At 35.7% G+C, this 72,089-nt stretch overlaps 1 pseudogene; it reads left to right on the forward strand.

Moving 5' to 3' along the window:
• The first annotated feature begins 15,945 nt into the window (after positions 1 to 15,945).
• On the forward strand, positions 15,946 to 25,932 carry LOC145528645 (protein SET-like; annotated as a pseudogene).
• The last annotated feature ends 46,157 nt before the right edge of the window (positions 25,933 to 72,089 follow it).

A 72,089-nucleotide genomic window follows, 5' to 3' on the forward strand; every position in this document is an offset into this window, starting at 1 on the left:
TTTGCTAGGGATCATTCATGCACCTTTTTTTTTTTTTTTTTGCATAGTTTGAAAAGTATTATTGATTGTATCCATTTTTTTTTCACTTGCCTATAGAGACATGCACACACAGCCCTTGTTGTCAACAGAAAAAGAGGAATTCAAGAAGCAGTGGGTGTGCATTTATGTAGCACACAGCATAATGTGAGTGCTTGATAAATGTTAGATGATGGTTACAAAAATTGTCGATTTAATTACATATTTCCTGAAATAATATCATCTTAACCCACCTTCTTTTTAAATACTGTTTTCAACTTCTTGGAAGAGGAAAATTATTCTGTGGAAGTATTCTTTAAGTCTGAAGGGAAATGTCAACCGGATATTTAAGGTTTTGTTGATGATCTGTGTTTATTATGGTTGTAATACTCTTTAATAATGTTGAGGAAAAAGTAAAATAAAAGTTTGTTTTTTATAGCCAGCATGAACTTCTAGAAATATTTGAAGATCTGAAGATTCATATTATGAGAAAAAGGAATCAAGTAGAACAAACTAGTGAAATACTCTGGTGGAAATAATACTGAATATTGGTGATTTATGATTTTGTATTACATTAAAAATTGTGTTTTTTCTCTGTGATATTCAGCTCTTGGAGTAGAACATTTCAGTAGAAATAATATTGGATGTTTATATTTTATGCCTTTGTGTTTTTGTTTAAAAAATGTGGGGTTTCTCTGTGATATTCAGCTCTTGGTGCAGTGACAATGAAAGCCTCTTTAAGTGAACAAAGCAAAGAAGTGGAGGAAAACAATAGAATGGGAAAGACTAGAGATCTCTTCAAGAAAATTAGAGATACCAAGGAAACATTTCATGCAAAGATGGGCACAATAAAGAAAAGGCACAGAAATAAAAGCAAAGATATTAAGAAGCCATGGCAAGAATACACAGAGCTGTACAAAAAAAAGGTTTTAATGACCTGGATAATAACCACAATGGTGTGAACACTCACCTAGAGCCAGACATCCTGGAGTGTGAAGTGAAGGGGACCGTAGGAAGCATGACTATGAACAAAGTTAGTGGAGGTGATGAAATTCCAGTTGAGCTATTTCAAGTTATAAAAGATGGTTCTATTAAAGTGATGCACTTAATATGCCTGCAAATTTGGAAAACTCAACAGTGGCCACAGGACTAGAAAAGGCCAGTTTTCATTCTAGTTCCAAGAAGGGCAATGCCAAAGAATATTTAAACTATGGCACAATTGCCTGCATTTAACATGCTAGCAAGGTAATGCTCAAAATCCTTCAAGCTAGGCCTCAACAATACATGAACTGAGAACTTCCAGATGTACAAACTGTATTTAGAAAAGACAGAGGAACCAGAGATCAAATTGTCAACATCTGTTGGATCATAGAAAAAACAAGGGGATTCCAGAAAATCATCTACTTCTGCTTTCTTGACTATGCTAAAGACTTTGACTGTGTATCACAACAAACTCAAAAGCTCTTAAAGAAATGGGAATACCAGACCACCATTTCTGCCTCCTGAGAAACATGAACACATATCAAGAAGCAACAGTTAGAACTTGAAATGGAACAACAAGATTGGTTCAAAATTAGGAAAGGAGTATGTCAAGGCTGTATATTGTCACCTTGCTTATTTAACTTATATGCAGAATGCACCATGCAAAATGCCAGGCTGGGTGAAGCTCAAGCTGGAATCAAGATTTCTGGGAGATATATCAATAACCTCAGATATGCAGATGACATCATCCTAATGGCAGAAAGTGAAGAGGAACTAAAGATTCTCTTGATGAAGGTGAAAGAGGAGAGTGAAAAAGCTGGCTTAAAATTCAACATTCAAAAAACTAACACCATGACATCCAGTCCCATCACTTCATGGCAAATAGATGGGGAAAAAAATGGAAAGAGTGGCAGATTGTATTTTCTTGGTCCCAAATCACTACAGACAGTGACTGCAGCCATGAAATTAAAAGATACTTGTTCCTTGGAAGAAGAGCTAGGACAAGCCTAGACAGTGTATTAAAAAGCAGAGGCATCACTTTGCTGACAAAGGTCTGGGCAGTCAAAGCTGTGGTTTTTCCAGGAGTCTTGTCTGAATGTGAGAGTTGGACCATAAAGTTGAATGAGTGCCAAAGAATTGATGATTTCAAATGGTGGTGCTAGAGAATCTTTGAGAGTCCCTTGAACAGCAAGGAGATCACACCAGTCAATCCTAAAGGAAATCAACCTTAAATATTCGTTGGAAGGACTGATGCTGAAGCTGAAGCCCCAATACTTTGGCCACCTGATGCAAAGTGCTGACTCATCGGGAAAGACCCTGATGCTGGGAAAGATTGAGGGCAAGAGGAGAAGGGGGCAACAGAGGATGAGATGGTTGCATGGCATCACTGATTCAGTGAACATGAGTTTGAGCAAACTCTGGGAGACAGTGGAGAACAAGGAAGCATGGTGTACTGCAGTCCATAGGATTGCTAAAGTCAGAAACAACCGAGTGAGTGAACAGCAATATTATATATATATATATACAGAATATATATATATATATATATATATATATATAAAACTTTGAAAATGTAATCATCATTTTCAAATAATAAAATTGAATTTTAAGTACTGAATTGACCAAATCATTTCTAAACATCTTGTATTTAAGTCCTGGACAATATTTTAATTTTCTAGTAAGAGTCCAGAATGTAATTCTCTTAATTTGTCTTTTAGCAAACACGATTTCATTCTAGTCTTTTTTTTCTTTCTTCCTTCTAGTCTTAAACATCAGAAGGAAGAATTGCATGACTGAAAAATTGTGGTTTAGCAAAGTACGCTGATTATTAGATATTAATCAGCAGATTATTATTTTTTATTCTTTGAACCAATTGTATCATTCCTGTGTTACCTTCATTTGGTGCAAGCTTGCTTTGAAGTCATGTAAGTGACTTCCATGATGATGATTTATGATGCGTTTTTGACTAGTTTTGTGCATAGAACCGATAGAAAAGGTAACAGTTTGTTATATACAGTGGAATACTTTAACTTATCCTCATTTAATTAACTTTTCTGTGTTATTTTTATGATGAGAAATAAAGACTGTGAATGAGTGAGTATAAGAAAGTATGAATTCAATTGAACAATATTTGGAGGAATTTGGTTTGTACTTTAAAGAAGAAGCAATATCGGTTAATTCAAAGAAGGACATAGCTATCTAAGAAAATGTAAGGGAAAATGTAAGAGAACAGCAAAGTTGATGATACAAGGAAAAAAATATCGTCATGAGTTTTATTTGGAGTTGAGCTGAGGCTAACGTTGGTATGATTATATACCAAGAAGTGACGTGCAAGGATGATTTAACAAGGTGAAATAGAGGAAGGATTGATTATATGAGAGATAGTGAGTTGATAGACTTTTAAAATTGTATATGCAGAGATAGTAAAATGCCACATTTGTACATTTCTTCACATTTCCACATAATTTAAAAACTGAATGCAGCCAAGAGATTAGTCAGGGAAACATTAAGGATTATTTTCCTCATTTTAAATCAGGAAAACAGTGAGTTTCATAGAGACTGAGACTTCCAGAACCTACTGCCCGAACTGTCAGAACTGAAATTAAAACCCTAGACTTTCAGGACTAATGCAATATTCTTTCCATCACATCAAACTGCCTCCTTGAAATAGTAAATCTCTTGCCCTTGTCTTCAAATTGTAGCATCAGTGGGAGTTTGGACTCCTAGTCATTTTATAATTTCTAGTGTGTGGAATAAGGTAGGAGCTGATATGAAGAAAATCAAGGAAACTAATGGCCAGTTTTCTCAGCATGGCATACTGTAAACAATTTCTTAAAGTAGATAAATGTACATAGTTTATACTCTTACTGAAAACTTTAAGAAAGAAGGAAAATAGCAAGCTTTTACAGCCTTAGCAATTTTTATTCCTTTCTGCTTCTCTGCCTCATATGTCATCTTAGCTTGGAAATCAATAAAAAGGATTCTCTTTTAAATCCATTTATGTTCAGATTCAACTCTGAATTCAACAAGTGCTTCAAAAAGACAAACTAACCTAGTTTTCTAGACCCCATGAATTTTCTCTGCTGGATATAGATGCCATTTTAGATTCGTGTATGTCCCAAAGCTTATTTCTGAACATAGTTTCTCTTTTAATACAATCTCCATCTTTCTTCTCTTATCCTTCCTGACATTTCATTTCAATCAGGGTTGAGACCTCGTCTTCAATCTTTTTGAATCAACTTTTGATGGATCTAGGTGGTTTGTTAACAGCAGCAGCACCTATTAAGAACAGCAATGTCTGTCAGTCTTTGATTTTTCCCTACAGGTCATTGTTTATCTTATTCCTGTCTATTTCACAGACTTCAGTAAATTTTAAAAATATATTTAAAAGCCAATTTACCATTTTGAAAAGTGATAGTTTTCCTTTGTTGTTGTTGTTTTTGTTATATTCAAGGACACAGAGTTATATTTTGATGAAAGTTTTCCTTCTTTATTATTTTCTAACATCATCCGCAAAATGAAGAAGAATGTTCTCAGTGTGTAACCGATACACTGGAACTGTGTTGAAATTTTTAGAAGATACATTATTCTTTTTAAGTCCAATAATGAAATTTTTGATGAACAAGTACTTTTTTAATATCTGTTTTTAAGAGAATAATTATGTTGAACAGAGTTCAATATTCTGTGCTGTCTCTGACACTGTGGAGTAGATGAATTAATAAATTATAGAATTTTCTCCAGAAATGTATTAACTGAAGCTGTCATTTAATGACAGAATGTTATTTTTTGTGTTTTTAGAAGAAATAAAATAACTAATCTCAAGAATTTAAGAATAAATTCTAGGGCCATTTTTCTATGGAAAATTAGTGTACAAGAAAAAGATATAACCTCATAGTAAGTGTGAGACTAGTTAAACATGAAGAATACCTCCTAGATTAAAAGACCATAAGCTATGAACATGGCCTGGGGCTCACAAGTATTTGCTTGGAAATTATAATTTAGAAGAGGATACTAAAGAGATACTAATTTAAAATAGGATAATAAAAAGGGGAAAGTTTAAAGAGTTTTTGTTGATGGTGGTGGAAGAGTATATTTTCTGGGGTGGTAAAAAGACAAAACTGACTGGATTAGAGCAGATGGTATATCCTGAGTCATAATTTGAAAGAATACTCAGAGGTTTGTGAAGGATGAACAAGTACGACTTGCTCATTAGCCAACATAGAACCTGAATTTTTGCTATTTTTAATATAATCACTAAGCACTGAGATCCAGAAATATACTGTAGTATCCAGAATAGGGAACTGAAAATTGTGAAATGGAACAAAATAAAATAATCAGAATTAGAACTTTATATTTTAGAATTTTTTTCCATCTACCTTTATAATCATATAATTTGCTAAGAAATCTTCACAGCTTTGAATCAACAGAATAGACAATTTAAAAATATTAATGATAAACAAGGAAATAATGACATTTCAAATAACATAAAGAAAACTTTATTTCTTCACTTATAAGATTATTTCAAAGAGCTTAAGTGAAGTCCACATTATCATAACCACATTATTGCATATGGGCTTCCTTGGTAGCTCAGCTGGTAAAGAATCCACCTGCAATGTAGGAGACCCTGGTTCGATTCCTGAGTCAGGAAGTGGCTGGAGAGAAGGGATAGGCTACCCGCTCCGGTATTCTTGGGTTTCCCTGGTGGCTCTGGGAAAGAATCTGCCTGCAATGAGGGAGACCTGGGTTCTATCCCTGGTTGAGAAATCACCTGGACGAAGGAATGGGAACCCACTCCAGTATTTTTGCCTGGAGAATCTCCATGGACAGAGGAGCCTGGCAAGCTAAAGTCCACTGGGGTCTCAAAGAATGGGACATGACTGAGCAACTAAGCACAGCACAGTGCAGCATTATTGTATATATGAGTTAAAAATGACTTTCTAACACTGAATTATGCTGATCTACATACGTGAAATAATAAATATGTAAGAAATAGTATTTAAGGTAACAAAGAGGTTTGTAATGCACAAGGCATACAGATATAAACATACTATAAGATGGTGTTGTACCTGTGTAAATATACATCAACAGAATGTAAGAATTGAAAACAGGCCCAGGATGCATATATATATATATATGCATCCTGGGCCTGTTTTCATATACACATATTCTTGGAACTATGCATAAGTAGTTTTCTGAATATAAAAATAGAATTTATAGGTTAGCAGTTAAAAATGAATTATTGCACAATGATAATGATTCTGAATTAAATTTGTTTTCTATAGAATATAATTGAGTAATACCATTATTTCACAATCTCAAATATTCCACAATATCAAAATTAAATTTTGATGCATTAAAAAGAAATACTAAGGCATGGGACGTCATTTAATAACTAAAAATTTTTCTTTTCTAAGTGTTACAGCAAAGGGAAAAAAAAACAGAAAAGAAGACATGAGGCAATTTAACTTTATAAATCATCCAATTACATATGCCAGAAGGCATGTTTTTTGAACATCAAAAAATTAGGAATACTAGTAATGTCTTAAAAAAATTAATGAACACAGAGTGATTCTTTTCTGAATATTAGTAAGCAAAGGAAACACAATGGTAGTAAATGCCAGTGTTTATTAACATGAGAAAGAATAAAGTCAATTCCATCTTTTGCTGATATTCTTCAATGAACCTCACTCTTTCAGATTTTGGTAATGATGATGTAAATTGATTCACAATCCTTCTGGAGATAGGAAGGAAGGAAGGGAGGGAGGAAGGAAAGAAGGAAAGAAGGAAAGAAAAAGAAGCAAAGAAAAGAAAGAGGAAAAAAAAAGAAAAGAAGAAAAATCAGTCCTAACATAAGTTTGGTAAGTAGAGAAGAGATATTCAATTTATTTTCTTGCAGGAAAAGACAAAGTTTTAATATGTTCATTTATGTTGCCATGTTGCCAGTCTTAGAAGGAACTCATTTTGTAGGATCCCAAATTTCTTAACCACTTAAATCAATTTTGACAAAACTTCCCATATCTTCTGTCCATATGGAACACTGTAGAAAACTTGTTTAAGAATTGTTTGTTTGAATGGAAAGTCTGCTATTTACTATGAAAGGATCTGTTTGCTATTATGAAATTATGCAAATACAGAAATGTCATTAAAAAGAGATTAATGCTCAAATCCTATACTATTAATAATATATCAGCTGGAAAAAAGAAATAATCCTCCCTTAAGGCAGATGATTGATGGCAAATAGCAAAAATATTTCCATTTACCTAACTAACCATATAATACTATGTTTAAAAACTTTCTGGTTTATAATTCAATTCTAAAGACAGTGAAAATAAAATTTTTAGAAGATTTAAACTGAATTTGAAATATCATATGACTTCCTATATTTTTTTGTAACAAATTTGTAAAAATTAAAGTTAAAAAACAACCTATAGCTATTCATAATAGGAATGAATAGAAAGAACAATGAAAGGAGAACTGACCTTCATTTTTAAGTATGTGCATACAAATAAGCACTATGGGAAGCGGAAGCAGAAAATGAATTAATGGAGGAAACAGGGTTCAAATATTCCTCTATACATCAATGAAAAATTTTATATATTAAAATTATGGTTTATCAAGTCAGAAGGGAAAATAAATGACTAACTATTTTACTGACACAATATGCTAGCGCTTTGAACTTTATGCTAAAATAAATAGTACTTCCCATACTAAGTGACTAAGCAAATTCCAAATAATTTAAAATTATAAACTTGAAACAACTAAAAATACGAAAAAAAAAGTCAAAAAATATCTGTATACTCTTGGAGTGAAGAGCACATTCTTTACAAATTAGATCTAGAAAGAAATATACTAATACTTTCTTGATTATTTTATATGGTATATATCTATGATTTGAAACTTTTAACATGAACAAAGTTAAAATATATCAGACATCAGTTTTGCAGTAAACACATATTTTATGACATGCATAGAAATATGAATATATAGAATTCATAAAAATTCTACAAACCAGTATAATAATAATAATAGTTGTAATAATAATGATGAATTATAATAGATTTCCAAAGGGCTATTTGCTAATATCTTTTAAAAATTTTCTTTGAATTTATTTTGAATTGGAGGATAATTGCTTTATAATGTTGTGTTGGTTTCTGCCATACACCAACATGAATTAGACATATGTATACAGATATTCCCTCCCACTGGAGCCTCCTTCCTCCTCCAGCTTCTCCTTTCTACCCCTCTAGGTCATCACAGAGCACCAAGCTGAGCTCCCTGTGCTATATAGCAGGTTCCCAGTAACTATATATTATACACGTGTATATATGTCAATGCTGCTCTCTCAGTTTGTCCCACTCTCTCCTTCCCCCACTGCAAAACTTTGTTCTGTGTGTTTTCATCTATATTGCTGCCCTGAAAATAGGTTCATCAGTACCATTTTTCTAGATTCTACGTATATGCATTAATATATGACATTTGTATTTCTCTTTCTGGCTTTCTTCACTATGTATGACAAGCTCTAGCTTTATCTACCTTACTTCAACTGACTCAAATGTATTCCTTTTTATGGCTGAATAATATTCCATTGTATATGTGTACCACATCTTATTTATCCATTCATCTGTAGATGGACATCTCGGTGATAGAACATGCACTTAGCATGCATGAGGTCCTGGATTCAGTCTCCAGGACCTCCAGCTGGAACTTAACTTCTTGGGCTTCCCTGGTGGTTCATATAGTAAAGAATCTGCTTGCAATGCAGGAGATCCAGGTTTGATCCTTGGGTTGGAAAGATGCCCTGGAAAAGGAAATGGCAACCCACTCCAGTATCCTTTCCTGGAAAATCCCATGGACAAAGGAGCCTGACATTCTACAGTTCATAGGGTTGCAAATAGTTGGAAATGACTGAGCAACTATCACTTTCACTTCTTTTACCACATCGTTATCCATTCATCTGTAGATGGACATCTAGATTGTTTCCATGTCCTGGCTATTGTAAACAGTGCTGCAGTGAACATTGGGATTGATTTATCATTTTGAATTATTATTTTCTCAGGTCTTATGGCCAGTAGTGGAATTGCTGGGTCATAAGGTAGTTTTATTCCTAGATTTTAAACAATCTCCATACTGTTCTCCATACTAGTTGTATCAATTTGCTTTCTCACTAATAGAGTAAGGAGGTTCCCTTTTCTCCACATCTTTCCCAGCATTTATTGTTTGTAGATTTTTTTGATGATGGCCATTCTGACTGATGTGAGGTGATACTTCCTTGTAGATTTTATTTGCATTTCTCTAATAATGAATGATGTTGAGCATCTTTTCATGTTATTTGTTACCCATACATATGTCTTCTTCTGAGAAATGTCTGGTTAGATGTTCTATCCAATTTTTGATTGGATTGTATGTTTTTCTGATATTGGGCTGCATGAGCTGCTTGTATATTTTGGAGGTTAATCCTTTGTTAGTTGCTTCATTTTCTCCCATTCTAAGGTTGTCTTTTCATCTTGTTTATAGTTTCCTTTTCTGTGCAAAATTTTTAAGTTCACTTTGGTCTCATTTGTTTATTTCTGTTTTTATTTCTATTATGTAAGTAATAATAACCAAAGTCACTCCCATTTCCATACCTTGACTCCTAGATTAGGTATTCTGGTTATGGGAGAAACAATTCCACATACTTGTCACTAATTCAGAACATATTACAATTTGAACACTCAACAGATGTTTTTGGAAAATCTGAACCATAATTGAGTTTCTAATAGCCATTTTAGTTTTCTATTAGATCAACTGTAAGATAACAGATTTTATAACAAGATGGCTCAGATGGTAAAGAAACTGCTTGAAATGTGGGAGACCTGGGTTCGATCTTTGGGTTGAGAAGATCCCTTGGAGGAGGGCATGACAACCCACTCTAGTATTCTTGCCTGGAGAATCCCCATTGCCATATTCCATGGGGTTGCAAAGAGTCAGACATGGCTGAGTGACTAAGCACAGCAGAAATAAAATCTAAATTATTATTATTAATTCAGTTATTAGTTTAGATAATTGTTATTGCTGTTCAGTCTCTAAGTCATGTCTGACTCTTTGTGACTCCATGAATTGAAGCACACCAGGCTCCCCTGTCCTTCACTATCTCCCTGAGTTTACAATTTGTACAGAAACATAAAATATCTCAAATAGCCTAAAGCAATCTTGAGAAAGAAAAACAGTGCCAGAGAAGTCAACCATCCTAACTTCAGACTATACTACAGAGCTACAATAATCAAGACAGTATGGTACCAGCATAAAAACACAAATGCAGATCAATGGAACAATATTGAAAGCCCAGATATAAACACATGCACTTATGGGCACCTTATCTTTGACAAAGGACAAGAAAATATAGTGGAGAAAAGACAGCCTCTTTAATAAGTGGTGCTGGGAAAACTGGATGGCTACATGTTAAAGAGTGAAATCAGAATACTTCTTAACACCATACACAAAAATAAACTCAAAATGAATTAAATGCCTAAATGTAAAGCCAGAAACTATAAAACTCTTAGAGGAAAACATAGGCAGAATTTTAATATTTTTTAATATTTAAATTGACACACCAATTAATTTTTACTTTCACTTCTACTATTCTTTGATACAAAATAGACAGCATATAGTCAAATTATGCATACATATATGTTATGGTTAGGGCTTCCCAAGTGGCTCAGTGGTAAGGAATCTACCTCCAGTATACGAGACACAGGCCTGATCCCTGGGTTGGGAAGATCTCCTAGAGTAGGAAATGGCAACCCACTCCAAAATTCTTGTCTGGGAAATCTCATGGACAGAGTCTGACATGCTATAGTCCATGAGGTAGCAAAGAGTCAAACATGACTGAGTGAGTGAGTATGCATGCATATGTTATGGTTATATATGCAGTTGTAAATATATATTTATCTTCTTGAATACTTGTCAAGAAACCAAATGTGCATTACTATGGAAATAGTTAAATGAATAATGAAGCATAGTAATGGTAGGAGTAGTTATATATATTGAAAACCAGCACACGGTATTCTGTTAAGTGTAAAAGCAAGTCACAAAATAAATTTATAGTATGAGTCCTTGTTAAATCCTTCTTAACTGATGATGTGGATAAAAAGTACAAGAAGATTCTTTCACTGCTATTCTATATACATAGAAGAGTATATTATATATGGAATTGAGATTGTGTTAGAAATACATATATATGGGCATATATATGTGTGTGTGTATATATATATATATATATATATATATATATATATATATATATATATACATATATACCAGAGCAGAAGGGAGTTTTCAACTACTATTCTTTACACTTACATGTTATTTAAGTTTACATAGTGAGTTTTCACTATTTTGGTACTTTTTAAATTAAAAAATGAGAGGCTTTTTAATAATTTAAAATTGAAAAAGTATTTGTTACATATACCTAACAGTGTTGACATTAGCATGTTTTAGACAACTTTAGTCTTATAGGATAGTATAGAGACATTTTTAAATCAAATTCTCAATTTCAGCATTAGCCTTCATTTGCATGGAATTCGTATTTGTTTTATTTTCCAATATCTCTAGATCTGATTTTTAGTTGTTGATAGATGTTTCCAGAAAGAATTGTAAGATCGAATAAAATAAATTATTTAAATGCTGCCAAAGAGGAACAAAGGAAATATCATTTTACTACATCATTCCAATCTATCAAGTAATTTCAGGAAGTATCAGGTGAATCAAGTAGAGCTTTCTTGTTCTAGTTACACATTGTCCCAGAACATTCCTCAGATTTCTTATCAGATTGTGGCAAATCAAAAATGAACATAGTGCTTCTTCAATGAAGGACTTTATGTTCTTTATCCTACTCTTAACAATAATGTGTTTTTGTTTTTCAGTCAGATGGAATGATTACTGTGAAGAGAAAGGAATGATAGCTTCCAAATTAAAAAAAAAAAATCGTTATTGTCCCAATCACATTTTTTTCCTAGAGTAAAATGGTGTCTTTACTTATTTTTGGCAGATAGTCAACATTATCCACCAACTTTGGTGACTGTCAGTGCATCAGGTGGGCAGATGGATTGGATGCTGCGGATCATTTAATAGACACGAGTTCAGGAAGAATAGGCAGCTGCTCTGAGATATAGCCGCACCAGGTGAGGACTTCAGTGGAGAGAACAATGACTTCATGGATCTTCCTTTCTTGGCAAAAACTGTTATTTGGCATGGAAGGGAAATTTCAATATGCTGACTGATGACTGTACCATGGAAACACATACATATTACAGATGAAAGTTTTATCAATGGATTTCCAAATCATTGATACAAATTTTTCAGTGGACACATTTGTTCAAAAAAGTTTGATCTCTTAGGTTTGCACTGGAAACTCTAAGTTACCATCATTGGGATCAGTGTGACAACATGAGGGTGATGGTTTTTTTTAAAAAAATCATAACCGTTTAGTCACTCTTAATTTCCTATTTATGGTGCAGAGATTTAACATATGAAAATGCAGATAAAATTTATCATTTCTTTTGTGTGATCAATTCCTAATTATTTCTGTTTTTAAGATTATTTTTATTATACACTGTAAACAGCTTTAGGAAAAGCATATTAAAATAGAAAAAAAAAGTGTGTGTATATGTTCCTGGTCAGTCTTGTCCAACTCCATGTGACCCCATGGACTGCCACCCATGTCGCCCCTCTGTCCATGGACTTTTTCAGCCAAGAATACTGGAATGGGCTGCCATTTCCTTCTTCAGGGGATCTTCACGGTCCAGGGATTGAACCTGGACATCTCTTCCTTCTTCTGCACTGGCAGGCAGATTCTTTACCACTAGTACCAAATGCCCCTATTTTGTGGAGCATTTAGAAATGGTAGAGGTACATGAAAACAAACATACTAAAAGCTTTTGTCATAGTTAGTGCTTTCCAAAGTCAGTGTTTTAGGTCACAGGTTCAAAATATAAAAAGGTCATCCAACAATTAAAGTAAGGAATTTGTCAATAAGCATTATGAAGACATTGAATTTTTGAAGACAATTAAAATTTAACAATGCACTGTATATTAAACTGATGTGAAAAATCAAATTACTCTAAATTAAAATATTATATTTTATATAAAAATTGAACTGAAAATCTTTCATCTCTACCACTCCAGTAAGATCATTCTTAGGATCACCAAACCTCAGCTTTACAATTGACTAGTCTATTTTCAATTGACTAGTCTGTTTTACAATTGACTAGTCCTTTATTTAACTTCTTACCCAAATAAATTAGCAGAACTCATTTCTCCCTTCTGAAAAGGTAACAAAAGCAGGTAGTGTGTGAAGATGTCAAATTTTGAAGAAATGAGATTCAAGGAAACCAGCTTCTTTTTTTTTTTTTTTCCTCTCTCTCATGGCTTTGGCCTGAGGAAGTCATGGGGCTACGTGGCAGAACAATGATGTGAACAGACAAAATTTTAAAATGATTTGAAATTTCTGGCTAGAAGTACAAGTAAGTGTGGGACGTGCAGAGCAGAGAACACAGGAAAAATCTTAGAGAAGAGACAGGATGAAGGAAATGTTCTGGTTTCATATATGTTCCCAAACAAGCCTCAGACTAGACTCTGAGCTGTGCATGTAAGGAATAAAGAGTCACAGAGCAAAAGCCTTTAAAATTGAATTAACACCTAACTCCTATCTAAGTCTTCCATACATTAATTTTTGTAATTTGTATTTTATATTAGAGCATAATTGATTGACAAAATTGTGCTATATTTTAGATGTACAGCAATGTGATTCAGTTATACATATACATGCATCTATTCTTTTTCAAATTCTTTCCTATTTAGGTTATTATAGAATATGGAGCAGCATTTTCTACACTGTGCAGTAGGTCCTTGTTGGTTATCTTTCTTTTGTTTTTTTGGAGTATATTTAGTTGACCGTGTTGTGTTAGTTTCTGCTACCAAGTGACTCAGTTATATGTATACATACATATTGTCTTTTTTTTAGATTTCCTTCCTAAATAGGTCACCACAGAGCACTGACTAGATTTCTTTATGCCTTATAGTAGGCTTTATTAGTTATCTGTAATCAAACTTTTCAAGTGTGTGCTAAGTCACTTCAGTCGTGTCCTACTCTTTGCGACCCCATGGACTATAGACTGCCAGGCTCCTCCATGGGATTTCCCTGGCAAGAATACTGCAGTGGGCTGCTGTGCCCTCCTCCAGGGGGTCTTCCAAACCCAGGGATCAAACCTCCGTCTTTATGTCTCCATTAGCAAGTAGGGTCTTTACCACTAGCGCTACCTGGGAAGTCCATACTAATGTATATACATCAATCCTAATCCCCCAATTCATATCAAGTCCATTTCCACCCCTTGGTAACCATAAATTTGTTCTCTACATGTGATGCTATGTCTGCTTTCTAAGTAAGTTTATCTGTATCATTTTTCTAGATTCCACATATAAGCAATATTATTTGTTATTCTTTTCTGGCTTACTTCGCTCGGTATGACAATTTCTAGGTCCATCCACGTCTCTGCAAATGGCATTATTTCATTCTCTTTAATGGCTGGGTAATATCCCACTATATATGTACCACATCTTCTTTATCTATTTTTGAATCAATGGACATTTAGGTTGCTTCCACATCTCGGCTATTGTAAGCAGTGTTGCAATGAACATCAGAGTAAATGCATCTTTTTAAACCATTTTCTCTGAATGTATCCTCAGTAATGGGATTATATGGTGGCTCTATTTTTAGTTTCTTAAGGAATCTCCACACTGTTATCCATAGTGGCTCTATCAATCTACATTCCTACCAATGGTGTGGGAGGGCTCCCTTTTCTCCATACCATCTCTAGTATTTATTGTTTTTCGATTTTTGATGATGGCTATTCTGACTAGTGTGAGTTAATATCTTATTGTAGTTTTGATTTACATTTCTGTAATAGAGACATTGAGCATCTTTTCATGCTCATTTTGGCCATCTGCATATTTTCTTTGGAGAAATGTCTATTCAGGTCTTCTGACTGTATTTTGATTGGACTTTTTTTCCGATATTGAGCTATATGAGCTGCTTGTAAATTTTGGAGATTAATTCCTTGTCAGTCAGATCATATGTTAATATTTTCTCTTGTTCTATGGATTATCTTTTGTGTTTTTTTTTTTTATGATTTCCTTTGATGGGGAGAAGCTTCCAAAGCCTTTGTGAGCTGAAGTTAAGTAAATTGATTGCTAAAACAGGTGAAGAATCAAAATAAAAGAAAACTCAACATTTTTATAAAATTACGGAAAGATCTATATCCTCCACAACCTAATATTTTAAATCTAAGGATATAATTCAAAAATTCTTGACACATGTATAAATAAATAGGAAATTGTGACCAGTTCTAAAAGCAAAATACAATCAACAAATGCAAATCCTCAAGTGATCCAGAATTTGGAATTATCACAAAATATTTAAAGCAAATATTATACCTATGCTGCATAAATTAAAGGTAGATACAAACTAAATGCCTAAATATATATTCTCACTAAAGGTATAGAATCTATAAGAAAAACAGCATGGAAGCTCCCCAAGAAACTAAAAGCAGGACTCTCATATGGCCTAGCAATCCCACTTCTGAATATATACCCAAAATAAATAAAATCAGGATTCCAAGATATCTGCATTCCATGTTCATTGCAGTGTTATTCACAACAGTCAAGATATAGCAACAACTCAGATGTCCATCAACAGATAAATGGATAAGGAAAATATAGTGTACACAAACAAGGGAATATTATTTAGCTTTAAAAAGGGAATTGTGTCATACACAACAACATGGATGACCTGGAGAACATTATACTAAGTGAAATAAGCCAATCACAGAAAGACAAATATGACATGATTTCTCTTATGTAAGGCATCTAAAATAGTAAAACTGATAGAAACAGCAAAATGATAGTTGTCAGGCTATGCGGGAAGAGGAAGTCAGGAGTGCCTACTCAGGTATACAAGATGATGAGTTTTAGAGATCTACTGTGCAACATAGTGCCCTTAATAGTTAATAATAGTGTATTGTGCAATTTTTTGTTAAGAGGTAGATTTCATGTTAAGTGCTCTTACTAATTTTTTTTAAATAAATAATTGGGAGAATTATGAAAATTAAAATAATTAAAATGGAATCTCACTAGATTATGAATGAAGATCACACACAAAAAATGGTGACCTTACAGATAGATCAAAAATATATATATATCCAGTTGAATAAAGAAAACAAAATGATTTTAAAAACTATGAGTAGAGCCTCAGGTACATATAAGACAATTTTTGCAATGTTTAAAGTTTGTCATTAGAATTCTAGGAAGAGAAGAGAAAGAGACATGGACGAAAGATGTATGTGTAGAGATAATGATAGAAACTTCAAAATGTGGTAAAATACATCAATTTAAGATTTCAATTCAAGAAATAAAGTTCAATAAGATAAATTCAGAGAAAATCATGCCTAGGTACATCACAATAACATTTCTGAAAACCAAAATGAATAAAAATATTTGAAAGCACCTAGAAAAAAATAGACAGCATATCAGTGACTTGGAAATAAATGAATGAGATAATTAAATTGCTGAAGCTTCTGTGCCCATATATATCTATTATCTATTTCCATATTTATTTTATCTTCATTTACACATATAGCTATATCAACTATATTTATATTCATGTCTGTTTTCATCTTTCTATTTACAAATGTCTTGTCATCTATGTCTGCATCACTCCTTTAAGAATTAAAGGGATAAATTCATTGTTAATAAAATTAAATTAAATAATTTGTTGTTGGATGATCTTCTCTAAAAGAATACTGAAGGTATTCTTCAAGCTGGAGGGAAATGATAGCAGAAAGTACCTAGGTTCTTCAGGAACAAAAGAAGAGTAACAAAATTGTTAAATAGATGGGTTTATATAAAAGAGCAGTTTTCCTCTTAAGTTCTACAGAATAAATAAGTTGCCTATTTAAGAGGAAAATGATCTGTAGGTCTCAAAAAATCTACCAAAAATCTGCTCAAATGAATAAGTGAGTTTAATAACATTGTAGAATTCATGGTCAAGTGCAAACGCTTGGGATTTGAGTCAAATGATATTTTCTAAAGACATCTTCTCTCTCTCTCTCTCTCTCTCTTTTTTTTAATAGTTCCTGATGTACTACTGAGCCTTAGGAGAGATTTAATATTTAACCATGAAATACTACATTACCATGCAAATTGAGTTGCTCATAATGAACCGAGTGTTATCTCAACCTTCAATACATGGCACAGGAAGTGCACAGAAATTATCATCATGTGGAAATGATATACAAGTTCAGTGCTAAACACAGGTATAAATTGTAGGAGCAAATGATTTAACCCCCCATCCATGATTTATAGTTTCCCTACATTGCCCACTCTCTCAACCCTCAGCTACAATCTCAAAGAGATGTCCCTGTAACCAGTTGATGAAAGACAGAGGGATGGGGAGAAAGAAACTAAAGAAAAATGAAACCTAAACATAAAATAGTTGTGCACAATACACTGGTACTTCCTGAAAGTGGCCCCACAAAACCACAGCACCTCTCAGGAGAGCACCTGAAAAACAGTGGTTAGGAACTTCAAAGAAATGACATTTAAAAACAATGATAACAAGATCTGAGGAAAAATTATGAAGCTACAGCTCTCAGAATTAGAACAAGGTGTCAAAATACTTGTTTTCAATGAGAATGCTCACCAAATGACAACCAGTATAGAGAAAGTTGGACTTTCCAGATGGCCCAGTGGGCCTACAATGCAGGAGATCCAGGAGATGCAGGTTCAACCCCCGGGTTGGAAGATCCCCTGGAGGAGGGCACGGCAAGCCACTCCATTGTTCTTTCCTGGGGAACCCTATGGACAGAGGATCCTGGCAGACTATAGTCCGAGGGTCACAAGGAGTCACACAAGATTGAAGCAACTGAGCACAGCACAGCACATAGAGAAAGTTATCAACAATTTGTTGGACAAAATTACCTATTCTTTGGATGTCAGCTAGATTATCTGACCAGATACTACAGAGGGATGGACTACCTAGCTTGAGGTTTACTCACTAAGGCTGAACTACTACCAAATTGCTGAGTGAAGAAATTACACTCTCTCCTGGAGGATACGGCAGCCACAAGAGAAGATGTATACAATGGACTGAATCTTACATGGCAGGAGTAATGATTTCTCTCTCCCAGGAGACATTTAATTGGATATAAATTTCTCTTCAAATCTTCAGTGCTTCTTTCAGTAACTCCACCATCAGTAGACTTATACAGTGATGTCTTTAACAATAGAGGACATACACAACATATCCTCTGTTCAGGAAATTCACTAAAAGTGAGTGAAATTTAACAATGTGCTTGTGTCCATCAAATTTATTCTTGTTGTTATGAAATTTGTTATCGTACAGCTGACCTAATACAAAACTAAAATGGCTATTAAAAACTCAATTATGGTTCAGGCTTTCCAGCAACATCTGTTGAGTGTACAAGCTGGGATATGTTCCAAATTAGTGACCAGCATGTGGTATTGTTTCTCCCATAATCAGAATACCTAAGTCTAGGAGTTAAGGTATGGAAATGGGAGTGATCTTACTCATTATTATTTACATAATTCCATGTAAAATGCTTGATTCCCATCACTGCAAATTTATGCTTTTCTGATTCCTAAAGAAGGAATATTCCCTATCTTGTAGATAAGTTCATTTCTACCCAGTTTTATGCACACATAAAATAGATAACTAATAAGGACCTACTGTATAGCACAGGGTACTCTCAATGCTCTGTAATGGCCTATATGGGAAAAGAATCTAAAAATTAGTGGATATATGGGCTTCTCAGGTGGTGCTAGTGGTAAAAAACTTGCCTGCCAATGCAGGAGAGACAGAGAAGCCTGGCGGGCTATAGTCCGTAGGGTCACAAAGAGTCAGACACAACTGAAGTGACTTAACATGCACACATGTATCTACATGTGTAACAGATTCATTTTGCTGTAGTGTGGAAGCTAACACAACATTGTAAATCAACTATATTCCAATCCTTTTAATAATTTTGATCCAGTGTTATAGGACTTACCTGACATTATGACATTGTTGATTACATTAATTAGCATTTCTTAGTGATGGGCTCCCTAAGTAACATGGTCACATTATTTCCAAATGATTATTTAGCACCACCCACATATACACTCTTTTTTAGATTCTTTTCCCATATAGGCCACTGCAGAGTATTGAGTGGAGTTCCCTGTGCTATACAGTAGGTCTTTATTAGTTACCTATTTTATGTGTGTATAAAACAGGGTACAAATGAACTTATCTACAAAACAAGAAATATAACTTCTTTAGGAATCAGAAAGTATAAATTTGCAGTGATGGGAATCAAGCATTTTACAGTGAATTATGTAAGTAATAATGACCAAGGTCACTCCCATTTCCATACCTTGACTCCTAGATTAGGTATTTTGGTTATGGGAGAAACAATTCCACATACTTGTCACTAATTTAGAACATATTACAATTTGAACACTCAACAGATGTTGTTGGAAAGCCTGAACCATAATTGAGTTTCTAATAGCCATTTTAGTTTTCTATTAGATCAGCTGTAAGATAACAGATTTTATAACAAGATGGCTCAGATGGTAAAGAAACCACCTGCAATGTGGGAGAGCTGGGTTTGATCCCTGGGTTGAGAAGATCCCTTGGAGGAGGGCATGACAACCCACTCTAGTATTCTTGCCTGGAGAATCCCCATTGCCATATTCCATGGGGTTGCAAAGAGTCAGACATGGCTGAGTGACTAAGCACAGCAGAAATAAAATCTAAATTATTATTATTAATTCAGTTATTAGTTTAGATCATTGTTATTGCTGTTCAGTCTCTAAGTCATGTCTGACTCTTTGTAACCCCATGAATTGAAGCACACCAGGCTCCCCTGTCCTTCACTATCTCCCTGAGTTTACTCAATTCATATCCATTGAGTTGGTGATGCTATCTAACCATCTCATTCTCTGCCACCCCATTCTCCTTCTGCCTTTAATCTTTCACAGCATCAGGGTCTTTTCCAATGTGTCGACTCTTCACATCAGATGGCCAAAGTATTGGAGCTTTCACAACAGCATTAGTCCTTCTGATGAATATTCAGGGTTGATCTCCCTTAAGAGTGACTGGTTTGATTTCCTTGCTGTCCAAGACTCTTAAAAGTCTTCTCCAGGACCAGAGTTTGAAAGCATTAATTCTTCAGCATTCAGCCTTCTTTATGATCCAACTCTCACATCTGTACAAACAATTGTCCCACACATTCTTCGGCTTGCTTTTCTATGGGATTGGGATGAAGACTGACCTTTTCCAGTCCTGAAGCCACTGCTGAGTTTTCCAAATTTGCTGCCATATTGAGTGCAGCACTTTCACAGCATCATCTTTCAGGATTTGAAATAGCTAAACTGGAATTCCATCACCTCCACTAGCTTTGCTCGTAATGATGCTTTCTAAAGCCCACTTGACTTCACATTCCACGATGTCTGGCTCTAGGTGAGTGATTACACCATCGTGATTATCTGGGTCGTGAAGATCTTTTTTGTACAGTTCTTCTGTGTATTCTTGCCACCTCTTCTTAATATCTTCTGCTTCTGTTAGGTCCATACCATTTCTGTCCTTTATCAAGCCCATCTTTGCATGAAATGTTCCCTTGGTGTCTCTAATTTTCTTGAAGAGATCTCTAGTCTTTCCCATTCTGTTGTTTTCTTCTATTTCTTTGCATTGATTGCTGAGGAAGGCTTTCTTATCTTTCCTTGTTTTTCTTTGGAACTCTGCGTTCAAATGGGAATATCTTTCCTTTTCTTCTTTGCTTTTTGCTTCTTGTCTTTTCACAGCTATTTGTAAGGCCACCTCAGACAGCCATTTTACTTTTTTGCATTTTTTTCCATGGGGATGGTCTTGATCCCTGTCTCCTGTACAATGTCACGAACCTCCATCCATAGTTCATCAGGGATTCTGTCAGATCTAGTCCCTTAAATCTATTTGTCACTTCCACTGTATAATCATAAGGGATTTGATTTAAGTCATACCTGAAAGGTCTAGTGGTTTTCCCTACTTTCTTCAATTTAAGTCTGAATTTGGCAATAAGGAGTCCATGATCTGAGCCACAGTCAGCTCCTGGTCTTGTTTTTCCTGACTGTATAGAGCTTCTCCATCTTTGGCTGCAAATAATACAATCAATCTGGTTTCGGTGTTGGCCATCTGGTGATGTCCATGTGTAGACTCTTCTCTTGTGTTGTTGGAAGAGGGTGTTTGCTATGACCAGTGCGTTTTCTTGGCAAAACTCTATTAGCCTTTGCCCTGCTTCATTCTGTACTCCAAGGCCAAATTTCACTGTTACTTCCGGTGTTTCTTGACTTCCTACTTTTTCATCCAGTCCCCTATAATGAAAAGGACATCTTTTTCTGGGTGTTAGTTCTAAAATGTCTTGTAGGTCTTCATAGAACTGTTCAACTTCAGCTTCTTTAGTGTTACTGGTTGGGGCATAGTGTTGGATTGCGGTGATATTGAATGGTTTGCCTTGGAAACGAACAGAGATTATTCTATCGTTTTTGAGATTGCATCCAAGTACTGCATTTTGGACTCTTTTGTTGACCACGATGGCTACTTCATTTCTTCTAAGGGATTCTTGCCCACAGTAGTAGATATAATGGTCATCTGAGTTAAATTCACCCATTCCAGTCCATTTAAGTTCACTGATTCCTAGAATGTCAACATTCACTCTTGCCACCTTCTGTTTGACCACTTCCAGTTTGCCTTGATTCATGGACATAGCATTCCAGGTCCTATACAATATTGCTCTTTACAGCAGTGGACTTTGCTTCTATCACCAGTCACATCCACAGCTGGGTATTGTTTTTGCTTTGGCTCCATCCCTTCATTCTTTCTGGAGTTATGTCTCCACTGATCTCCAGTAGCATAGTGGGCACCTGCCGACCTGGGGAGTTCCTCTTTCAGTATCCTATCATTTTGCCTTTTCATACTGTTCATGGGGTTCTCAAGGCAAGAATACTGAAGTGGTTTGCCATTCCCTTCTCCAGGGGACCACATTCTGTCAGACCTCTCCACCATGACCCGTCCGTCTTGTGTGGCCCCACATGGCATGGCTTAGTTTCACTGAGTTAGACAATGCTGTGGTCCATGTGATCAGATTGGCTAGTTTTCTGTGATTATGGTTTCAGTATTTCTGCCCTCTGATGCCCTTTAGCAACACCTAAAGTCTTACTTGGGTTTCTCTTACCTTGGACGAGGGTATCTCCTCACGGTTGCCTCTCCTGACCTTGAACATGAAGTAGCTCCTCTTGGCCCTCCTGCGCCCGTGCAACTGCTCCTCCTTGGATGTTGGGTAGCTCCTCTCGGCCACTGCCCCTGACCTTGAAGGTGGGATAGCTCCTCTTGGCCCCTCCTGTGCTGTCGCATACTGGTGCTCTCGTTGGCCGCCTCTGACCTTGGGCGTGGGGTAGTTCCTCTCGGCCGCGCTTCCGCGCTGTCCGTCACAGCCACCACGCTTCTACGCGGTCCATCGCAGCTGCTGTGCTTCTGTGCAGTCCGTCGGTAGTTTATGGGTTTTTTGTTTGTTTTGTTTCTTTGTTTTTCTATTATTTTCCCTCACCAATATTGATTCAAAATTCTGTTCTAAAAGATTCCTGAGCATGCCAGTTACTATGGAGCTGACTGATTCTAAGATGATGAACACTTGCAGATCCTACCAGCTCAGTCAGTACATTTGAATGTATGCTAAGTGACTGCTGTAATTTTTTTTTTTTTTAAGTTAAAAAAACATCTGATCCAAAAGATCAAAAAGATCATTCTGATTCTGGTAATTAGAGTATCTTATCTATTTTCTCGAGACTTTTCTTTCCAAAATGCTGTTTCAAAATATACGAATGTTTGTGGTTGAGTCAAAGCAAATTATCTGTTTAGATAAGGTGGAATGAGATATTTGTTTTTGTATGTGTCTTCTTTGAATGGGGAACTCATGATTGATGTTGATAAATCAAAGCACCTAACTAAGAACCTTTCCTCAATTTTGTTAATAGTAATTTTGAAGCTAAAAAGAAAAATAAATCGGTGACTAAGGCAAATAATAAAACTTTTTGTCTCTCACTTTGTATGTTGTAAAATCAGGGTGAAAATGGCACCTGGTGTGTGAATTGAATGACAAAAATATTTAAAGATAGATTACACAATGCTAGTAAACATGTAATGCTTTTTAGCTTACTGGGAAAAGCAGGATTACAGGGACTCTATGTCTCATGTGTTTTGTGGGAAAGTTAACATTTGGATGCTTTAATGATGTTACTAAGATATCTAGGAAAAAAAAAATCTTGAGTTTGTATTGACTTTACTTATTTCAGAGAGTTAAAAATGTCTCCAAATTCAGTTCTTTATCATTGAATTATGGAAACAAACACTCATTATGGGTCTCCTAATCCATTCTTCGCTCATTCTATCCCAGCCAGGGCCAAAGTTCCTGGAATGCTACATTTGTCAATGATCTTCTCCTAACATAATTGGTTTCTATCTCAGTTTGAATTAAACATTTGTGTTGCTGACAGAAATTCAAAGAACCAAATCGTTTCTTCTCTGAGAAAGAGCAGAAGATGTGAAATAAACCTCAAAATAAGCAACATGCAGCTTTCTTGATAATGTACAGCTACTTGTCTGTAGAATAATAATAGTTAAGAAAAATATTTTAAAGATCCACTTATTTCTTAGAATTTTCTAAGACAAAATGACATGTACTTTATTTAGAAATAAATATTCACACTGAATTAACTAAAATTGCATTTCAGCAAATACTAATACCAACACTAATTCCATACAAATATATGGAAATCAAAAATACATTTTGATAACCATAGTATAGACTACAATTAGGATTGCATTAGCTGCTGAGCTCTATGTTATGCATGTTTGCTCATATCAAAAGCTCACCCAGCCTTGTCCAGTTTTAAAAATACATGGCTAATAATTTTTCGACTACCTTTTTAGGACTACGATGAGGTCAAATAAGGCTATACATGTAAAGAAGGAAATATGTTAGAACTCAGACAATATTGGTATTAAAATACATCAAGAATTTTTGACTTTCAAGATATATTAAATATGCCAAAATAGTACATTTCAAATATCAGTCATTGTTAACTTTCTCTTATCCTCTGTTCCTCATATCCAATCAGTTATCTATTCTGTTAGTTATTCTGTCATAAATTTGTCTTTTTGTTGTTTTTGTTATCCCCACATTAATTCAGATTTTCCTAAAAAGCCTGTAGTTATTTTATAGTTACTTTTCTTCACTCTAATCTATCACTCCATTTTAATCTGTTTCATTGGTTCTTATCAGATTTGTTTTCCTAAAGTAATAAATTCATTATCAGAATTCTCTGACAAAGGCCTTTGAGTAGTTTCACTGTTTTAGTTCTTTATTTCTCTTAATGTGTTCAGGCTTTATCACCTGTGTTTCCTTTGTGGATCAATCAGACATGCCTTTGGTGGACTTTGGAGCTGGACAGACCTAAATTGACAGCTTGAGTTTGTCCTCTAACTGTGAGATGTGTTTGAGTTCTTCAGGCTTTCTAAATATTATATGCCTGTCTATGAACTGGGCTTCCCTGATAGCTCAGTTGGTAAAGAATCCACCTGCAATGCAGGAGACCCCAGTTTGACTTCTGGGTCGTGAAGATCCACTGGAAAAGGGATAGGCTACCACTCTCCAGTATTCTTGGGCTACCCTTGTGGCACAGCTGATAAAGAATCCGCCTGCCGTGTGTGAGACCTGGGTTTGATCACTGGGTTGGGAACATCCTCTGGATAAGAGGAAGGCTACCCACTTCAGTATTCTTGCCTGGAGAATTCCATGGACAGAGAAGCCTGGTGGGCTATAATCCATGGAGTCACAAAGAGTTGGACACAGTGAGTGACTAACAGTCTCACTTTCACTAATTACCATGGAGAGAAAAATGTGTACCTGCCTCAAAGAACTGTTATGAGAATTGAAATGAAGAAATAATGAGGTCTCAGAGCTCCTTGTGTATGGGTTTTCCCTCGGTTTGATTTTTGGCTTTTCCCACAGCACGTCTCCCAAACACCAGTCTTCATTTCCACATTAAGTAAAGAAACCAAATAAATTGAGACTGACTCCTTCCTCTCGATCAGAGTAAATGTCTGCTTCTCCAAACTTGCTGAAGGAAGAAAAGAAAAGCAAGAAACAACTGAACATATTGATGAAGCAAATAACAGATTTAATGAACCAGCCAGTGAAGAGAGTCTGAGAGAACAGAAATATAACAAACTCCACCAACCATTTTTTTTTTCAGAGGCGGTCAGAATTGCTCACCAAAACCCAAAATTTTGGGGTGACACTATTTGCCAACCATCTACAAGTTCTGCACTGCTTGTGGAGGAGGAAGAAGAGTGCTGCACTACTTGATAGGAATTGAATTGACAGAATTTAAAGATGTAAATCAGGTTACAGGATAGATTTTTATTTTAATGAAAACTCTTACTTCAAAAGTAAAATTCTCTCCAAAGAATTTCATCTGAATTAGAGTGGTGATTCATCTTTAAAGTCTGTTGAAATCAAATGGAAATCAGAAAGGAACTGACTAAACACACAAGAAGAAATACAGAAGAAAGCCAGCAGGAAGAGATAGCATGAGGATGCAGGTGCAGATGAGTTAGGAGAGGCCATCAAAGACGACATTTGGCCAAATCCATTACAGTACTACTTAATTCCTGACAGAGATGATGAAGGGAAAGGAGAAGAAAAAGATGAGGAGGAGGAAGGATTGGAAGATATTCATGAATAACGGGATGAAGATGAAGATGAAGATGATGGGAAAGAGGAAGGAGATGAAGATGAAGGAGAGGATGACTAATGGAAGACTAACAGATTTTGGCTTTCTTTTCTTTTTTTTTTTTTTAATTTTCCTAGTCCCTGAGAGAAAGTTGCAGTATTTTTTTTCCCCTTTTTATGCAAAGTCATCTTGATTTTGAGGTCTCTTTTCTTCTTTATACCGTGTTTCTCTACTTATTACTTTGAGCAGAATTTAGTGGGAAAAGAATTTCCACCCTTTTCTGTTCCAATCAGTTTTTATCCTTCCTGTCTCTACAAAAACTCTATGGAATCAACACTACCATGTTCTATGGGAAAAAGCAAAATCTTCTGCTCCCTTAGCTCTCCTGAAAGCTGGAGGGTACTAAGCTCCTGTGTAATAGGGCATGAAATGTTTAGCTTTTGTTCTTCCTTTCTCTATATGTTGGGCTCAGACATTATACTGTGTCTCTGTGTGAATAGACAGTTAGCATTTACCAACTTGTATCTGTCAACTTTCTCTTGTTTAGAAAAAAAAAAAAACTTTTAAAAATGGGGTTACAGAAGGTCAGCAAAGGGTGGATTTGAGATGTCTGATTAGGCTAACTGGGCATTTTGACAACATGTCTTTTCTTTTGCCATGTTGTTTAGTTGTGATGTTTATGGACATCCTTGCAGTTTAAGGTGACTCTTTTAACATAAAATTCTCTCCTGATTATGACTTGAACCCTGCCACTCAATGGGAAAATCAGTAGAACCTGTAGGATATTGGGCTTCCCTGGTGGCTCAGAGGGTAAACCATCTGCCCACAATGCAGGGGACCCAGGTTTGATCCCTGGGTCGGGAAGATCTCCTGGAAAAGGAAATGGAAACCCACTCCAGTATTCCTGCCTAGGAAATCCCAAGAGAAGAGGAGCCTGGCAGAAATCCCATGGATGGAGAAGCCTGGTAGGCTACAGTCCATGGGGTCACGAAGAGTTGGACACTACTGAACGACTTCACTTTCTTTTCTTTCTTTGTAGGATACTATTTGCAATCGACATTCTCAATTGTAACTTTCTGTTTATTGTTTACTTTTTCTTCTTGTTTCACTGGAAAGGAAAGGTGATGCTCAAAAGTATACAAGTTGCTTCACTACAATAAAACTAAATGTTTACACAAAAAGGATTTATTGCTTTTCTCTCAGAACAGACATACTTAATGTAACTTTCCAAGTTTGACTTGCATAACATTATTGTCAAACTTTGTCACCCTAACTTCACATTTCTGATACACTTTGCAGGATGATCTTATGGCTATGTTATTTGAGTAACAGCATTTGAAAAGGTGTCTCCGCAGCAAGGAATGACTTCCCTGGTGGCTCAGTGATAGAGTCTGTCTGCAATGCGGGAGACCTGGATTCGATCCCTGGGTCAGGGAGATCCCCTAGATAAGGAAATGGCAAGCCACTCCAGTATTCTTGCCTGGGAAATCCCAAGAGAAGAGGAGCCTGGCGGTGCAACAGTCCATGGAGTTACAAAGGTGTTGGACATAACTGAATGATTAAACAACAGTAGCAAGGAACTCATCCTGGGTATTATTTGTCATCAATTTCCGTAATTGTTTACATCATTCAGGATACCAGATTGCTGAAAACTCAGTTCTTAATATATCATACCCTTGACTTGAATCTAAAATTGGTATTTCAAAATATGGGCTTTTATTTACCTGATATGATAATAGTGCCCGCCACCATCATCAGACAGACCTGGTGCTCTGCTGTTGGGTTAATACACAACAGGGCAATGTTGGCATGCCTTCACTGGCACTGTATAATGTGGCCAAGAAGACAAGTTTTCAGAATAAGAAGTCCATATTGGTGGTTAAGAAACTCAGGTTATTAGTACTTCTGTCTCAAAATACCAGTTCTTTAGCATGTGACACTCAAATGAGACATCTCTATGTGAATGTGGATGTGAAGATGGACTCTGTTTTATGTGCTACATGCCATTGAGCATAAATAACATTTTGAGAAGCTACTTAATGTATAAGCTTTTTAATGCTGTTAAAATATAGTAGCTAAAATAAAATGCCACTTAATTTTTTCAGAGATGAATGAATGGACAGCCTGGTCAAATTCAAAGCTTTTTATATTCTATCAATAGGCAAAGTATAATGGAAACCTGTCTAGATGGATAGTATGCAATTTCTGCACAGTTCTGTGTAGTAAATACATCTCTGCATACAGGTCAGGAATCTTGCTCCAATACATAAAGTTTTTTTAAAAAACTAAAAATGCAATGTACATGTGCTAGTTTCAATGCCTCAGTTCAGTTCAGTTGCTCAGTCATGTCTGACTCTTTGCGACCCCATGAATTGCAGCACGCCAGCCCTCCCTTTCCATCACCAACTTCCGGAGTCTACCCAAACCCATGTCCATTGAGTCGGTGATGCCATCCAGCCATCTCATCCTCTGTCGTCCCCTTCTTCTCCTGCCCCCGATCCTTCCCAGCATTAGGGTCTTTTCCAATGAGTCAACTCTTTGCATGAGGTGGCCAAAGTATTGGAGTTTCAGCTTCAACATCAGTCCTTCCAATGAACACCCAGGAATGATCTCCTTTAGGATGGACTGGTTGGATCTCCTTGCAGTCCAAGGGACTCTCAAGAGTCTTCTCCAACACCACAGTTCAAAAGCATCAATTCTGCGGCACTCAGCTTTCTTCACCATCCAACTCTCACATCCATATATGACCACTGGAAGAACCATAGCCTTAACTAGATGGACTTTTGTTGGCAAAGTAATGTCTCTGCTTTTAAATATGCTATCTAGGTTGGCCATAACCTTCCTTCTAAGAAGTAAGCGTCTTTTAATTTCATGGCTGCAATCATCGTCAGCAGTGATTTTGGAGCCCCAAAAAATAAAGTCTGACACTGTTTCCACTGTTTCCCCATCTATTTCCCATGAAGTGATGGGACCAGATGCCATAATCTTAGTTTTCTGAACGTTGAGCTTTAAGCCAACCTTTTCACTCTCCTCTTTCACTTTCATCAAGAGGCTCTTTAGTACTTCTTCACTTTCTGCCATAAGGGTGGTGTCATCTGCATATCTGAGGTTATTGACATTTCTCCCAGCAATCTTGATTCCAGCTTGTGTTTCTTTCAGCCCAGCATTTCTCATGATGTACTCTGCATAGAAGTTAAATAATCAGGGTGACAATATACAGCCTTGATTAACCATTCAAAGTGTACTTTTGCCTAAAATAAAAAAAAAAAAAAAAGTAACTCAATAATGTTTAAGAAGGCAGCCCATGTCAGTGACTGTTCAAATATACCTGATCTGGGACTTTTGCACATTTTGCCTCTGCATTTTTCGGTCGAATCACTTGTCTCTCGCCCTTTCCTCTCAGGAACCACTGCTGATCCTACTGGAAAAATCTAAAGCTAATGGATACTCTCCCATGTAGGAGGTAGAACATTCAGACTTTGAGAACTACAGGTGGACTTTGCACTCTTTGGCTTCATAGTCCCTTCATATAATGGCCTAATCTAGCTGCATCTTGTTTTCATTTCTTCTCAATGTCCTGGGCTCCACTAAATAGATCTTTTTATTCTAACCACTCTCACCACTTTCTCATCGGTTGTGTACTGAATATTGGCATCCTCCCAAAATTCAGAATTCGTATGTTGAAATCCTATTTTTTCATTTTGTAAAATGAATGTAATGAAGTACATTTCTGTGAAGAACACTTCGTTTAATTATTATTTTCCTTGTTCTTACTCTTAAATGGTGAATTACTAGACTTTTGTGTATGAAGTTTGTTATATATTACTAAATTTGTTTTTAGAAAAATGTTTACAAGTTGCACTTAAACTCTAAGATTAACATTTTAAAATTCATTGGTAGTTTGCTATTTGAAATGTTTTTTTCTATAGTTTATCATTTTAATTTTCTGTAATTATAAATAATAAATTCTAATAAACTTTTGAGGGCATATTTTTCTGTACAGACTTTAGACAGGTCTTTACAGATCTTCTCAAAGAAAACTTTTATTAAAAGTTTAATTGCAATTACATTGAACTTTAAAATGAATTTAAAATAATTGACATGTTTATTGTAACATCCATTTATTTAAGTTCTCAATTATCAAAGATTATGCTCTTATCCCTGGAAGTGTCTACATAGATGTGACTAGTGTGTAAATTGCATATTTTTATCCATGAACATGATCCCATTCTACTTCAGAAATTACTCGAGATATCTTTCATAAATGCTTTCAATAAGAATGAAATAAATTATGTTAAAAGTAGGAACTGAAAGAGCTATTTTTTCATTCTAAAGAATCTGTATGATGCTTCACATGTCTTTATGAACATTTTTAAACAAGGCAGCATAAGTAGAATCATTAAAGATTCATATCCTATGTTATTTGGGTGAATTTTAAACCCATCCCTACTACTCAATGTTCATAATTTGTAGCAAAATATTTAAATTCCCTAAGACTTTTTTTTTTTCCCAGTGACTCAGCAGTAAAGAATCCACCTGCAAGGCAGGAGACACTGGAGACTGAGGGTTCGATCCCTGGGTTGGGAAGATCCCCTGGAGGAGGGCATGGCAACACACTCCAGCATTCCTGCCTAGAAAATCCCATGGACAGATAATCCTGGTGGGCTGAAGTCAGTCCATGGGGTCATAAAGAGTTGGACAGGACTGAAGCAATTAAGTATGCAGCACATCAGACTTTTTCTGATTTGTTACATGAGAATAATAAAAGTCATAAGACTGTAATTAAGACATCTTAAATCTTGCAAAGGAAATTAAATGAAATAAATAATGTAAAATATGTTAAGAGAATGAACAATCAATAGAGTTTATTATTATTGTTGGCTTATTTCTCTAAATATTACTCTTTGTCTCCGCATTTTCTACAGGAAGATGAACCCTTTGTCTTTTCCTTTCAGATACCATCACTTAATCCCACTTGGCAATTACAAAGCTGTTTACCCCTTGAAGTGAAGTTAAGCTAACTTCAGATGTGTTTTTACTTCCTGATTCAGTCACAGGACTATGCTTTGGATAAAACAAATACAGTAAAGACATTTGCTGGAGAGGGATTACAATTTTTTTTTTTTCTGAAAATGCATAGAGGAAGCTATAAGGAACATGATTTAAAATATCCAGAAGATTGAAATATATTAGTTTTCAGAGAAGACCTAAGTATTGCTGTGGCTGTGGCCAGAATTTTGTTGTTGTTTTGCTTGCTGCAGCACAGCAATAGTTTTCTTAAAACTGCTTCCTAGATATGATGACAATGGGAAAATCAATATAAGTAATTCTAAAAGAACCATGCAACATGTAGTTCAAGTACTTAGTTCCTGGCTGATATAACTTAATTCAGAGTCCTTTTGTCCTCTTTTCCATGTAGTTTCGAACATTTTTTTGGTTGAAATTATTTCTAGTATTTTATATGTATTTTTTAAGTGCCAGTGAGACTAGAATGCATAAAGGGATGCTCTTGCCCTTGAGAAACTCACAATCTAGTCGAGAAGTTGAAACTGTGATGAGGTCATCCCAACGCAATGCCTTAAAAGCTGTCAGAGTTCCTAACTCTGTATGTGGCTCACAAAGTCGGGAACAGCTTCTGCCCTGCGGTGCAAATGATAAGTTTCCACAGAAGAGGTGACAACTGGGCTAGTTCTTCAAAGATGAGTAAGAGCCTTTTAGGGAGAGAAAAAAGTAGTCCTTTTGGAATACTTCAATCTTCTTGAAAAATACCCATTATATTTTCCTTGGAACATATAAGAATTACAAGAAGTCAGTGATATGACACAGATAATAGTTAGAAAACTTGGCATGTGTTGAAAATAAACAAGCTTAAGGTGTTGTATAGTTTAATTACATGTAATCAAAACAAACCTATTAAAAGATTTCAAGTGGATATAATCTTTAGATCCTCAATATTAGCTAATATTTTTAAAACTTTTTATTGAAAGAAAATATCCTTATAGAAATATGCATATATCATTCTACAATGTGATAAATTTTCAGTAACAGTACACCTGAGTAACCAGCACTCAGATCAAGAAACAGAAAATTGTCAACATTTCTGAAACACATCAGGAATGCTTCTCATTATATCTTGAAGTCACTATGCAATTTCTCAAAGGTATTATTATCCAGGATTCTAACAGGATGGTCATATTTATTTATTCACTTGATATAAAGGAAATCAGACAAGAATATATACACGTATATATATTCTTTGTGGTTTCTTTAGCTCAGTACTTGGTTAGAAATTGATACATATTATTAAGTATAGCAAATGAATGATTTATTCTCATTGTTGTATAGTATTTCAATCTATAATTTATTCATCATTTCTGTTTTCAATGGGGACTTATGTATTTTTAAGCTTGGGGCTGTTATGAATACTGCTCCTATAAACATTTAGTACTTTCTTTTTTAGTTGAAATATGAATACGTTTCTGTTGAAAATATATTTAGATGTGACTTGCCACATCATGGGGTATGCATATGGTTACAATAATTGACCTTGTGCTTCAGGTTTAAGCTTGATTTGTGGAAATTATATAGTTGGAGCTTGGGCAAAAGGTGGCCAAGAGATCTTTACTGGTGGATACTTAACTCTCCAACTCTCATTTTCTAGCTAAATGAAGTAACTCCCAAGGGACTTCTTAACCTACACAAAACCAGTCTTCTTACTGGTCTGTTTTACAAAATGCAACCTATAATATCCAATGGACTCCAAATGGAATAAACTAAATCTCTTCCTGCCCAGTCTACCACTACACCAAAAGCATGCTACTTATAAACATAATAAATATAAAACCAAATATTGAATTATAAAAGACATTGCGATAAATGACTTGGACACAAAAGAGCAAGTAATATGTCTTAAAAAAAAATGAATAAGGTGAAAACAGGTGCAGAAAGATTGGAAGTAATGAGTAATACCCAGAAGTGGGAGGACCCACTAACCAGTTTCTTAATACATTTACATAAACTTTGCCAGGAATTGTGTAAAATACTGATGGGAACCATGTCATGGAAGCTGAGAGTGACAATCTAAGGGAGACAATTTCATCATAGTCTATGGGAGAAAAAATCTTGGGTTTAGAGTAAGAAAAATGTTGTGACCTTTAAAAATTTTCCAAGAGTAAATTTGAAATTTAGTTTCAAAATGTAATCCTCATTCTTGGTGGGTAGATTACATCAAAAACATGAAACTAAAGGAGGAGACACTGAGGTAAATGTCATGCTTAACATAAGAAAATAATATCAGTTCAGTTCAATAACTCAGTCATGTCTGACTCTTTGCAACCCCACAGACTGCAGCATGCCAGCCTTCACTGTTCATCACCAGCCGCAGGAAGTTGCCCATGCTCATATCCATTGAGTCAGTGATGCCATCCCACCATCTCATCCTCTGTTGTCTCCTTCTCCTCCTGCCTTCAATCTTTCCCAGCATCAGGGTCTATTCTAATGAGTCAGTTCTTTACATAAGGTGGCCAAAGTAGTGGAGGTTCGGGTTCAGCATCAGTCCTTCCAATGAATATTCAGGACAGATTTCCTTTAGGATGAACTGGTTGGATCTCCTTGCAGTCCAAAGGACTCCCAAGAGTCTTCTCCAATACCACAGTTCAAAAGCATCAGTTCTTCAGCGTTCAGCTTTCTTTATGGTCCAGCCTTAACATTCATACATGACTATTGGAAAACCATAATTTTACTAGACGGACCTTTGTTGGCAAAGTAATGTCTCTGCTTTTTAATATGCTATCTAGGATGGGCATAGCTTTTCTTCCAAGGACCAAGCTCCTTTAAATTCCATGGCGACAGTCACCATGTGCAGTGATTTTGGAGTCCCCCAAAAATAAAGTCTCTCACTGTTTTCATTGTTTGCCATATATTTGCCATGAAGTGATGGGAACGAATGCCATGATCTTAGTTTTTTGAATGTTGAGCTTTAAGCCAGCTTTATCCCTCTCCTATTTCACTTTCATTAAGAGGCTCTTCAGTTCCTCTTCACTTTCTGCCATAAGGGTGGTGTCATCTGCATTATCTGAGGTTATTGATATTTCTCCCAGGAATCTTGATTCCAGCTTATGCTTCATCCAGCCCAGCAATTTGCATGAATTCTGTGTGTATTCTTGCCACCTCTTCTTAACATCTTAATATCTTCTGCTTCTGTTAGGTTCATACCATTTATGTCCTTTATTGTGCCCATTTTTGTATGAAATATTCCCTTGGTATCTCTAATTTTCTTGAAGAGATCTCTAGTCTTTCCCATTCTATTGTTTTCCTCTATTTCTTTGCACTGATCACTTAAGGAGGCTTTCTTATCTCTCCTTGCTGTTCTTTGGAACTCTGCATTCAGATGGGTAGATATTCCCTTTTCTCCTTTTCCTTTTGCTTATCTTCTTTTCTCAGCTATTTGTAAGGCCTCCTCAGACAACCATTATGCTGTTATTGCATTTCTTTTTCTTGGAGATGGTCTTGATCATTGCCTCCTATATAATGCCACGAACCTCTGCCCATAGTTCTTCAGGCCACTTATATATATAAGACATAATATTAAATGGAATAAATTAATGAATTCTCTGTGGTCTTCTTTTAAATATATGAAGTCAGCATTTCGAGGCCACCTATTTTCAAGGCAAATTGTTTAGAGGTTGTACAGGAATGTGAAGATGATATGGAAGCTGTATGAATTGCATGCCACAGTAATAAGGTAAGAAAATGAATTTTTATAAACATCAATTATTATATTAATAAGGAAATTAATCAAATATTGAAAACATAATTGGAAAACTGATGAGTGAGTATGACTGACTATATTACATGGGGAAAAAGGCACAGAATAGATTTTTATATATTTAGTACTGGAATCTTATCCTGAATGACTGCTATCAAGAAGATAAGATAGAAAAATGACAGTTACCAAGCACCAAATGTTGATTTCTTGGATAATTTCAGGGTTTTTAACCCGTGGTCTAGCATGTACTGACACATGTCACAACTACACCAGAACATAAAAAAACAATGATGAATCATTGTCTAGAGAGTCTGCCCCAATATTTGATATATACCTGATTATGCTGCAATAAATATAAGTCCACTGAGGCTAACTAACCAATAAGTAAATAATGGTTATAAGGCCATGAGAACATCTCAAAGAACCCAAGGAGAAGGAAAAATACTTAGTAATTATTTGTGTTTAATAATATACTAGAATCAGGGCTTGGAAAATTTGCAGTGTTATCTCTGAATCTGTCAACATTGTCTACATTTACAACAAATTATTTTCTCACTCTTTGCAGAACAGCTTTCTTTTTCTGTCTAGTCCTTGTAGTGAAATGTATTTCTGTGGAATGCTCTTATTATCCACATTACAGGATCATTCAGCCCAAGAGACATGAAGTACATGTTTTGCAGTACTGACTTGAATTCTCAGGAAGGGGATCTGTATGAATAAATGTGGTGTAGCTGCCCAGTTCTGGACCAAGCTATTGCAGCCAGGGGTGAAGCAACAGATGGGCCCAGCATGGTGCCAGCCCAAAGGATGAACATTTTCAGAGAGATGGCTGTTCTGAAATACCTACAGTGACCTATATTTCTCATTGTGGATATGATGAATATATAAAAAGACGGTCATATTTGGCTTTGGGTGTTTTTGTTTGTTTGTTTGTTTGGTTGGTTTTTGCTTTTTTTAGTGACTCGTGTATTTCTCCTGGTCAGACATTTTTAGTACCTGAGCTATTGATATATATTTTTAAATTTTATGAGTTAAAATTATTTAGGCTCAGAGGAGACCACTATTAATGTTCTTTTATTCTCAAACTACACTATTTGACAGAGAAGAGTTAGAAGAATATAGTTTAAACCCTACCTCTTCCACTTACCAGTTTTTATCGTTGAGCTTTGCCTTTTCCCTCATAAGGCACACTTCCTCGTCTATAAAATGGAAATAATAGTTAATAAATATCTATTATTTCTGGTTATTAAACTTTTATTTTGTACTGAAGTATAGCCAATTAATAACACTGTGGTAGTTTCTTGTGGACAACAAAGGGACTCAGCCACACATAAATATGTATTCATTCTCCCCTAAACTCCCCTTCTATCCAGACTGCCACATAACATTGAGCAGAGCTCCATGCACTATAGAGTAGGTTGGTTATCCATTTTAAATATTTCAGTGTGTGCCAGTCCCTCCCAAACTCCCCAACTAGCTTTATCCCTATCAAACATTGGTGCGTTCTGTAAGTTGTTGTGGTTCACTCACTCAGTTGTGCCCGATTCTTAATGAACTCATGGACTGCAGCACTCCAGGCTTCCCTGTCCTTCACCATCTCCTGATGTTTACTCAAACTCATGTCCATGAGTCGGTGATGCCATCCAAGCATCTCATCCTCTGTCGTCCCCTCTACTCCTGCCTTCAATCTTTCCCAGCATCAGGGTCTTTTCCAATGAGTCAACTTTTCACATCAGGTGGCCAAAGTACTGGAAATTTAGCTTCAACATCAGTCCTTCCAATGAATATTCAGGACTGATTTCCTTTAGGATTGACTAGTCAGATCTTCTTGCAGTCCAAGGGATTCGAAAGTCTTCTCCAACACCACAGTTCAAAAGTACCAATTCTTCACTGCTCAGCTATCTTTTTAGTCCAACTCTCACATCCATATATGACTACTGGAAAAATCATAGCTTTGACTAGACGGACCTTTGTCAGCAAAGTAATGTTTCTGCTTTTTAATATACAGTCTAGGTTGGTCATGGCTTTCTTAAAAGGGACAGGTGTCTTTTAATTTCATGGCTGACGTCATCATCTGCAGTAATTTTGGAGTCCAACAATATAAAGTCTGTCACTGATTCCATTTGTGAGTCTGTTTCTGTTTTGTAAATAAGTTTATATCTTTCATGTCTTTTTAGGCTCCACACATAAGGAATGTCATACATTGTTTCTGCTTCTCTGATTTACTTCACTCAATATGACAATCTCTAGATCCACTCATTTTACTGCAAAAAAATATACAAATATATGTCCCTATAAAGACATATCAGTTCAGTTCAGTACAGTTCAGTCGCTGAGTTGAGTCTGACTCTTTGCAACCCCATGGACTTCAGCACACCAGGCCTCCCTGTCCATCGGAACTCCCAGAGTTTACTCAAACTCATGTCCATTGACTAGGTGATGCCATCCAACCATCTCATCCTCTGTCATCCCTTTCTCCTCCAGCCTTCAATCTTTCCTAGCATCAGAGTCTTTTCAAATAAATGAGTCAGTTCTTTGAGTCAGGTGGCCAAAGTATTGAAGTTTCAGCTTCTGCATCAGACCTTCCAATGAATATTCAGGATTTATTTCCTTTAGGATGGACTGATTGGATCTCCTTGCAGTCCAAGGGACTCTCAAGAGTCTTTTCCAGCACCACAGTTCAAAAGCATCAATTCTTTGGCCCTCAGCTTTCTTTATAGTCCAACTCTCACATCCATACATGACTACTGGAAAAAAAGAAGCGTTGACTAGATGGACCTTTGTTGGCAAAGTAATGTCTCTGTTTTTTAATACGCTATCTAGGTTGGTCTTAATTTTTCTTCCAAGGAGTAAGTGCCTTTTAATTTCATGGCTGCAGTCAACATTTGCAGTGACTTTGGAGCCCTCCCAAATAAAGTCTCTCACTGTTTCCACTGTTTCCCCATCTATTTGCCATGAAGTGATGGGGCCAGATGCCATGATCTTAGTTTTCTGAATGTTGAGTGTTAAGCCAGCTTTATACCTCTCCTCTCTCACTTTCATCAAGAGGCTCTTTAGTTCTTCTTCTCTTTCTGCCGTAAGGGTGGTGTCATCAGCATATCTGATGTTATTGATATTTCTCCCAAAAATCTTGATTCCAGCTTGTGATTCGTCCAGCCCAACGTTTCTCATGATGTTCTCTTCATGTAAGTTAAATAAGCAGGGTGACAATATATAGCCTTGATGGACTCCTTTCTCTATTTGGAACCAGTCTGTTGTACCATGTCCAGTTCTAACTGTTGCTTCCTGACCTGCATACAGATTTCTCAAGAGCCAGGTCAGGTGGTCTGGTATTCCCATCTCTTTCAGAATTTTCCACAGTTTATTGTGATCCACACAGTCAAAGGCTTTGGCATAGTCAATAAAGCAGAAGTAGATGTTTTTCTGGAACTCACTTGCTTTCTTGATAATGCAACAGATGTTGCTAATTTGATCGCTGGTTCCTCTGCCTTTTTAAGTCCAGCCTGAACATCTGGAAGTTGACGTTTCACGTACTGTTGAAGCCTGGCTTCGAGAATTTTGGACATTACTTTACTAGAGTGTGAGATGAGTGCAATTGTGTGGTACTTTGAGCATTCTTTGGCATTGCCTTTCTTTGAGATTGGAATGAAAACTGACCTTTTCCAGTCCTGTGGCCACTGCTGAGTTTTTCAAATTTGCTGCCATATTGAGTGCAGCACTTTCACAGCATCATCTTTCAGGATTTGAAATAGCTAAACTGGAATTCCATCACCTCCACTAGCTTTGTTCATAGTGATGCTTTCTAAGGCCCACTTGACTTCACATTCCAGGATGTCGGGCTCTAGGTTAGTGATCACACCATCGTGATTATCTGGGTCGTGAAGATCTTTTTTGTACAGTTCTTCTGTGTATTCTTGCCACCTCTTCTTAATATCTTCTGCTTCTGTTAGGTCCATACAATTTCTGTCCTTTATTGAGCCCATCTTTGCATGAAATGTTCCCTTTGTATCTCTAATTTTCTTGAAGAGATCTCTAGTCTTTCCCATTCTATTGTTTTCCTCTATTTCTTTGCACTGGTCATGGAGGAATGTTTTCTTATCTCTTCTTGGTATTCTTTGGAACTCTGCATTCAAATGAGTATATCTTCCCTTTTCTCCTTTGCTTTTCACTTCTCTTCTTTTCACAGCTATTTGTAAGCCCTCCTCAGACAGCCATTTTGCTCTTTTGCGTTTCTTTTTCTTGGGGATGGTCTTGATTCCTCTCTCCTGTACAATGTTATGAACCTCTGTCCATAGTTTACCAGGCACCTTATCAAATCTAGTCCCTTACATCTATTTCTCACTTCCACTGTATAATCGTAAGGGATTTGATTTAGGTCATACCTGAATGGTCTAGTGGTTTTCCCTACTTTCCTCAATTTAAGTCTCAATTTGGCAATACGATCACGGCATCTGGTCCCATCACTTCATGGTAAATAGATGGGGAAACAGTGGAAACAGTGTCAGACTATATTTTGGGGGGCTCCAAAATCACTGCAGATGGTGACTGCAGCCATGAAATTAAAAGACACTTACTCCTTGGAAGGAAGGTTATGGCCAACCTAGATAGCATATTTAAAAGCAGAGACATTACTTTGCCAACAAAGGTCCATCTAGTCAAGACTATGGTTTTTCTAGTGGTCATGTATGGATGTGAGAGTTGGATGGTGAAGAAAGCTGAGCGCCACAGAATTGATGCTTTTAAACTGTGGTGTTAGAGAAGACTCTTGAGAGTCCCTTGGACTGCAAGGAGATCCAACCAGTCCATCGTAAAGGAGATCAATCCTGGGTGCTCATTGGAAGGACTGATGTTGAAGCTGAAACTCCAATACTTTGGCCACCTCGTGCGAAAAGTTGACTCATTGGAAAAGACCCTAATGCCGGGAAGGATTGAGGGCAGGAGGAGAAGGGGACGACAGAGGATGAGATGGCTGGATGGCCTCACCGGCTCGATGGATATGGGTTTGGGTAAACTCTGGGAGTTGGTGATGGACGGGGAGGCCTGGTGTGCTGCCGTTCATAGGGTCACAAAGAGTCGGACATGACTGAGTGACTGAACTGAACTTGGCAATAAGGAGTTCATGATCTGAGCCATAGTCAGCTCCCAGTCTTGTTTTTGCTGACTGTATAAATCTTCTCCATCTTTGGCTGCAAAGAATTTAGTCAATCTGATTTTGATATTGACCATCTGGTGATGTCCATGTGTAGAGTCTTCTCTTGTGTTGTTGGAAGAGAGTGTTTGCTATGACCAGTGACTGGCCATAAAGTCATACATAAACACTCAAAGTAACTCTATCTGTAGTAGCCGAAAACTGGAAAGAAAACAAAGGCCCATCAACAAGTGACAGTATATACTACAAACTGTAGTATGTCTGCACTATGGAATACTGTCTAGAAGTAAGTACACATTACAATATGAATGAATCTAAGTACACTCATGCTGCGTGAAAGGCAAATAGTACAGAATGAACGTTATATTGTTTGATCTGTGCACAGTTCTTAGAAAGTTAAACTAGCACATAGTGACAAAAAGCTCATCAGAATTTGCCTGGGGAAGGACAAAGAAGATGGCAGGGAGAGAAATTATAAAGGTGTATTTGAAAATTTTTGCTGGTGACAAATATGTTCATTGATTATGATTGTCATGTTGCTTTCATTGATAAGCATTTATGTCAAAACAAACTGTACACTTTAATGACGTTCACATTACTGTATAGCAATTATACTCTTTAAAACTGTTTAAAAAATAATAAGTATCTCATAACATTGTGGTGTAGATGAAACAGATATTTAAAAGAGAGTTCTTAATATACTGCCTACCATATAGCAAGCATGCTCTTAGCACTGTATTATTTTTATTATTTTAATTCTATTAGACAATTATATTAGTTTACTGTTGGTTCTGTAGCAATTACCACAAACTTAGTGGTTTAAAAACAACACAAATCCGTTATCCTTCATGAAGTTAGAAGTCTGAGATAGATTTCACTGAGTTCAAATCAAACTGTCAGCAGGACTTCATTCACTCGGAAGGCGTTAGGGAAGAATCTGTTTCCCGGAATCTGGAATCTTTCAGCTTCTAGAGGTCAGCCACCTGCATCCCTTGACTCATGACCCTTTCCCCCAACATCAAAACCAGCACTGCAATGTCCTCATATTTCTTTCTCAGACTCTGACACTCCAGCCCTCCCTTTACAAGCACCCTTGTGTTTTAATCAGGTTAACCCTGGAAAAGCCAGAATGCTCTGGCTTCTGAGTTTCTTAACTTAATCACTTTTACTAAGTAAATTAGCATATTTGCATTTACAAGGATTAAGATGAGGACACTTTTGGGGAACCATTATTCTGCTTGTTACAACAATATTGACCTTCTTGACAGTAAGTACCTTTCTATAAAACTTATTCTATGAAGATGCCATTTAGTTCTAAATCTACTCTTGGTCTACAAGTTTATCGCCTAATTGAAGAGAAGACAGTAACTGAAGAAAAATATTAATAAAGCCAGTTTTATGAAAAAAAGTAATAGAATTATTGATGCTGGGATTGACTATTATGAAAAAATATTTCTCATATATATATTCATAAGTATATTTTGATATTACATTGATATATACAAAACAAGTTATAAGGTATTGCAAAAAATATTATGTTACCAATGTTTCTCAGTTACAAGTTGTTCTTTATAATCTTCTTTGGTGTGGAATTAAATTACCAAATGCCCTATATTGCTTAAAGCAGATCAAATTAGTTGACCAGATATAAACAATAAAAAACTATTCTAGGCATATTGCAGACACACATTTTTTTTTTTTTTTTACTTTACTTAATTCTGTTAAAATACATTTAGTTTGGAAGAAAGTATTTAGAAACTCCAGTTTATTAGTTCCAGAATTGTCTAAACCATATGAAAAAGCTCACAATTCCCAGTAATGTTTTTCCTTTCCATCCTTTTCGATCACATATAAAACAATTTTACTCTTGAGTGAAGAAAACAGAGACTTTCTGGCTGGCTCTTTACAATTAAGGGCAGTTGTAACTACTGTGAGATGTGAAGAAAAATTTAAAAGCATTTTTTAATTTAAATTGACTGGTAAAAATACATACTTTGCAGATAAATTATTAGTTTTGTACAACTTTTTTCTTTGTTTATGTTTTATGAGTTGATTCTAAATTTTTATTTGGATTTTGGGTCAATCAATTATTACCCAAAGGATGGCTCCTGTTGCAACACAAGTGTCTGGAATGTAATTGGCCCTGTCAGATGCATCAAATTCTGTCTGGCTTTAAAGTTTAAGCTTAAAGCTAGTTTGATTTGATTTAATCTTGGGTTATTTGAAAGATGATTGATTTTTTTTTTTAGCTGTGTGACTTTTGTTTTGTTTCCAATTTTGACAGTGCTTTGTAATGACTTTTCCACAAAAGACACTCCATAAAATGAAGTTATGGGAGAAAGCCTGCTTTAAGATTACCTGGCGATATCCCCACATGACATTTATTTTAAAAGAATATTATGAGAAATAAACAGCATTGCCAAAAGGCAAATCTTGAAAAAGGAAAAAAAAAAACTATTATTGAAAGTAAGCAAAAATGGATAATGAATGTTATAATCTCTGAAAATGTCTGTTCCATTGACAAAGTTTATATGGCAGATGAGGGAATAGTAGATTAAAAGAAGCTACTTGTTTATACACACAAAGATGCCAAATTTAGTCTCCACTTTCTTGTGCTAAAACTTGATTAAGCTGTTCTGGAAATGCTCTTTTCTAATGGTTAGAAAGGCAAATAAATAGTGGGTGAAAGGGCTGTTTTTGATGACCTGGAAAGTTGCAATGAATGAATGTACAATGACACATCATTTATTAAATCAACTCATAAAACACAAGAGACCTTTTTGACTAAGAAGTCAAAGAATAGTATTTAACTAAGAATTTAATTTCTGAGTAGACATTTAATCACATACTTGATAAATGATTCTAAATCATGCTTTATTAGTAATTTAATTCCATTCACAATTTTTTGGCAGATATGGTGTTAGGCCCTGGGAATAAATTTGGAAAGGAGATTGAACTAATTCTATTCCACACAAACTGAAGTCCATTGAAACAAATGAATAATAAACAATTTCATATAGAATGGTTGTTAATGAAAGCAATAGAAAAGAATGCTCTGACAAAACAATCTAATCAATTATTTTTACTGCATCCCCACTTAAATTCTTCAGTGTGATTTCCCATCATTCCTGAAGGCAATAGGATGGTAAGTACTTCCTTTTAATATTCATTCCTGTCTTCATTCTCTCATTTTTTTCTCCATCTTTCTTAAAAATCTATTGCCTTCTCCTTTCTCCTTACATAAATATCTAAGTAAAGTGTGTGCTCACCTTTCTCTGCTAGAAATGGGCCATATCACATGAATATAGAGACACAATCCTACCCTTATAAGGTTTAAAATAAACCATGATATACAAATATTGAATAAAAAATATTTGAGAGATTAATTAGTTAAGTGCTACTAATAAATTATTTGAACGAGAAGTGCAAATTGCTATGAGAAGAACCTAATTAGTCTGAGGGCAGTATCTGAGAGATTGTTTTCAGATATTTATGGAGACTTTTAAAGAATAGAAATGAAAAAAAAAAAAAAATGTTCTCCAGACAGATGGAATGACAGTATTTGTGAAGGCCTGCACACAGGAGTTGGAAGAACTGAAAAAACCATTGTATATGGAGCTAATAATAGTTTGGATCAAAAAGAGAAAGGAGAGAAGCTTCAGAGATACACAACCTTTTTATAGATAAGAACAGTAAGCATTAAAAAAAAACAGTTTAATTACCATGTAGTAATAAATGATACAACTAGAGATGGAGCCATGAATTTTATCACAGAGAATGTGGTGGATGGAATATTAAAATAACACCTCTCTTCCATGCTGGGGTAATCAGGCATTTGGGATCATGGCTCTTATCCAAACAGAACTTGTTTTTTTTTTTTTCAAATACAAATTTCATTCCCCTTGCCAATGAATGATTCAGGATCCCTGTTCAAAACCAGTCAGTTTGTGGCTTTCTCCAGATAATAAATAATGCACATACGACCTAACTCGACCCTGTGAGACATGAAGGGAAGATTTCAAAGTTTTCTCTTCCTCTGGACTTTTCATGTGCAGCTATGGAGCCTAGAACTGATGAAACCATCACACAGAGGATGCCAAATCAAGGAAACTGCAAAGAAGTGGAATTGGAGAACTGTAATTATATTGATCTGTTGTGATGTCCTAATACCTTCCAGGTATGTGGGCATTTTTTTTCCCCATTGCTAATATAGAAACTGGAGATGGCATGAATAAAATGATGCTTTGGTGGTTGTGGTTTAGTTGCTAAGTCATGCCAGACTCATAAGAATTTTTCTCTCTTTCTTCAACTTCGCTAACATCTTACAACTTCATTGTCAATCTGTGCTCCTTGAATCAAGCTAGTATTTTTAGTTTTTTACTCATTTCTGGTAATCTTCTCTGTGTTTTCTCTTCCTAGGAAACTTGGTTTAAATTGTATCAATCTTAAATTTAGTCATTAAAATTCAACATTTTCCCTGGTATCCTGAATCTATTGTGATCACTAGCTATCTAGTTTCATAGGTATCTCAGTTTTTACAAACCCAAAACAATTTTTGATAGCTGAAGCTAAACATCACCCAGACTCCCCTATTTCAGTTATACTGCTGACTTTAATAAAGATAGCAACCGAAGACACAGGCACATGCATGCATCCAGATATTCTCCTGTCTGCACGGTTCCAAAATGTATGAATTTCAGCTACTTGGTATAATCTGAGTAATCTTGTGAAGTGTTAATTTTACTGCTACTTCTTTAGTCCACAAGTTGTTATATAAATAACAGATGTGCATCATGACCACTGACAAATCATGTAACTCCTATCACAGTCTGTTAGTGAGTTGTTACTGCACATTTGTTATTCAGTTCATACATGGGCCGCAAGGCCTTGTGTACTTGCTTTGTCTGTTCCTGATAAACTCATGAGACATTATTTTAAAAATCAGATGATGAAAAAAAAAAAAACACTGAAAGTGATATTTGTATATAATGTGATTGAAATTACAGAAGGGTTAGCTGACCATAGAGATGTCATCATTACTTCTGTTTGAGAGACTCCAGATGTGCAGGAAGTTAGTGAGGGTGAAATTATTGACATAATAAGGAAATAAATTGTGATAAAAGGATGAAAATGTCTCAGAAGAACTTAGTTGCCATTAAAAAACTTTACATTACAGGCATTCTTGAAGATAGTTTATGACAATGTAAATAAAAAATGAAATAAAATGGTAGATGTTCATCCAAACTTAAAGTATGATAATTTAACCAGGCATAGAGAAGATGCCTTCTAAGTGTCTTAAGTTATACAACAAGATGAAAGCAAGTCCTAATCAAACTATTATTCTGTTTCTTATAACAATTTTTTAGAGCAAATAGCATTTGATATTCCATAGATTTGTTTTATTTCTCTCTGCTCTCAATTTTATTTTTTAACTTTTATACAATTTTAATTGTATTTTATGCAATTTCCATTTACAGTTATTATAAAATATTGTCTGTACTTCCTGTGTTGTACAATACATCCTTTGAGCCTATATTGCACCCAAAAATATGTGTTCTCTATTCTTTGACCCCTATATTGCTCCTCGCCACCTCTCTCCACTGGTAATCACTAGTTTGCTGTCTATATATGTGAGTCTGCTTCTCTTTCTTACATTCACTTGTTTGTTAAAAATTTTAGATTCCACATGTAAGTGATATCATACATTATTTTTAATTCTCTGCCTTTCTTATTTCACTTGGCATAATGCCTTCCAAGTCTATTCATCTTGCTGCAAATGACACATTTTTCATTTTTAATGGCTGAATAGTATTCCATTGTGTATGTGTGTGTGTGTGTGTCTGTGTGTATGTGTGTATCACATCTTATTTATCCATTTATCTGTTCATTGACATTTAGGTTGCTCTGTATCTTGGCAATTATAAATATGCTGCTATGAACATTGAGGTACATATATTTTTTGAATTTTTTTCATATACATTGTTGTTCATATATTTTTTTTCATATATGTTGTTGTTGTTCAGTCACTAAATTGTGTCCTACCCCATGAACTGCAGCACACCAGGCTTCCATGTCCTTCATTATTTCCTGGAGTTTGCTCAAACTCATGTCCATTGAGTCAGTGGTGCCAACCGAACATCTCATCCTCTGTCCCCCACTTCTTCTCCTGCCCTCAATCTTGCCCAGCATCAGGGTCTTTCCCAGTGAGTCAACTCTTCCCATCAAGTGGCCAAAGTATTGGAGATTCAACTTCAGCATCAGTCATTCCGATGAATATTCAGGATTGATTTCCTTTGGGATTAACTGGTTTGATCTCCTCGTTGTCCAAGGAACTCTCAAGAGTCTTCTTCAGCATCATAGTTCAAAAGCATCAATTATTCTTTGCTCAGCTCTCATATCCTTACATGGCTACTGGAAAAACCATAGATTTGACTATACAGAGACCTTTGTCAGCAAAGTGATGTCTCTGCTTTTTAATATATTGTTTAGGTTTTGTCATAGCTTTTCTTCCAAGGAACAAACATCTTTTAATTCAGTGGCTGACATCACCATCCTCAGTGATTTTAGAGCCCAAGAAAATAAAGTTTCTCACTGTTTCCATTGTTTCCCCATCTATCTGCCATGAAGTGATGGGATTGGATGCCATGATCTTTGTTTTTTGAATATTGAGTTTTAAGCCAACTTTTTCACTCTCCTCTTTCACTTTCATCAAGAGGCTCTTTAGTTACTCTTTGCTTTCTGCCATTAAGGTGGTATCATCTGCATATCTATACTGAGAGCAGAACTGCTGGGTCATATGATAGTTCTATTTTCACTTTTAGGGGAAACCTCCACTGTTTTCCACAGCGGTTGCATCAATTTACACTCCCATCAACAGTGTACTAGGCTTCCCTTTCTCCACATTCTTGCCAACCTTTGTTATTTGTGTTATTTTTGATGAAAGCCATTCTGACAGGTCTAAGGTGATATCTCATTGTGGGTGTGGTTTACATTTTCTTGATTAGCAATGTTGAGCATCTTTTCATATGCCCTATCTGCACACCTCTTTCTTTCTCAGTCCCACAGCATAGCCAGATAGAGCTTTGACAAAAGTACATCAGTTGGTAGTGCATTCACAACACTGAGACTGAAACCAGGCCCCCCCCTTCTCCATAATTCTCTTTACTTACAATGTCAGTAGGATGCCCCATAAAATTGATATAGCACCAAGCTTCTTCCCACATTACTCATCTCCACCAACAGTGGCCAAAGGTACATGCACATTGGGTTAGGGCCACCCCTCTATCATTCTTGAAATCCTTCCTTTATGCTCTCTGAAGAAAAATCTCCTAATTATCAATATTTTCTATAAAGCCTTCCTGTTGTTCCAGAAAACACTAGTTTACCTGCAACTTTTCTCAATTGATGTTTTTTCTCCTCACAGACTCAGTCCACTAGATTGGTGTTCTCTTTATTACTCAATTCCATTTCCAGACCATTCTCCCTCCTTTCTCCCTACAAAATTGGCTTTGAATCTATGTCACCTGTTTCTCAGTGACTACTCGCATTCTGTATACTACCAATTCTTCAACAGACACTTTCACCTTTTAAATGTTTTAACTTTTGACTCATGGGCTCTTTGACACTACTCTGGTGACTGTTCTCAACGATTTCACCATAGTTTCTCTTTCCGACACCTGAAAATCCAATGTCTTGAATTTTTTTCCTCTGTGTAACACATCCTTCTCTTCAGTCACTCCCAGGAGGATATTCTGGACTACGTCATTACATGTAACTTCAGGCCCTTCATAATTTTAATATCTTGTTGTCTGATCACTACATTCTTTCCAGCTCATTCCATCAAATATTTCAGTAATTTCAATCCTATTGAAACATTTTTTTTTTATTTTCTCCAATTCCCTTCATATTCTTTATTTCCTACTTACCAAGATCATGTTCCACAGTCATTCATTAGAATCAGTAACTTTCACATATATTCTACTTTTTACTTCTCTCTTGCTCTTTGTACTCTCCTGGAAGAATCACAAACCAATTAAATCCATCTTTCCAATTATTCCATGTTTGTCCAAAGGAAGCTAAATGTGTGTGGAGAAAAACATACAGCTATTCTGACTGATCTTATTTTGTAGTCATAATCATAAATGTGAAGCTGACTCTGAAGACTGCTCCTCACAGTCACACCTTAATTCTTATGCCTTCACTCTCCTAATGTCCTAAGTGTTAATTTCACATCTTCTTTCTCATTAAGCCTCAAATAATTTTTCCATAAACTCATTGTGATTAATGATCTAAGTAGCTGGGAAGAATTTCTCCAACTCCCACTATGAGATCTACTGAACTACCAGAACCTGTACCCATATCATCTGCTCTAAACCCAGCCAGACTCACAACATTGTCACTGAATACCATCTCTGAGACACTGTTCAAAAAATGTGTCCCTTCTCCCCAATATCACATTTTCCTCATATCTTTTGATTATTATCATGTGAGCTTGTTATTATTTCCCCCATATTTACAGAAAAAATTTTTTTTTCTTGATTCATCTTTTCCCATCAGATGCACTCCCATTTATTTATTTTGTATTTCTTTGAAATAAACTCTGAAAATATCATACTTATTCATTGTGCTATTTCACATTCCTCTCCTTCCATTATTTAGAACACATTCCAACAGACATTCACTTTAACAGCTTCATCAGGTGTGATTCTTGTCATGATCACCAAGATCTTCCATGCTACTACATTTGATGGTCTATTCTCAACCTTCAATTTATTTGATCTGTAAATATGCTTTTTACATCATACATGATACATTTTCTGCACATTTCTTTTTTTATTTTTTAATTCAACTTGGCCACAGGCCTTGCAGGATCTTAGCTCTCTAACCAGAGATCAAACCTGGGCCCTGGCACTGAAAGCACCAATTTGTAACCATTGGACTGTCAGTGAATTCCCCACTTTTATTCTCTAATCCTACTTACTTTTGGTTTTCTTCTCATCTCATTGATCATTCCTTTCAATTTCATTTGCTACTCTCTTCATTATAACACATTCAGGATCTTCTTTTATTTTATATCTAAAGATAATATATCTCTTAGAGATACATCTTGGAGTAGAAAATGGCAACCCACACCAGTAACCTTATCTAGAAAAATCCCATGGACAGAGGAGGCTGGCAGGCTACAGTTCATGGGATCACAAAGAGTTGAACATGACTGAACACACATGCAAAAATATACCTCATTTGTTGTAAAACTTTCAATACCATCAACTCAGATTTACATACCCACTCACAAGCAAGCACTTGAATTTATATATCTATCTGTTCATTTAACATTTGCCTGATATTAGTAGATATCTCATAATTAACATTTCCCTGAGTTATCTCAAAATTAACAAGCCCAATCCTAAATTCCTGATCTCACACATACTGACAAATCTTCTTCAGGTGTAATCTACTGTACCCACATTAATGAAAACACCATTCTTCACAATTTCAACATAAAAACCTAGACTTCTTCTTTCATACTGTACATCTAATTTATACAAAATACTGTTGAGTCAGTCTTCAAATCCCATTAAAAATTGGACCGCTCCTAACTGCTTTCATTGAAATCAAATTCTTGAATAGATTGCTGCTATAGTCTTCTAATTCGTCTGCCTGCTCCACCTGCTCCCTTTACCAGCAGTCAGTGTGACCTTTAAAAAATGTAAATCAAATTGTTTTACTTCTCTCTTTTAACATAGCTAATAGATCTCCATGTCAATCAAAGTAAAAAGTCTAAGCCTTTCTAATTGCTTACAAAGCTCTACATGATCTGCTCTTCCTCTCCCTTTCTTCTCTCATTATCGTCTGTGGTCCTATATTGTTACTGTCTCTTCCTACTCTGCTTCAGAATTAGAGTCTTTTGCTTATTCCAGAACAAGCATATATTCTCCCATTTGAAAGATTTTGCACTGGCTTTTCCTACTGTCTGGAATGCTCTCTTCAACCCAAGTCAATAAATTGGCTTTCTCCAAACCCAACTTCAAATCTTTATTCAAATCTCATCATCCCAATGAAGCTTATTCTGATTGCCATTTAATAATATTACCCTTTTCCACTACCAGCATTTTTAACCCTTCACATAATTTAAGCAAAATTCCTGACCCATGGCTTCCCTGGTGGCTCAGTGGTAAAGAATCTACCTGTCACAGGTTTGATTCCTGTGTTGAAAAGAGCCACTGGATAAAGAAATGACAACCCACTCCAGTATTCTTGCTTGGGAAATCCCATGGACAGAAAAGCCTGGTGGGCTATAGCCCATGGGGTCTCAAAAGAGTCAGGCATGACTTAACGACTCTTAACAACAACCAAATCCATAATAAATATTCAATAAGTTTACTTAATGAAAGAATTAAAACCATTCAAAAATTTTCCAAAATAAGACTGCAAAATCGAATGACTTGTCGTGTTCCTAAAGCATTTGCATCGATTCCCAAACTCAACTTGCACTCTAACTCTTAACTTGCTTGGTTTCAGTCACTCTATTTTTCAGGTCCTTGCACACACCAAATTATTACCTCAGGACTTTGGCAACTGCTATTCCTTTATCTAGTTCATTATTTTGATGATATATTCCAGTGTGCCATCCACATTTTTCTGCCCTCATCTTTGATGTCACATTTTGAGTTGTTTTCCTTGGTTATCCTTTTTTAAAAATTAAACACTATGTTATTCTATGCTTCCCAGGTGGTGCTAGTGGTAAAGAACCTACCTGCCAATGCAGGAGATGTAAGAAACATAAGTTCAATCCCTGAGTCAGGAAGATCCCCTGGAGGAGGGCATGGCAACCCACTCTGGTATTCTTGCCTGGAGAAACTCATGGGCAGGGGAGCTTAGTGGGCTACAGTCCATAGGGTCACAAAGAGTTAGATATGACTGAGCAACTTAGCACACACATGTTATTATATATCGTAATATTATATTCTCCATTTTTTTGATTCATTTTTTAAAAGTATTCATTGTCTCTCCTCTCTAAAAGAATGTAAATTCAATTATATCAAGACATAGCTTGCTTGTTAAAAGATGTAGACCCTGAGCACAGTTTCTAACAAATCATAAACCCTCGATAAAAAAGAAACACAAACAGAACAGAACATTTGAGGTGATCAGACATGGTGTGACCTCGTGCCCTTCCTCAGCCTTGCCCAGTCAGAGCCTCAGGCCTGAAACAGTTCTTTAGAGTTAAAAAGCCCTCACTACCTAAGAAGTGCTAATGTCCATGTGTTGGGATGACTTTTCTTGTCTCAGACTCAATGCATATTCTTTTGTTCTTCTTATGTGTGTGCATCATATGGCACCTGGTCCACTTCAATACTGTATCTGGACCCTGGGGAGATTGATGTACTTCTACTAGAGCGTAAGAGGGATATGTGCAGACCAGTTGCCTTGGATCAGATGTTGGGAGGGTCTCACTCTCCATGGGGGACTGTTGTCCACTATTGAAGTTGGTCTTACTCTGTCTTTTATCTATGTATGCAAAGCGTTGTTTCATTCAGGGATTAACTTCATTGTATGCCTTTTATTGTAGATAGAGTCCCCCCTTTGCAGTGATAACCCTTACAAGTTGTATCCACTGGACAGAACAAAACACCATGTATGATTTATGGGTTAATGGCATCAGTTTGGAGGAAGTGTAGAATAGAGTTTGAGTGTAGCTATTCTGCCAGAATGCCTGGGTTTCAGTTTCAGTTCTGTTATGTGATTATTGTAAAGTGACCACACCTCTGGGTTTTTAGGACAGTCTCTGAATATGCTTATCAGACTTATTTTTTCTATTATGAGCCCACTTTAAAGCTCAAAGTGTTTCAAGTTGGAAGGAAAATTATTTGCCCTCCACTTCGAAGTAAGAAACTTTTCTTTAGGTCAAGCCTTTTTTGTCTTAGTTTCTTCACTTATAAATCAAAAATAAAAATGGTACCTAAAACCTATAAATGTTTAGAGGATTAAATAAGCATACATAGCATATATGGTGAGTATACAAATTATGTGTGAATTCAACATATATATATGTCAAATACATACATACTATATGAAGGTCAAAGAGCTTAAACCAACAGTTGCCATATATTATTGACAAATTACACTTTAAAAAAAAAGTTCTCTTCATCAGTCCATTAAACACAAAGTTTGTAGAAATACATAACTATACATGTTAAACAACAAACCTTCAACTAACAAGACAGATGAATTAAGTACTAATCATTTCCTTTATAAAAGAATAAACTAAACCATTTATACTGGAGTTTTCATAATATACTCTCAGTGACTACCTGCTTGTTTAGGGATAGAAACACCAGCAGATAAACTGTTAAAATATTCTCAATAATATTGTTAGTCAGAATAGGCAAAGGTTTTTTTCTGGCTGTATGTATACTCAGTCATTCAGTTGTTTTTGACTCTTGGTGGGCCCTTGGACTGTAGCCTGCCAGGCTCCTCTGTCCATGGGATTCTCCAGGCAAGAATACTGGAGTGGGTTGCCATTTCTTACTCCATCTGGGTATATATATATATATATATATATATACATATATATACACACACATACACACACACACACACACACACACACATATATATAGTATATATCAATAGAAACAGTTGTTCAGATATACAAAACCTCATTTAAATGCCCATTGTAAAAATATATTTGTTGTATAACCTTAGTTTATGTAATTGTCATTTTGTTACTAAAAATGTGTTCCTTTTTGGAACTTGTGCGATTTATTTCTATTCTTATTATTTAACTTTTAATAGAATTTACAAGATCTCTGTACTTAGTATATTTATTTAAATCACATAACAGGAATTATTATTATACTACAACAAAATGATAGAAAGAAAAATTATTACTGTTCATCTGACAGTGAAGGCTAGAAACTAAAAATTCTCAACAACCAAAAGAGAACACAATTAATTTTAATAAGCTAAAGTGCAACAGTAAGGCAAAAAGACAAGATATGTGATAAGCAGCTGTGGGACCTAAAGGTCATCACTAAACACGATTCTCATTTACCCTTTTACTTTTAGTGTCAGGATCTTGTTCTGGCAACATAAGCCCTTGAGATTTCTCAAGCTATCCCTCTGTATTGAGATACCTTGCTAATTTAAAAGCCTTAGTGATTATGCTCTGTTACGATATTAATGGAAAGGTCAATGAATTCATGAAAATGCTTTTCTTTTTTCTGCATTTTATGACATTCGGAACCTTTTCTCCACTTACAATTTTCAACAAGAAGCTGATCATCTGGTCATTTTGCATAATAAATGAACATAAGCAGTCACTGTTGGTGATAATATCACTTTCCCTGTCACATGTTGAAAGGACAAAATGGACATCTCTGGATTGTTTAGTACATTTTCTTATTTTTAGTATAAACAAAAAAAAATAATAATGGAGAAAGAAGAAAGTGTTTTTAATAAGACAAGCTATAACTTAAAAGATGAAAAGGTTAAATGTTACCTTCAAAATCTTATACTGTGCTGACAGTGACTGCTAAAATTTTTCTAAAATTTTTTTAGAGTGTTTTACATTGAATTTGTCTTAGTGTAGAGTATCTGAAGAAAAACAGCAGAAACAAAGACTAGAGAATCTTGAGGTAATATAGTGAAGGAATGGCAATATTGCCGAAGATAGAAAAAACAATAACACCCAATGCCTTTTCTGGCATAGATCCAATTCTTTAAGCCATAATAATGCTTATATTTTCTCATCTACCACAGTCAGATATTAAAAGAAGGATTTCAATATTTTTTTTCATTATGTGAAAGAGAAATGTCATTTACATGGAGCAAGGACAAATTTTTTTTAAGGTTTAATCAAATAAAGCAGAGGAACCCCTCCTCCATGTGTGCCTTTGTAATAATAAAATGTCATATGTAGAAGCTACCAGTGTATATATCTTGTGATTTTTCTGTGGATATTAATTATTCCTTAAAAATTGTTTGTGAACCAAAGAAATTTGGAGGACTTAGTCTGCACTTTAATAATGGACAGTTTTGTTTTTTTTTCATTTCACTTTGTGTAGATCCAAAAGCAAATTAAATTGTATTAAAGAAAGTTTCAGTAAATCTAAGGACAAGTACTGGTTAAAACCTTTGATAGTTAATATTAATTAAGTCCAAGACTCTTGAGATACATTTTGTCATTTAATCAGAATATGATTATATGATATAGTTTAACACTTTTCTTAATATGTTAACTTCACAGCTCTGGACACAGGTAATCAAATCAGTTTCTAGCCTGCATTCACACTATTTGAGTGCTCTGAAATCACTCAAGCAGGCTCATGGTTCCCCCAAGAGCAAATCCAAATCAATTGAAAACAGACACTGGAACTCAGCTCCATCCAGCAGTGAGCGGGCACTAGCCCCAGAAGCCCTGGGCCTTGGCCATGCTTACCAGCAGGCCAACATGAGTTTGGGACATTCAGTTAGCCACTTGGGGATCCAGGCCCACCCACCAGCATGCTGACAACAGCTTCAGGATACCCAGAACTCTGCAGCCACCCATGTTAGGAACTGACTTTCCTCACCAGTGGCCAGAAGACTCCACAGAAGGCAGGGCTTGGCAACCAGGGGTTAGGCATATGGACACAAGCTCTCAGACACATGGATAGGTCCACCAACTGGCCAACACCAGTTACAGTACCCCAGCCTCCACAGCCAGAGACACTGGATCCTGGTTTCACCCACCAGTAAGCCAGCACTATCCTTTGGACCTGGCCTCACCCACCAGGGGTTGACATTAACACCTGCACACAGTGGGCCAAAACACCACCCAACAGCAAACCAAAGCTAGCCATAGGACATCTAATCCAAATTAATTAAATTTGGGTAATCACAACTTACCCTCTTAGCCAGGTAATTTGGGATTCAACATTACCAACCAGCAGGTCATTACCAACTCTAAGACATCCTGAACATCACAGCCAGCTAAATCAGGAACCAATCACACCCATCAGTAAGTTAATAATACTCCAGGTCCCCAGTCCTCCAGCCAGGCATTTCAAGACCCAGCCCCACCAGCCAATGGACCAACACTAAATCCAAGACCTCTCACACCTCATGACCCAGTCCCACCAACCAGCTGACTGGCATCAGGACAGGGATTCCCCTGGTTATATAGTTAGCCATGCCAGGAACAAACTCTGTCACCAGAGGCTGGCAGCCTCCACACAAGGCATGTCTTAGCAGTTAAGCAAACTAGAGACAGCCATTCCTATCAGTACATCCACAGTAGCCAGCCTGCCACAGCAGAAGGACCCATGCAGCCCATAGAGAAAGCATTCCTAGAGATTATAGCTCTGGTGATCAGAGGAAAGTGTGTGCTGCCTTGTCCCATAGGTTATTTCCTACATAGAACCACTTCGCCAAATGTACAAACTAGTAAAATCATCTATATCAACAAACAGTTAAGGAGTACACAAAAGAAAAAGTTGTCAATATGACATCAAATCAGTAAACATTTGTAGAGAAAATAAAAATGTGATGTTTATTAAAATGCATTTGAACTTAAAATATCAATAACTTAATCAAGTATACATTTAGATGGCTATATATAAACCTAATGATAACCACAAATCAAAAATCTGTAATAGATGCACACACACACAAAAGACAAATAATCCAAATATAACATGAAAGAGAGTCAGCAGATCACAGGGAACAAATTAAATGAGGGAAAGAAAAGTAAAAAACAACCCTGAGACAAAGAAATGGTAAGAAATATCTATCTATAATAACTATTTTAAATGTAAACTCTCTAAAAGCTCCAATAAAAAGACCTATCATCAAAATATCCACAAACAATAAATGCTAAAGAGGGTGTGGAGAGAAGGGAACCTCCTACATTGTTGGTGGGAACACAAATTGGTACACCTACTATGGAGAACACCTATGGAAATTGCTTAAAAACTGAAAATAGGGTTAATACCCTATTACCCTGCAATCCCACTCCTGGGCATATACCCAGAGAAAAACATTATGTGAAAAGATACATGCACCCCAGTGTTCATTGCAGCACTGTTTACAATAGCCAAGACATGGAAACAATTAAATGACCATTGACAGAGGAGTGGATAAAGATGATGTGGTACATATATACGATGGAATGTTACTCAACCATTAACAAGAATGAAATAATGCCATTTTCAGCAACATGGATGGACCTAGAGATCATCATACTAAGTGTATTAAGTTAGAGAAGGAGAAATATCATATGATATCTCTTGTATGTAGAGTATAAAAAGAAATGATACAAATGAACCTTCTTATAAAACAGAAAGAGACTCACAAACCTGGAGAATGGTTTGCCAAGGGGAGAGATGAGGTAAGGGAAAATTGGGGAGTTTGGGATGTATATGTACACACTGCTATGTTTAAAACAAATAGCCAGCAAGGACCTACTGTATAGCACATAGAACTCTGTTCATTTTGTGTGGTAGCCCAGATGGGAAGTTAATTTATGAGAGAATGGATATATGTGTATGTACGGCTGGACCCCTTCACTGTTCACCTGAAACTGTCATAACATTGTTTGTTAATCAGTTATACCCCAATACAAAGTAAAAAGTCCAAAATACCTGTAGTAAGACCTGTATATATGCTGCCTACGAGAGAGTCAAATCAACTCTAAAGACACTCACAGATTGAAAGTGATGAAACAAAAATTTTTATTTCATGTACATGAAAATGAAAAGAAAACCAGTGTAGCAATATTTTCAGTAAAGTTGCAAGAGACAAAATTAATAGACAGAAATCTGTTGCATTTCTATACATTTAGAATGAACTGTCACAAAGAGAAATGGAGAAAGCAATCTTATTTACAATCATATAAAAAAGAATAAAGTCTAATTAATAAGCTGGAATCAAGATTGCTGGGAGAAATATCAATAACCTCAGATATGCAGATGACACCATCCTTACGGCAGAAAGCGAAGAACTAAAGAGCCTCTTGTTGAAAGTGAAAGAGGAGAGTGAAAAAGTTGGCTTAAAGCTCAACATTCAGAAAACTAAGATCATGACATCTTGTCCCATCACTTCATGGGAAATAGATGGGGAAACAGTGGAAACAGTGTCAGACTTTATTTTTGGGGGCTCCAAAATCACTGCAGATGGTGACTGCAGCCATAAAATTAAAAGACGCTTACTTCTTGGAAGGAAGGTTATGGCCAACCTAGATAGCATATTTAAAAGCAGAGACATTACTTTGCCAACAAAGGTCCATCTAGTCAAGACTATGGTTTTTCCAGTGGTCATGTATGGATGTGAGAGTTGGACAGTGAAGAAGGCTGAGCACCGAAGAATTGATGCTTTTGAACTGTGGTGTTGGAGAAGACTCTTGAGAGTCCCTTGGACTGCAAGGAGATCCAACCAGTCCATCCTAAAGGAGATCATTCCTGGGTGCTCATTGGAAGGACTGATATTGAAGCTGAAACTCCAATGCTTTGGTCACCTCATGAGAAGAGCTGACTCACTGGAAAAGACCTTGATGCTGGGAAGGATTGGGGGCAGGAGGAGAAGGGGACGACAGAGGATGAGATGGCTGGATGGCATCACCGACTCAATGGACATGAGTTTGGGTAGACTCCGGGAGTTGGTGATGGACAGGGAGGCCTGGCGTGCTGCGATTCATGGGGTCGCAAAGAGTCGGACACGACTGAGCGACTGAACTGAACTGAACTGAACCCATTAAAAATATGTAAAAGAACTCAGAATAATATTTCCCTTATCTACATTTTCAATTATTTTATTTTTAAAAATGACAAGATTTGAACTACCTATGACCAATATAACACAAAAAATGATTTTGCAGAGTGTTGTTGTTGTTGTTTTTGTTGTTGTTCAGTCGTTTGGTCGTGTCTTTACAACCCCATGGACTGCAATATGCAAGGCTGCTCTGCTTTTCATTGTCTCCCAGGATTTGCTCAAACTCGTGTCCACTAAGTCAGTGATGCCACCCAACCATTTCATCTCCTGTCCCCTCTTCTCCTCCTGCCCTCAATCTTTCCCAGCATCAGGTTCTTTGTCAATAAGTCAGATTTTCGCATCAGGTAGCCAAAGTACTGGAGCTTCAGCTTCAGCATCAGCCCTTCCAATGAATATTTAGGGTTGATTTCCTTTAGGATTGACTAGTCTCATCTCCTTGCTGTCCAAGGGACTCTCAAGAATCTTCTCCAGCACCACAGTTTGAAAGTATTTATTTATTCTTCAGTGCCCAACCTTCGTTGTGGTCCAACTCTCACATCTGTACATGACTAATGGAAAGTGTTGATTATCATCTACTTTTTAAATTATATGAAACTACAAAACTCCTAACCAAAAATATACAGAAATGAAGCAAATATAATTGGAAATACAGTACACAGAAAATGTTTGATTTTTTCAGATCAAAAGACTTCCCTAGTGGCTCAGACGGTAAAGAGTCTGCTACAGTGTGGGAGACCTGGGTTCGATCCCTGGGTTGGGAAGATCCCCTGGAGAAGGAAATGGCAACCTACTCCAGTACTATGCCTGGAAAATTCCATGGATGGAGGAGCCTGGTAGGCTAGAGTCGGACACGACTGAGCGACTTTTCTTCTTCTTCTTTCTTTTGTATTTCAAAGAAATACCATCTTTAACTTCCAAGTACATCATAGTTATATTGTGAAAGAAATAGAATGAATTGTAATATAATTGTGTTATAAGTTAATAAAACACTCAAAGTCTGCAACATGATATTCAAGATCTTCCTCAATTTATGATACATACTAAATTTTATATTTGATACCCTTCCTATTTATTTTGTTTCATCTACAATTCTTTGAACACAAAAATCAACATGTGCTACAATCGAATATTTATGCAAAAATTATAACAAATAAATAGAGAATATTAGTACTGGCAGTTTGCCTAATGAGATGCTGCTTCAAATGTGCAAGCTCGGCAAATGACTTGTAAAATGTCACTGGAAATTAAAAGTAACAACATTTCATGAAAAGTTGCAGCAACCAGAGACTGAAACATCTTTACTCAATTCAGATTCCTAAACTTTTGCCTATTTGACATGATGATATAAGTATAGTCAAAAATAGGCATAAATTATTCTATAACATCTGATGATTTTCAGAGAAAATCTGGGAGACAGATAAAATGGAATACTGTTTATAATGTGATTCTGAGGCTGCTATGTAAGTTGCTATGATTTATTTTTACAAAATGTTGGGGTCCTTAATGGACCAGAACCTGGTGGTATGGAGTTGATGATAAGAAAGTAAAAGAAAGAAAGAAGAAAAGAGGCTGATATTCTCTGGTTTACACAGAGTGTCAATATAACTCCAGGACAAAGAGTTAGCACAGTCTACATAGGCTTAGGGTGCCCTCTCGAAGAGGTCTTGAAAGCCCAGGCAAGTAAGTAGACACAGCGGACACCTGTGCTCCATGGAAGCAGCCTGAAAGAGAGAGAGAGAGAGAAATGAAGAAAGACTCGAGGATCAGTATTCCGATGGAACAAAGACGTTTATTCAACATATTGTGGGCATATATATACTGTCTTACAAGATAGCTTTTTCAGCAGAGATAGGGATCAAAAATGTTACAAATCATTCAGGAAGACATGAGGCTAGAATCAATCTCAAAGAGTGGGGGTTGTAAATAGTTACTTTCCATATCAGAAGGGAAGAGAGTTGTAAATGGTTACTTTTCACCGTATGGAAAGGCTACTTTCCATGCGAAGGAGATGAATAAATTCCTATTACTGCATTCAGGAGCTAATAAGGAACAGAGGATTTATGCAAGACCGAAAACAGCACACAGAAAACCTCCTGTTAAATGCTTCCTGACAACAAAATCCTTCAATTTATTATTATTGTATACCTTTCTAAGTTGTTTGGGTAGTGAAATAAAAGTGATAGACTTAATTTTATTCCTCAGCAGAAGTGTATAGAACTATTCTAAAAAAAAATGAAGTAGATTTGCTTGCATTACTCCCTTCAGTTTGAGTTGCAAATCATTATAATTATTTCATTTACATTAGCCAGTTTATTCTGTAACTAAAGAGAGAAGTTTTGCTTAAAGTTATCTTGACATTACCTTTTGAAATGGTTTAGGGACTCTCAGTGATGAAAAATTATACACTTATAATTATGGAAAAAGCATGACTGTCAATAACCTAAATATGTACAAGGCTGAGAGTAACTCCTTTTGGTACTTAAATCAATACCTGTATTATTTAATGTATTAATGTAAATTGTTTAATATAAATTGTTACACATCCATCTTCACCTCTATTTTGATAAGGGCATATTTGCTTGGCTTTTAGACCAAAGAAGGTTTGTAATAAGCTCTCATAATGATGGTAACTTTCTAGGCAATCTTATGTTCAGAGATCATGTGGATATTCAACTCAGACTACAATAACGGAAATAATTTCTGATCACTTAATGTATTAGCTAAATTATAAGAGGTGTCTTAAAATGAAGAGCAGGGAATATGTGAGAACATATACCTGAGCTTAGAAAACAGACACCAATAAGATAAAAGTTCAATTAAATATACACAGCTAAATAACAAATTTTAGAAATCATAAGCCACATGGCATTTAACCAACTACATAAATAAATTTGTGGTTCAAAATTTGAAAAGTAGGACATAGTGTTTATTTACATTAAATGTGTATACAACACCTATCTAAGCTCGTATTTCATTTGATACAAAGAGCAAAAGTGTCTTTGTCTTTAACATGTCATACTATAGGGACTTTTTTAGAAATTTAGTTAATTTACGATATTGGGATACTTTCAACTGTACAGTAAAGTGATTCAGTTATGCATATATATCAATATAGAGAACATATATATTCTTTTTACACTATCTTCCATTAGAGGTTATTACAAGATATTGAGTATAGTTCCCTGTGCTATACAGTGGGTCCTTGATGTTTGTCTATTTTATATATGTGTGTATATTTTAATCTTAACCCCTAATTTGTTCCTCCCTTCTCCTTTGGTAATCATGTTTGTTTTCTGTGTCTATGACACTATAAATAAGCTCATTTGTATCATTTTTTAAATTCCATATATAAAGTTCAGTGCAGATGTTTCATTCATTTTGAAGTACTAAATCATGCAACCAAATTAGAATATAGACGTTATAACCAAATTAAAGTGATTAAAATAAAAAAGGAATGATTTCTCTTTTCCTTCTAGGTGCCCATGATTAAATTTCCTAGACCACTGTTGTTATCAAAAATTTAGCTAAAAGCCGAATGATGTTTTAATTCTCAGAGATAAGATAAATCAAATCATTCTACATTATTAGGCCCCAATACCTTCTGTAAAACTCATCTCTAATATCCTTTCATTTTCATAAATAATGCCAATATTTGATAGCTTCATTGACCAGAAACAAATTCTTGATCTCACATTTTAGAAATATCAAATTAAAAGTGATATGTAGTTTTGGTGATGAATGGAATAATTTCCTCATAACTACAAATTGAAATGAAAGCTGATAGAATATTAAAGCATTGGACTTTAAGTTTATTTGAGAAATTAGAGTTATTACATTTTAAATTTAAATAATTTTAGCCACATATGTACAGTCACACAGAGAGTGATTGTCAGTGTAAGGAAGGATTATGACACCAGTCTCTATTTCAGGTAGTAAGGCAGCTTTATAATATTCACGAGGCACAGGTTAAGTATTAAGAGTTTATACTCATAATTGGGAACATGTTGAGAGAACCTATCTCCCTTTGCCCCACACAATATTTTCAAAAGATTCAGATAATTGACTGGAGAAATAATCAATTGAGTTGTCTGTTTATTCTATAAAGAAACATAACAATATAATCAATTAAAAAAAAATCAGTTTGTATGGCAATCTACAGACCCAGATTCTATTTTTAGTAGAAGAGTTGATCCTCACTAATTTTGGTAAAGGATCTTTCAAGTGGTCCTGGGGTATCACTTGAAAGATTATGACTAGGGAGAAATTGAGTAACTATAGTTAAAGAAGACAAAATAAGTGAAGTTGCATTCAACATTATTTGTCATTTCAAATTCTGTTCATTTTTCCCTCAACTATTGTCCAACTACTTTAGACAGTCTCAGTAGGTCAGTTTGTCTAAGCTCTTTTCTTAGTAAACAACCATCTTTCATTTTTCTTACCGTAGAAATTTTGAAATTTCAGCCAACTAGGTGTCATTGTGCATAACTTTGAATATGTATTTTTTAAATATTATGTAGATATAGGTAAATATTCATTCAGTAGAAAAATGCTTAGTATCAAATAAAGGAAAAATCCAAAGGAGTTAATAATCTTTTATTAATTGTAGAACAGAATTAAAAAAGTGATCTCCAGAATAATTCTCACTATTTGCATTTTTAAATACTTAATATAAACTTTAGGCAGCTGAGAAATTTTAATTTATTCTGATACAAGGTAGATTTGACTTAAAATGTGTCATTCCATGATGAGATGATAAGACACAGTGGGAGAAATACATAAGGATTCAAGGCACCTTTGCATCAGACTCTACTTATACCTTATTGAATGAAAATGGAACAGTCATTATTAATCTCTGTTGCCCTGTTGTCTCTCCTGTAACATTCATGTATTTGGACACCTAATATTTCAAGTCCTTTCTTTCAATATTTTGTGAGAAAACAGTACTATTCTTCTTTTTTCCAGAACATTCATTTATTGTGTGTATTTAAATTCTAAGCTATGCAACTTCAAATTTTCAATATTAAAATGCAAATTGATTTTGCATAACTACCAATGAAAGGAGCAGGAGTTCTACCCTCCCTGTTAGTTGTAGCAGTACAAGCAGGTAAAATTTAATAAACAGCCATTTGGTGCTTAACTGAAAGTTGGATTTAACTTTCTTGACATAATTGAATTGCCAATAACCTGGTACTAGGGTGACTTGCTGGGTTCCAGAGCTCAAAATGTTTCCATAGGCAGCCCATCTGTTGCTTAATTTTAATGATGCCTGTGTACTTAAATAGATAATAATAAACTCTTCTACTGAAAATGAAAGAAGGTCTTGTGTTTTTTTATTTTACCAAAGTACTTTAAAGTTAGTAGAATATGGACTATTTAAGAACTATACCAAAACCTACTTGTCCCAGGTCATTCATTGTCATCAGAATTTAAAATAAGTGTATAGTCCTATTTTATGAAAGTAAATCAATAGATTAAAAATAGAAGTATACATTTATTTTATATTAGTGAAACACGGTAACTAAGTACGTATGAATCACTGAAATAGTTAAAAAGAAAATGTAAATTTTCCTCAATGTTTAAAAGAAACAAATAATTGTGCTCTAATTTTTCTCATAGGAAGCTTTAATTCTGACAAGCTCATTAATTTTCATTACAGATAGATTTGTTGAGCTTCAACTGTGAGCAAGGAGAGTCAGTTGGGCAGCTGCTTGAGATGTCCAAACTAAGAAGAAATTAGAATAAGTATGTTTGTTAGCTCAGTTCTCTACACAAGATGCTTCACATAAACTGTGAAATTGAAATTGTAACTTACTACTACATAGTGTACAACCATATTTAGTGAGAGGAGGGGGTAGGAAAGCATCCTTCACCCAGCACAGTAGTCACTAACATTAAGGAAATTATGAAGTTATTTGAAGAATGTAGAATATAAAGAAGCAGCAAATTATTAGCAGCTGTGCTCATGTCTGTTCACAGATTAAAGTCAGCAAAATTCATCCTAATGATTTTATATTAAAAAAATAGGTAACATATAACACCTTTTAGGTAATGTAAGACTACAAGATAGTTCTTAAATTATAAGCGGGGAATTGACTCAATTTGTCATAGTAATCTTCAAGAGACAGTTAATATTTCACCTTGTCTTTTAGCTAATTTATGCCAATTCATTTGTGTTTATTTCATTTTCTAGAATATAGAGACTAGAATTTATGTAACAAAAAACAAAATTTGAATACTTATACTCACTATATTGCTTGAAGTCATAACTGTGTAAGCACATACACACATATATAATTTCAAACTTACTTGAATCAATTGTGTTTAGCTTTAATAAATAATTACTTGAAGAAAGATTAGATATTTGCTTAAGTTATTGGTAAGATTACATTTCTAGGCAGTGATATATGAAGCAGAAAAAATTAGAAATTTCAACAGAAACAGTAATTTGGGAATAAGGGCAGATTTCTCAGCATATCTTGGTTAGAATAAAAGGAAACTAGATACTAACCTCTAGAGAGCACTGCTTTGGAAATAGATATGGAGTTTTGAGAGAGATATAGAAAATAAAGCACTAAACAGAAAATGCATATGAAAATATGAAGCCTACAGCCTAGCCTACATAATGCTAAATGAAAATGTTAAAATGAGCAATCTCAAGAAACTGCTGAATTAAATGGAGGCAGAGTAAAAGATGAACAAACTGGATTACTGGATTGCTAGTTTCAGTCCCAACATGTCAAGAACCAGGAATGTGTCACTCACATACTTACAACAAGAAAAGCCTAGACAAATTGAAAAAAACAAAGACTTATTTAGACCCATCAAAGATCTGAGATTATAGGACAAGGAGAGACAGGTGGCTGTATCCAGATGGATAAGCCAAGATCTGCTTACATGAAACAGAAGCCACTAGGGACATCAACTGGTTTAAACACATTAAAGGTAATTTTGATGAGGCTAGAGGCTAAGTAAGTTTAGACCGGCATAAGACTGAGAAATCGCTTGGGGAATGCAGTCTTAGTAGAGACTCCAAACTTTCATGGATTCCTCCTGGTATCCCAACAGGTTTTAGTGGAGAAAAATTGATATAAATTTTCTGACATCACTCTGATAGGAGAAGGGGGGAGTAATCATGGTAAAACATACTCAGAACCTTTTCTATAAAGAGTTGTACTCTTCAGTGGAAAATATATTGTGAGACCCTTACTCTAGCTGCGTGTAGGGAAGTGTGTTTCTTCTTTTATTCAGCCCCTGCTATCCTGGCTGTCCCATGTAAGGACAAAACAAACAAATAAATAAACAAAACCCCAGACAACAACAGAAACAAAAAACAAACTCAGCTTGCAGTATGTCTTTAAGGAAATAGATTTAGAAGGCCGCAGACAAAGAAAGAAAGAGGTGAAAGTTCAGGGCAGGTTGTGGGGGATGTGTCACTGAAGAAGCAGCTGTAAAGACTGCAGCTAAGACAAAGTTCAGTGAGCTGAACAGTAGAACAAGAGAAATTTCCCAATCTGAAATGCAGAGGGAAAATTATTTAAAACTTAAAAAAAAAAGGAATAGGATATACAAGAACTATAGGACAAATTCAAAAATTGTAACATGAATAATTGGAATGCCAGAAGTAGAAGAAATAGAAAAAAGCAGAAAAAATGATTTAAGTAATAATATCATAGAATTTTCCAAAATTAATAATAGACATAGAACCACAGGTACTGGAAGGAAGCTCAGGAGACATCAGGCAGGGTAACTATACATACAGAATACTCCAGAAAACAACAGCAATAAGAAATAAAACTAGCTATTAGTATATTATATTAAAACTGCAGAAAAGCAAACATACACAGAAATTCTTGAGAAAGTCAGCAGTGAAAATATCTATAAAAGAAAAAGGGTAAGATTTACAGTGAACATTCAATAGAAACCATACAGTAAGAAAAATAAAGTAGAACACCCGATCATCTACATGCAAAAAAAAAAAAAATTAACCTGGACCCAAATCTTATACCCTTCATAAAAATTAACTCAAAATGAATCATGACTTACATTTGAAGAATGCAATTTTAAAACTTCTAGACAACACAGGGAAATAACCAGGTTACCTTATGTATTGCAATCACTTTTTTGATAAATACCAAGGACATAGTCTAAGAAAGAAACAATGGATAAGCTGGACTTCATTAAAATTAAAAGTTTCTGCTCTGTAAAGAACAATATAAAAAAAAAAATAGTACATACCACAGGCTGGAGAGAGAACGTTTGCAGAGAATATGTTTGATTAAAGAATGTCATCCAAAATATGCCAAGAAATCTTATAATTCAATAATGAGAAAACAAAACAATGGATTAGAGAATGGACCAGAAAGATATACAGATGACTAATACATGGATGAAAAGATGCTTCACATCGTATGTCATCAGGGAAATGCAAGTTAAAATAACATTGAGATACCATTACACATCTGTTAGAATGGCTATAATAATTTTAGAAATTAATAAACTTTCATCCTATGAGAATACAGATTAATGATTCTGAAACTATTATGCAAGTACAGTTGACTCTTGAAAAAAATAGGGATTTGAACTGTACAAATGCACTTCTACATGGATTTTTTCAATAAATATGTAGTGATGAAGCAGTAAAAATCTGCATGACAATGCAGGAGATGCAAGAGATGTGGGTTCAGTACCTGGGTCAAGAAGATCCCCTAGAGTAGGAAAGGACAACCCACTCCAATTTTCTTGCCTGAAAAATTCAGTGGACAGTGAAGCCTGGCGGGCTACAGTCTATGGGGTCACAAAGAGTTGGATGTGACTGAGCACGCATGTTTGCACTACAATACTGTACAATCTGTGTGTATGAAGAACCATGGATGTGGAGGGTCGACTACATAATTATACTTAACATTTCAACCACATGGAGGGTTTTTGTCCCTAACTCTCATGTTGTTCAAGGGTCAACTCTACACTAGAGTTGAAAACAATAAGCAAATGAATGGCAAGTGGTGTGAGTGGATTTATCACTGATGAAGATGAGATAAACAAAGGAAGTGGGTCAGAATGATACACTGGGTAATGGATCAGAGTTGGACACATGAATACAAATCCATGTTTAGCTTAACATAGATCCAAATTTTTATTTCATGTAGAAATATTTATAAATGTATATATAAACACTGGTCAGTATATACATACACATTCTCTTGCTCTGTCAGTTGAGAGGGCCTAGAGGTAGTAGCAAGCACACCTAGAACCCAATCTGTCTTTTTAAATAGCATTCTCCAATAATAGGAGGCAGGGCTTCACAAATAAATCAGTAGTTCTAGGTCTGGGGCAGGAAATGGACAATAATAGTGTGGAGCATTTTATTGCCCCAGTAAGTAGGGAAGTCCTAAACACACACACACATGCACACAAGCACACTATACTGCAAGTCTGTCAAAGGAACACTGGAAACAACTAAAAGAGCTCTCATTGGAAATCTGGAAAAAATTTAAGCAAAAAATAAAGTAGTATTATTGAATTATAAGCCAAACTATGAAGCAAATATCCAGGAGACTGTACTAATGACCAATAAATGATTGAGTAATAGAGAGAACAGAGAAATCTCCCATACAGCAGAAGGTCACATAATTTATGTAGATACTCCACCTTAAGGACGAAGAGCCCCCACTACTGAATTGTGGTCTGTACATAGTGACTTCCTTTCAAAGATTACAATATAGAAAGGATGAAAAAAACAACAACAATACTACAAGTGGAGAAATATCACAAATTTATCTAAGCTAAATGATTAAGGTCAACATCAAAAGTGAGATCATGTTGATAGTATGCACACAATGTGCTGTGATGAAAACAGCATTTTACAAAAACACATAACCCTGGTCTTATCACGAGACAGACAAAACTAAGTTTAGAGATATTCTACAAAGAGCCTGGGCAGTATTCTGCCAAACTGTCAAAGTCATCAAAAACTAAGAAGGCCTGAGAAACTGTCACAGCCAAGAGCAAGCTAAGGAAACGTGATGACAAGATCCTCCCCTGATCTAACTCTAATCAGGCTTCTCTAAGTCCTGTAAACCTCAACCTTAGCATCTGTCCTTCCTAGGCCTGTATCTCTCAGTTATAACAAGAATCTTGTTGAGTCAGCTAGAAGAAACCTCCACCCTCAATAGCTGATTAAATTCCTCACCCTCGAAGGTGATATCTGATCACTTCCGTTAGCAAAAACTTTGTAAGGTCTGATTAACCAGAATCCACCCTATCCCTGATGTTTCCTCTTAGAAATTTTCCATCTACTAACTTTTACCTGGCTGCTTGGCTATAAATCCCCTACTTGTCATGTTGCATTTAGAACTAGCCTAGTTGTATACTGAGGTCTCTTTTATCATGTATATGTATAAAAATCTGCTTTTACCATTTTAATTATTGCCCAGCTCTGACTTTGAGCCAAATCCTGGAACAGAAAGTGGGTATTAGGTGAAAACTTAGGAAATCTTAATAAGCTATGGTTCATTAATTGTGACAAATGCAGTACTGCTTTGTCTATCTGTACTAATAGCTTTGTCTGTTAGTTCAGCTAACATAAAATCGTATGTGTACTAATGTGTAGGGAAATGTATTGTGTTTAAATTTTTTCTGCAAATCTAAAACTATTCTAAAATAAGAAGCTTGTTAGGAAAACCCAACCAACCAAACAACAAGCAAAAAAATAAATAAATAAAACAAAATACTAAATGAACTTTGATGTTACCCAGGTCTACATGACCTGGGTATTAAGCTAAGACTTAGTTTTGTCAGCTGGAAATGGGAATCATAATGTGTACATTTGTTTTAAGTATTTACTATTATAACTGTTTCAAGTGTGTGCATATACAGTGACAATGAACATTAATTACCTTTGCTTTTTTTATTTTCTTGATGAAAAGTGATTATAACTAATGAAATCTAAAGTCCTCATAAAAATTGATTTACAAACTACTTAATATGCTTTTCTTTTATCTTCCTACAAATTAACATGACTGACTTGATAGTATGTTTATTTTGCTAAGTCTACCCTTAAAAGTAGATGATTCCCATAAATTATTCATGAAGGAAATGGCATATCTATAACCACACCACTATGCTTTAATCTTCTAAATACTCTTGAGGATCTAGAACCACAAACTATTATCCCAGCGAAGTAAAACTCTATGGAAAACAACTGGAAGTCAATATTCTGGAATGAGGAATAGAAAGAGTTATTAGGTTGATGAGAAGCCAACAAAAGGAAAAATCATCAATTTCCCATGTTTAAATATAGTACTGTATGGAAATTGTTAGTCTTAGAATAGAGCAATGAAATAACAACTATACTATTTTATTCAATATTTGTTAAACAACAGTTTATTGATTCCAAATTTTCAGACATGTGCTAGAAAATTTGGGTGCACTCTACTCTAATTTAAGTTGAAATTAAGAGTTTACTGCAATAACCTATCTACATGAGAAAAAAACAGAAAAATAATGAATATATGTGTATGTATAACTGAATCATTTTGCTGTACACTTGAAACTAATGCAACATTGTAAATCAACTATACTTCAATAAATTTTCTTATAAAGCTTACATAATGAAAAACCTGGTTCACAACCATCTTCAATGGTTGATTATTGACATTCTGGTCTCTCTTGACCTCACCCAAATGTTCCTCCTGCTGCATTCCCTAACTTAACGGAAAGACTCCACTATCTACCAAAGTGCCCTAGCTAGAACACACTTCCCCCTTCTATTTCCCTTTCTGCCATATCCAATTCTACACCAATAGTACTCAGTTTTATATGATAGCCAATAGCTACTTGTGGCTATTGGCTTCTGGAATGTGGCTCTGCTCTGCTCTCTCTGCTTAATCGCTCAGTCATGTCTGATTCTTTGCGACCCCATGGACTGTAACCCGCCAGGCTCCTCTGTCCATGGAATCCTCCTCAGAAGAATACTGGAGTGGGTTGCCATTTCCTTCTCTGGACACATGTCTAGTGCAAACTAAAGAACTGAATTTTAAATTTTATATAATTTTCCTTAATTTAATGGATAATTAAAAGTTTGGGTCACTTAATTCTCAACCTGTGTCAGGCAGGTTTTCTCCATACCACCAGCAATTTTCCTTACACCAGTTCAGTTCAGTTCAGTCACTCAGTCGCGCCCGACTCTTTGCGACTCCATGGACTACAGCACTCCAGGCTTCCCTGTCCATCACCAACTCACAGAGGCCGGTAATGCCATCCAACCATCTAATCCTCTGTTGACCCCTTTTCCTGTCTTCAATCTTTCCCAGGATCAAGGTCTTTTCCAGTGAGTCAGTTCTTTGCATCAGATGGCCAAATTATTGCAGTTTCAGCTTCAGCATCAGTCCTTCCAATGAATTTTAGGAATGATTTCCTTTAAGATTGACTGGTTGGATCTCCTTGCTGTGCAAGGGACTCTCAAGACTCTTCTCCAACACCACAGTTTAAAAGCATCAATTCTTCGGCGCTCAGCTTTCTTTACAGTCCAACACTCACATCCATACATGGCTACTGGAAAAATCATAGCTTTGACTAGATGGAACTTTCTTGGTAAAGTAATGTCTCTGCTTTTTAATAAGCTATCTAGATTTATCATAGCTTTTCTTCCAGGGAGCAAGCGTCTTTTAATTTCATAGCTGCAGTCACCATCTGCAGTGATTTTGGAGCTGAAAAAAATAGTCTCTCACTGTTTCCACTGTTTCCCCATCTATTTGCCATGAAGTGATGGGACTGGATGTCATGATCTTAGTTTACTGAAAGTTGAGCTTTAAGCCAACTTTCTTACTCTCTTCTTTCACTTTCATCAAGAGATTCTTAAGTTTCTCTTTGCTTTCTGCCATAAGAGTGGTGTCATATGCGTATCTGAGGTTACAGATATTTCTACCCGCAATTTTGATCCTAGCTTGTTCTTCATCCAGCCCAGCATGTCCCACGATGTACTCTGTATATAAGTTAAATAAGCAGGGTGACTATATTCAGCCTTGATGTACTCCTTTCCCAATTTGGAGCCAGTCAGTTGTTCTATGTCCAGCTTTAACTGTTGCTTTTTGACCTGCATACAGATTTCTCAGGAGACAGGTCAGGTGGTCTGGTATTCACATCTTTTTAAGAATTTTCCAGTTAGTGGTGATCCACACAGTCAAAGGTTTTGGCATAGTCAATTAAGCAGAAGTAGGTGTTTTTCTGGAATTCCCTTGCTTTTTCAATGATCCAACAGATGTTGACAATTTCATCTCTTATTCCTCTGCCTTTTCTAAATCCAGCTTGAACATCTGAAAGTTCATGATTCATGTACTGCTGTAGCCTGGCTTGGAGAATTTTGAGCATTACTTTGCTAGCGTGTGAGATGAGTGTAATTGTGCAGTAGTTTGAACATTCTTTGGCATTGCCTTTCTTTGGGATTGGAATGAAAACTGACTTTTCCAGTCTTGTGGCCACTGCTGAGTTTTCCAAATTTCTGGCATATTGAATGCAGCACTTTCACAGCATCATCTTTCAGCATTTGAAGTAGCTCAACTGGAATTCCATCACCTCCACTAGTTTTGTTAATAGGGATGCTTCCTAAGGCTCACTTGACTTCGCATTCCAGGATGTCTGACTCTAGGTGGGTGATCACACCATCATGCTTATCTGGATCATGAAAATCTTTTTTGCATAGTTCTTCTGCATATTCTTGCCACCTCTTTTTTAATACCTTCTGCTTCTGTTAGGTCCATATGATTTCTTTCCTTTATTGTGCCCATCTTTGCATGAAATGTTCCCTTGGTATCTCTAATTTTCTTGAAGAGATCTCTAGTCTTTCCCATTCTATTGTTTTCTTCCATTTCTTTGCATTGATTGCTGAGGAAGACTTTCTTACCTCTCCTTGCTATTCTTTGAAATTCCACATTCAAATGGGTGTACCTTTCGTTTTTCCTGTGCTTTTAGCTTCTCTTCTTTTCTCAGATATTTGTAAAGACTCATTAGATAACTATTTTGCCTTTCTTTTTCTTGTGTTTTTAAAAACAAAACAAAGGCCCAAAATGGAGTTGTTTACACAAAGCCCCACATCACTAAACGAAAACTTAAGTTAGTATCAGCTCTCCCAGATATGGAATCATAATCCAGTCAATCAAGAATTTCTTGATCAGCACCAGTTCAGTAACTTGCCTCAGAGATCTTTCCTATTTTCTAAAGGAAAGACCTTGCAATAACAAACCTGCTGTCTTGTTTCTCATATACTCCCTTGTTCTCACTCTCTTCTGCCTATGAAATCTTTTTCATCATACAGTTCCTCAGAGTAACTTTCTATCTGCTGCTTTGGATGCTTTCTGATTCTTGAGTCATTGAATAATGCCGATAAGATCTTTAAAATTTACTCAGTGAATTTTGATTTTTAACTCTGACCAACAATTCAACTCAATTCTGACAACATCTATCTGGAGATTGCATCAGATTCCATGGGTTAAAGGCTCATTCATATTAGGCTTAACTTCACAGCTCCCCCAAGTTTCCCCCACCCCACTTCAGATGCCAGTGTCAAACCCAGAT

The sequence above is a fragment of the Giraffa tippelskirchi genome, chromosome 12 (genome assembly GCF_054371585.1).
Source record: "Giraffa tippelskirchi isolate mGirTip1 chromosome 12, T2T-mGirTip1v1.2.pri, whole genome shotgun sequence".
Taxonomy (NCBI): Eukaryota; Metazoa; Chordata; class Mammalia; order Artiodactyla; family Giraffidae; genus Giraffa; species Giraffa tippelskirchi.